Here is a 72,089-nt window from a genome sequence, read left to right as displayed (position 1 = left end):
CTTTGCAAATCCGAGAATACTACAGGTTTTTCCATCAGGTTCCAGAGGTTACTAAAAAGCTTCTGACACCTTTATGCCCTGCAAGGTTTTCCAAAGCAAACTGACTTCAAATTCCACTCGTGCCCCTTCTAGGACAGGAAGGCATCAAAATTATGGTTTTGACAACTTGATCTTGTTATTGAAGCTTTGTACAACAGTGCTCTAAAACTGTCATGTAGTTGTATGTTATATTTTAACAAACTTGTAACTACTTCCTTTATGCACATTTTCCTTTAAGGCAGAGGCTCTGTCTCTGCTGGGGTACCTGGCTGCTATGCTCATCTGGAGTCTCTGGTTTGTATAGACACTCTGGTTTAAGATATGCCTAGCTTAGCAAGATAAAGCATATGGGAAAACTAGGCCCTTTATGGACAGCTAACCTAATATCAAGCATCCTAGCTTCATAACAAGATTGTTAGTAAGATTTAGGTCTGCTTCTGCCACAACTTCACAGAGCTAACGTCGTTGGAAAAACACACCCTTTATGGCCATAATGGAAAAATATCCATGGAAGCTGAGAACCTAATCACATTAGCTAAAAAATCTATTTTTTAAACATTGTGCCATCACCTGTGCTAAAAGGGCTAACTCACTGGTCCCTACACACCCGCCTAGACACACAATTTTTTTTCTCTATGGACCAGGCAGAAGGTATGAACTTTCCCTAGGTGATGTAGATAGAGCTCCTAAATTTGTTGGTTACCACTAACACATTGCTAGCTAGCACATTACAATTTGGAAACAAAATCCATGCCTACTGCCCAGTACTCAGGGCCACCAGACCTCATGAAACCCAGCTGGTGTTTACTGCAGCCAGTAAACACCAGAACAACAGAAGTAAAAATTAAGAAGAAATCTACAGATTTTGCTGATCATGATACAAGAATAGCCAGCAGGTAAAGTTCAACTACAATGTCCAGTCAGAAGATGGCTCAAGAAAACCAAGGGACAACCGGTGAGTTCACATGAAACATGAAGATAAGGATGTGCTTTTGCCAGCTGAAGCACTGTTGAGTTTCTGTGCTGGATGAACCCCTGCTTCACAGAGAGGGCATCTGAGAAGGGGCAAGGTTTTCCATACTCTTCTGGTTTGAACTGGGCTGCAGTTAGTGGCTTCATAGTAACTGGTACAGGGCTTTGTGCTGATAACTATTTTAACACATGGGCGGTTTTGTTATTGCTCAGCAGAACTTACACAGAACCAGAGCTTTTTCTACCTCTCACCACACCACACCAGGAAAGCAGGCTGGGGGAGCACAAGGATTTGGGTGACACATCCCTGAGAGCTGACAGGAAAAGGCATAGCAATAAACCAGGAGCGCTAAAGAGCAAGGTTAAATCAGCTTTAATGACCGTAGACAGATACTATAAATTCCTACATCCTGAATCTGAATAATATGTCAATTAATTAAGCAAGGCATAAACAAGTAAGTCATCAAATAGGATCTGTCTATTATTGAGGAGAACTCTCCAGCAATATTTCTGCAGCAAAGTAATCTAGGCAGTATCGCTGAAATCCGTTCTGCAGGTTTCCTGAGCTGCTACAATATCTGTAATTTTTAAAGATGTTAACATTTTGGAACCTTTTTCCCCACAAGATTGACTCTAATATTATTTATCCTCTGAATTCTTTATAACGTTGAATGGTTCTTTCTTCGCTGACTACTGAAAAAGAAGGTTGAGCTATTACGTATATTTATTTATATCCAGTTGAAATTTTTAGAGCTCTGCTATGCTTTTCCTCTTGTAAGTGAAATCGTTATAACTGGATCAGACTTTTATACCAGGAGGGGCAGAAAAAGCTTTCCCCACATGGGGAGAGTGAGCATGGTGGCATAGGTGCCTGGCGCAGGGACTTAGCCTTGGCTGTCATCTCTTCTCCAGGCATAGCCTTACAGCTGCGCTATTAGCAGGTAGGAAGACCACTGGTACCACGAAGGTTATTGATTTCCTCTTGCAAAGCTGTTCCCCCAAGCAGTGATCTAGCCATTCCAGGTAACTGCCCCAGTTTATATACTGGGCATGACATGTTGTGGTATGGAATACCTTTTTGTTAGCTTGGGTCAGGTGTCCTTTCTCTTTTCCATTTAATTTTCCCCGAAGCTGGTGTATGGTAGGGGATGTGATTTACCTACTCAATGCCATGCTCTTTGGCCCAAGTGTCTAAAAGGTTGTTAAGGAAACAAGTGCCATTCTCTTAATCAGTTCACTCTGGGGAGCTCTGTGGTCCCAAAATCTGTTTCTCAGAGCCCAAGATCTTGGGCAGCAGCATGGGGCACTGTGTATGTTCCCAGCCATTCACTGTTTTCTTCCAACATGGGAAGTACATGGCCCTTCCCTTGAAGTATTGCTGGGGGTGTGATAGCTCTGTAATTGCAGTACATGTTTCAAGCTCCTGAATAACTTGAGCAATAGTGTACATTTTTAAATCTACCCCTCCATCATGAGCCCATTTCTATGTTGCATCTCTGCCCTAATGGAAGTGTTATGGGCAAACAGGGCCAAAATATTATGTTGCCAATCTGAGTCCACCTGAGGCACTTCAAACTTAGCAGCTTTATCCACTTGTTGACTTTTCGCCCAACTCTTGGGTACAGGATAATGTACACAGAGTACCTTCACCACCAGGCACCAAGGCAGCCGTGTCTTGCCACAGTGCAGCAGCCCCGACCACAGTCTATATCCCCGACACCAAAAGCCGAGGGGTCAACCTTGAGTCTCCCCTGGAGCTTTCTGCCAAAGATTCAAGGTATGTTCATTCTTCCCAGCTGCGGTGTAGAGTATATTTCTACATCTGGCCCAGTCAGGACTGGTCCAAGGACTACATGAACTGTCTCTCGTTTAATTTTTTCAAAAGCTTGTCTTTGCTCATGGCCCCGTTTGAAATCATTCTTCTTCCGGGACACATGATAGAGAGGGCTTACAATCAAACTGCAATTTGGGATGTTCATTTTCCAGAACCCCACAGCAACCAAGAAGGCTTGTGTTTCTTATTAGTTCGTGGCAACATTGCTCTGATCTTCTGGATCACATCTGTGGGGATCTGGCGACATCTGTCTTGACATTTCATTCTCAAAATTAAATCTCCTGTGCAGATCCCTTGATCTTATTCCTTTTAATGGCAAAACCAGCTTTCAGCAGGATTTGGATAATTTTCATCTCTTAAAAACTTCCTCTGCTGTATCACCCCAGACAATAATGTCATCAATATACTGCCGATGTTCTGGAGCTTCCCCCTGTTCCAGTGCAGTTTGTATCAGTCCATGGCAGATGGTAGGGCTGTGTTTCCACACCTGGGGCAGTAGGTTCCAAGTGTACAGGAAGCCCCTCCAAGTAAAATCTAACTGTGGCTTTCACTGTGATGCCAAAGGAATAGAGAAAAATGCACTGGCATTTTCCATTGTGGCATACCACTTGGCTGCCTTTGCTTCGGGTTCATACTGAAGATCTAGCATGTCAGGTATGGCAGGACTCAGGGGTGGTCTGACTTCATTCAGCCCATGAAAGTCTACCATTAGTTTCCACTCTCTGTTTTATGGGCTATATGGGCTATTAAAGGGAAGATCAGACTTTATCATCTCCAATTCACGCACCCTACCTCCAGAGCTGAGGTAGATTTTCCGTCCCACTTCCTCATGTCTTCCCCATGATATCTCATGTAAAACTATAGGTTGACCGATGGCGTGTACCTCCTATATCTTCACTCTCGAACAATAAGATGCTTTTTCTTAATAGCTGAGACTTGGGTTGATACACGTGAGGAGCTGGATAGATCTATCACCTCTCAATGGTTTGAACTCCTGAGATAATTTTTCCACAGCTGAAATGATGGAAGTGGTGAGATTGTCTTTGAAATCTTGCAGTTGACGAATCGTTTCATCTGCTGTTCGTGGTGTTACATCAGTCTAGGTTATTTCTGACAATAAGTTTGCATATTATGACGGTGCACTCCCTGTAAATTTCTGCCACATGGGTCATGTACATTCGGCTTCATCTAGAGCTATGGTTCCTTTCCCAGCATCTGGCTTACGATAGATCATCTCTACAATGGCTGATTCCCTCAGAGAATGGATACTTTTCTGTAGAGTAGTCCCTTTGGCCAAACGACTAATAACGTCGTCCTTGTATGGAAACCTTTACTTCAAAGCTGCCAAGAGCAGCCTCCAAAGGCTGAGGAACTGTTTGTCAGTTCCCCATTCCCTAGCAAGTGATCCCAGCTGCTTGGCTTCTCTAACGTATAGACAGTCTGATCCATTCAATTGCTTGAAAGAGTCCAGCGCAGAGCTACAAAGATGATTTAGGGAATGGAACATCTCTCTTATGAGGAGAGGCTGAGGGAGCTGGGTCTCTTTAGCTTGGAGAAGGGGAGACTGAGGGGTGATCTCATCAATGTTTACAAATACGTAAAGGGTGAGTGTCAGGATGATGGAGCTAGGGTTTTTTCAGTGATGTCCAGTGATAGGACAAGGGGCAATGGGTGGAAACTGGAGCATAGGATGTTCCATGTGAACATCAGGAAAAATTTCTTTACTGTGAGAGTGACAGATCACTGGAACAGGTTGCCCAGGGGGGTTGTGGAGTCTCCTACATTGGAGATATTCAAGGCCTGCCTGGACAAGTTACTGTGTGATGTACTCTAGGTTATCCTGCTCTTGCAGGAGAGTTGGACTAGATGATCTTTTGAGGTCCCTTCCAACCCTTAGGATTCTGTGTTTCTGTGATTATCCCATCATCGGAGCAACCAGGTGATGATGTCCTGTAGTGGTTGACAGGTAAAATCTTTTCACATATTCGGTAGATTTTGTATCAAGAACTCACCTTTTCTTGTTCTTCCTCTGATACACATAATAACTACCAATCAGATGCTGCCCAGGGTGGTGAGTACATTGTTTCTTCATCTTGCTTTAGCTTTCTTGCCTCTTTTTTGCTTTTTTCCTTGAGTACATATGTAACTGATATTGGCACAAATTGATCCTCTGGTTTAGCTGCAGTGATTACCAATGTGGTTGGACTGACTGCAGTGTCTGTTGCAGTTGGAGTTTGAGTAGCTGCTGTACTTGTCGCTAGAACTGTTATGGCTGCTGTATTTGGATATGGAATAGCTGTCCTGTCTGTTGTTTTGGCATCAGATCCAGAGACATTTTTTCCCTTTGAAGTTGCTGGATATCGTGGAACAGAGCTCTGTAAGCACTGGCCAAGCCCCAGCACGTTGTCGTGATTTGTCCCTCTCTTGTATGACCTGGATGACAACACACCTCATTTAAGTGTTTTACTAAATTTCCTGGATTTTGCATTTGTTCAGTGGTGAAGTTCCACTGGCCTAGATACTTGGCCATACTATCCCACACACCCTGTCGCTTGTGATTCTCCAGCCTCGGGGAAAATCTCCTGGTCCTGCTATACCGTCGTATAATCCTAGACAAGACCCAAACCTGACAGTGCTTTACTTCTGAGATCAGAAGAAACGGTTGTGGGTAAAACACACTGTATGTTTGCCAACATGTTGATCCCCATCATAATCCGCAGGCAGGTCTCAAGGTTACCCAAAGGCCATTCAAAATCTTCAGAACTCTGAAGTGAAATCTACTCTTTCAACAAGTACTGTTGAAAATGAAGGAAAATTTATCAGTATTGCTTTACTAATCTTTATAATCAGGAGAACACCTGTTTTAGTTTCAATGGTAGGCTGATTTTACTATCCAAGTTGCAGGTTTGGGTAGAAATTACATATATGATTTAGCCCTAGATTAAGATAGCCTTTCAAAGGAGTTTTGCACAATCCCATTTAAAAAATGGTATTTGTTCTTGATAAGGAAATTAAGAAAAATAATTATGATTCGCTTATATTATTAGCATGGCACAGCATATCCACTTGTCAGTGGGTGTAGTTTCTATTTTGCAAGAGTGAACATTTCTTTTTCATGTAAACTCCAAAATTTTTCTTCCAAGAAACTCTTAATTAATATAATAAATTTATTTGAGTTTAATTATGTCTTACTTTAGAAGAACACAATTTCTATAAGATAATGTAGCACACTGAAAGGCACGAGAATGATGCACACTTAGGTGTGTAAAGAGAGAGGTTACTTCCATCATGTAGGTGCATGCGCACATGTGAGGAAGGGCACATTCTAAAACTTTAGCTAAATACTGAGATTTTGCGCAAACACTGAACAAAAAGGGGAGTTTAAGAGTCCGTCAATTTTTTGAGTATTTTGTGCCTACTTTTACAATCCGCTACAGGAAATATGACAGAATATTCTAGACATCCTTCTCTGGTAATCCATCTGTTCTGTGACTGACTCAGCTGCATATAGGGATGCCCCAGACCAGGAGAGCATAGAACTGCATAGACAATGCTCATGCCTTCCCAGTCAATCCTCAGTGGACAGCATACATGTGTGCAGATGGTCGAATGAAAAAAACACAGGACAGTAGCATGAGAGAAAATGGCTCTTACTCTCAGAAAGCAGGTAGTTTTATTGCTTTCTGGTGCACTCTGACAGCAGCTGCCCTCTCAGGTGCTTCCCAGAGAAAACATTACCCAGGTAAGGAAAAATGCTTAGAACACCCTGTGCTACATGTGTCATGTAAGACGTGTACCTACAAATAGGTCTGGGGTTTGGCCAATCAGTAAAATTTTCTATCATGTTTACATGTAGATAATGTCTTTTATGCAATACCATTTTGGTCGGCAGTAACAAGACGTCATGGTAGAAACCTTAAAAATTTTGGTGTTATGAGTAAAAATCCTTGGGGAAAACTTGATGTTTGTACTTTATATTTGTTCCTGTGCATTAAGTCTCATGCGTTGTTCTTGGGTTACACAAATACCCTGCTCCTGTTCTTTGTTTTAATTGTGGATCATGACAGAAGCAGGTGTCTTTTTTTTCTTACCTTGCACCTCCAGGATTCAATCTTTCTGGCACACCAGCCAAAGCAATATAAATAAAGCATGTTATTATTGTACAACAGATAGATAAGAGAGAGCTGTTAGGTAGCCAAGCTTGTTTTCAAGAGTGTTAACAACAGAACATATATATGAATCACTAGGTTACAACAGGAATGAGGCCAGCAATCAGTTTTTGGAAAGGGATTGTGTAACACATTTCCCAGCACCTTAGAATCTAAGAGCACAAATACTTGTTTCATGAAGAACCTACTCAACCATGTCAAATTACTTATATATGTGCCTGGTTACAGGATTTGGCACTTGGACTACAATTTAATACTGATGAACAAGCCGTATGATATTATCATGATTTAAGCCCAGCAGGTAACTCAGAAACACACAGTTGCTTGCTCACTCTCCCCCTTCTTTCCCCTCAGTCCCAGACGGGAGGAGAACTGAAAGAATGTAAATCCCATGGCTAGAGATACGAAACAGCAAAAAGACAAAGGCTCAGTCTGACTATGTGTCTATGTCCATCAGGGAGGTGCTATTTCCCGCAGGTGGTCCAGAAGCAGTAGTATGACAACATCAGCATTTGCTGCTTCATCCACCAAAGTAAAATATCATTTGATGAAAACATAAATAAAAAAAGAAAAAAACCTGTATTAAATTAAAGGGTTAAAAGGTATTTATGAGACTTAGAGCCAGATTTGAAATGCCCAACATTGCCTTTTGATTTAATGGCTGTGAACACACCACTGTGTCTGCCCTTTTATACCCTTACAGGAATCTGTATTACCGCAAATATGATAGGAGGAAATGAGATGTGAAAAATAACCTGGCAGTCAGGCACTTACATCATATGATAGCATCTAAAAAGAGATTGCGGACAGGATGGAAAAGAGAACAGATGTGGTTGTCTAGGTAAATCATGCATCCCATGGGTTGACTTATAAGCCAGATCCTCACTGAAATCAGCTGTTTAGCCATATGTATCTTCCTACACTCCCAAATGAATTTTTTCCCAAGCCATGTGACCTGAGCTTGCTGCTGGGGAATGGAAGAGACACAATGTCAGTTCTTTCGCACTTCGGGTCCTTTGGGAAAATCCTCCTGGATCATTTTAGCTGGCTTCAGCAGAGACACAAATTGACTTTAATGCATGGCAGGAGCTAATGGCACAGGCAAAAGATTGTTAGGACTGCTTTTATTTTGAAGTACTGAAATGCGTGTTTGCTGATGAACTAATAGATACCTGCAACATGAAGACCATGCTAAAATCATACATCCCTCTGCAGCAGAGTTATCCAGTTGGGGACACTTTTCAGATCACTTTACATGAACACTGTCAGAGCATGAGTGTGCCTAAACATACTCTCATTTGCAAGATGAGTATCTCTGAGTCCTAGCAAATGTTGTACTCATTTGAGTGCTCAATGTACTGCTGCAGCAGAAAAACACCAGTTAACAAAAACTCAAAAAGGTCATTAGAGATATAGTAGAAAGAAAGGATAACTCCTCTAAATGCACGGCAGGGATCAGAAAACGTAAAGTACTCTGCTGTAAACATGAATTACGCTCAGCTCCTCAAGGGTGCTACTGGGATACTCTCAATAGAGTGACATGCCTGGATAGTGTACTATAACTTGCAGGAATAGTCTAGATCCAGATTTTCTCTCCCTAGAAGAAAACATAATTAATGGGCATAGTTCTTGATGGATGTCAGAAGGGGAAGGACAAAGGAGAATAATATTGAGGCTGATGGATATTTTCCAGCTTTATCATGCACCAATCTAGAATATGTTAACCCTCTCAGAATAAATTCAGCTCAATATCCTAAATATCTGTAAAGGGTGCCAACCTGTATTTTGTTTTGCTTGGGTAGTAACTACCATTTGCTCCTTTATGGCTTTTGACCGTGTATTCATCTCTTTACGCATGTGCCTTCTGCAAAGACAAAAACCCCAAAATCCTACAGCTCATTTTGGATTTCCTCTCCTGTGAGTACTGAAGTGACCACTCAGCCAGAAGTCACAGGGGCTTTAAGCAATCTTTTGTGCTGCGTCATCTCTGGGGATTACCTGAGTAGAGTTCAGAAATGCTCTGTGGCTAACAGCAAGACAAGTACAAATTCAGACATCACTTTTTGATTTTGCATGCTGCAAATTCAATGCTTAACTGAACTCATTTCTCAACACTGTAATTCCTTAGTGCATGGCAATGCCGTAGCACTGTCCACACAAGCCCCCCTGGCACTCCACTGGACAGTGCATATGCCAATATAAGAGCAGCTAATGCCTTTGTAACTCGCCTCATCTCACATATAGCTGAGCTAGAGGCAAGAGATACGTCCTCTGAATCCCTGTCATGGTTCTGGAACCACTGATCACTGTGCCTCCAAAGTGAACTATACCACTCTAGCAATCTTCAGTGCCTTGAACATTTGATGTCACACCGATGTGAATTTATTCTTCGCCTACATGCAAGTGACTCTGTTTCATGCATCTTGATAACCCCATGCATTTCCACTGAAAATAACAGCTTGATATATTACTGTTCTGCCAGCAGGCAGGGACTAAACGAAAGTGCTCTGTTTTCATTTTCTACTTTGAAAGGGACAAAATCCTATTATCCCATGGGAAAAAAAAAACCACCAAAAATAAGGAAAAAAAAACTCAAAAAACCCACAACAAAAAATCCTGAAAAGAAACATAAAAAAGAACAAAAAATATAAGAATGCAATCTAATTACTGATCCTAGTATGACCTGGGATACCAATTATAACATTTTCAGGCAAATGCCTGACACTGAAGTTTTCTGTGGGAATCATTTTCACTGTTGGCATATTTAAACCTTTTCTAATTTCTATTTACTGCAGACAAATATCAGTAATAGCTCTGATAATCCTTCTGAGTTTGCTTTCATGCACAAACAGCCTTTAATTTGCATGAAGCCGGGTCAAGTTCGCCAACCAGCCATTTTATTCTTGCACCTAGGAACACATCCTCTCTTTTCTGCAGGGCACACTTCCCTAGAGAGCGTTCATTATGGTGGTAATACATTCTCATTTGTCTGCCTCTGATTTATAAGTTTTTTTGAGTGCTGCTGAGAGTGGCTTGAGCTTCATGAGACAGAAGGAAGAAAAGCTCCTGACAGCTTAAAATAGGGAGGCAGTTTTTTGTAGAAACCATAGGAAAGGCCAAAGAAAGGCCCTAACAAAGTGCATTAATAACTAGTTACGCAAAAGTAGCATAGGAGATGATAAATTACATACTCATGGTGAAAGAGAAGTGGCAGGGACAGCTGCGGAGTAAGGTCTTTAATCCCCAGCATGACTGATGCTGCCAATAGCGTGAGATATGTAGACTGCCAGTTTCAAACATAAGGCGCTGCTAAAGTTGTTCACAGAATATAAAATGTGTACCAGCGTAAACATCCAACTTTTTTGCTGTGTTGAGATTTGGGCAAGTCTAAAATTTTCTGCCATTTCGCCATGGCCCTCATTTCTCTCCTCTGCTTCCCAGATCTAAGAAGATACTTTGGAAGACTGGGACTTGAACGCTTGACTATTACCTAGTAACTTGTACTACTACCTAATACCTCTACTTTCAGCACCTTCAGACTGATTTTCAGAAAACTTCTGATGCTTAAGTAACACATTAGGAAATTATTATGTTTTAATAGCATGCTTGCTATCTCTTCTTATTTGTTTCTTTCAAGTACAGCTGTGGGAAACATTTTCTATTTCTTTTAATAACAAGAATGGGTGATGAAAAAGGACAGAATTACAGGAGAGCCAAAAATACAAGATGTTGTGAAAATACATACAGAAATTCCACAGAATGGGGGAAAAAAAATAAAGATTTGGAGGAAGAAAGAAAGGAAGAGGATGAGTTATTAAAAGATCATATTCAGATGTCTTTTACACAGCTATAAATCAGGAGAGAGTGAATTCTTGGCTGTTCCATTGCCTCCTTCCTGCCCTTTTTGAAGATGGGAATAACACTGGCCCTCCTCCAAGGATCAGACACCTCTTCAATTCTCCATGATTTTCAATGATTGAGAATGGCAGAGCAACATCTTTCACTTCCGTCAGCACCCTTGTGTGCATCCCATCAGAACCCATGGATTTATGAGTTTTAGGTCTGTCAAGCTTATTCACAACCCAGCTCTCTGCAAGTAGGAGGAAGTCTACCCTTCTGCAGCCTTCCTTTACCTCCATGACCTGGGACTCCTGAAAGCCCTCCTTAGTGATAGAGACTGTGTCCTGGTTTCTGTAGTAGCAGTCATTCTTCTCCTTCATAGGCCACTTGATTGGTCAACACCAGAGGATCTGCCAACAGGGCTGGCCCAGCCCAGTCAGAACTTTTACATAATGTAGAGGAGGACAAAGTTCCTGTGGTGCCCATGAAGAATTTGTTGGGGAAGACAGTCTGGGTTATTCCTGCGTCAGGTAAACACAAACCCACTCGTGGGCTTTGCTTTACTCAGGAACCCAGATATACTTGGTGGGTAATACTGGAAGTTGGGGAAGTCAGATGTAAACCTCAAGGGGATTTGAATTTAGGGGAAAACAGCCAATGAACTTAATTATATGCAGTTGCCTGCTGTGTAATACTTTTATAGCCCATCAACTATATGTCTTCAGTCATCAGCGACTGCCTCTGACTTCCCTCTGACCATCATCCCAACAGATAATGAACTTTGATAGAACCTGATGAGTTCTGCAGTAACGTAATGATCAGCATCAGCAGGCAATGATCCAACACTGCACACAGCCTCTCCTGCTCCAAAAGACTGTTACAATAGATGGAACCTGATTGTCATGGATTGAATAAACTCAGCTGCATTATAGGGATTGGTCCATCCACTAAGAAATGATCTATTCTCTTTCTGTGTGTCTATGTGTATGTATATATATGTAAGAACGCTGGTATATTGAAAATGTGGGATCTGAACGGTATGTAATAAGGAGTGGATACTGTCCTGGGTTTAGCAGTAGCTGTCAATTTTCTCCTTCTTAGTAGCTGGTCAGTGCTGTGGTTTTGACTTTTAGCCCGGGAACAACACTGATATCACCAATGGTTTTAGTTGTTGGTAAGTAATGTTTACTGTGACCAAGGACTTTGTGAGTCTTATGCTCTGCCAGAGAGGAGGGGAAGCCGGGAGGAAGCAGAGACACGACACCGGACCCAAGCTAGCCAAAGGGGTATTCCATACCACAGTGCTCCATGAGCAAAGAGGTAACTGGGATTTACTCGGTAGGGCACTCGCTCTCTTCTGGGTCGGGCTCGTTTTGGTGGGTGGTATCGTATTCTCTTCCCTTGTTATTTCCCTTATCATTATTATTGGTGGTAGCAGCAGTGGTTTGTGTTATACCTTAGTTACTGGACTGTTCTTATCTCAACCGTGGAAGTTACATTCTTTTGATTCTCCTCCCCATCCATCTGGGAGTGGGGAGGGGAGGGGTGAAGGAAAGAAATAGCATGGGGGAGGGGGGAGTAGAAACTGTGTGGCTGACTGGGTTTAAACCACAACAGTTTTTGTGAATTATTTTGAGCCTCCTGGGCCCATGACACTTCAGGGCTTCAGGACAGAGAAGCAAAACACAGATGGGCTCATGATCAACGTGTGGACTTAGCAATGGACAATATCGCCCAGGTTAATCCCAACTGTGAACATTGCACACAGACTTTCCTGCTCTGAAAGACAAGAGATGTAGCAAGACATCAAGGACCGAATGTACCCACAGCTTTATAGGGATTGGTCAGTGCACTGAGGAATGATCTCTGTGTTTGTTTGTGGATGTATATATATGAGATTAGAGTGATGGCATATTGAAAATGTGGGATCTGAGCATGACGTGAATGGTATGGAAGAAGGCGTGGATACTGTCCTGGGTTCAGCAGTAGCAATCATTTTTCTCCTACTTTGTAGCTGGTGCAGTGCTGTGGTTTTGACTTTCAGCCTGGGATCAACACTGATAACACCAGTGTTTTTACTGGCTGCTCAGTAATGTTTACTCTGAGCAAGGACTTTCTGGGTCTCATGCTCTGTCAGGGAGGAGGGGATGTAGGGAGGAAACAGAGAGAGGACACCTATCCCAAACTAACCAAAGAGGTGTTCTATACCATAGCACCTTATGCCCTCTATATAAACTGGGGGCAGTTACCTGGAGGGCTAGATCACAGCTTGGGTCGGGCTGGGAATTAGTCGGCGGGTGGTGAGCAGTTGTATTCTTTTGCCATGTTATTTCCCTCATCATTATTATTATTGGTTGTAGCAGTAGTCATTTTGTGTTATACATTAGTTACTGGACTGTTCTTAATTCGTGGTAGTTACATTCTTTTGATTCTCCTCCTCATCCTTCTCGGAGCAGGAGGAGGAAGGGGGGGTGAGGGGAAAGCTGCATGGTTCTGTGTTACGGCTAAGCTGCATGGTTCTGTGTTATGGCTGGGCTTAAATCAGTATGAGGGATAGACTGGTCTTGGAAGAAGTGGTGCTTAAATTGAGCAGCTCTCTTGGACTCCCTTTTTTTTGTACAGCTCTATCCATGAGATTCCTCTAAATAGGTCTTTGAAGAGGCTGAAGTTAGCTCTCCAGAAGTTTAGCCTTCTGCTTACTGGTTTGCTTTTCCCACGCAGAATTCTGAGTTCCACCCATTCATGCTCACTACAGCCAAGGCTGCCCCCAAACTTTACATCTTCAAGCAGTCCCTCCTGGTTTGCCTGTAAAAGGTCCAGAAATTTCTTTTCAGATGACACCTGATTGACAGAAAGGGGGTGAAAGTAGCCTGCCTTCACAGTGCGTAACTGTAACATGCCTGCCCCTATCTGCATTATTGCACTTAACTGCTGTTGTACACACCAGGTGCCCTCCCTGCAGTTCTTATGCCCCCCAGAGCACCCCAAGCCCCAAGATAAGGATGTATCATCCATGTGCCTGTAACAGCTTTTTTTTTTTTTTTTTTACACCTGCTTCCATTTTTTTTTATTTCTTTTTATAATATATTGTGGTTTATGCCCGGAGTTGGTTTAATTCTGACCTGTGAGTCTCAGGCTAGACTAAGTAGAGATACTGTCTTCAGAAGTCAAAATATCAGGAAAACTCATGTTATTAGCAGCAGCTGAGTCTCAGATAACTAGACAATTTTATGAATGCCTTGACAAGTGGATAGTTTTACTCATAGGTTTAAAGGCTTTTATTATCTTCTGATCTTTAGTTTGCTCTTTCCCTTTTAAACTGCTTCCAGCTGCTTCTCTAACATTGGCTGTCTTTTCTGTCCTTACTTAAAAAAAAGAAAAAAAAACACAAAAAGACCCAAACCCACAAACCCAACACCATACCAAAAAACCAACAAGAACAGCAAAAAAACCACCACCACACGCACGAAAAAAAAAAACAAACACCAACAAACAAAACCAATCAACCATGCCAAAGAGAAACAGCTATTTATGAAAGCCTGTCTTCTGAGGGTATCCATTCAGTGAGTTGAAGGTTATGCCTCATGGTAAAGTGGGTAATTTCCTCAAGGATCTCATGGATGGGAATGTAACATTACTGTGCACTCCCTTTTCTTCATTTGTCTTGAAGGACTTCAGGAAAATAGGAGATGGTGCTGAACCAATATTGGGACAAACAAGGTTTATCTTTATGATAATGGCTTGTGATAAATCATTTGATTGCTGTTATTATATCTTCCAGGTTGTTACTTGGGCTTTTTTGTTCTATGTATACCCAGTTTCTATTTTAACATATTGCCTTGGTATATTCCCATGCTTCTTTTCTGTGTAAAATCCTGCATCTATGAAGCAATACACACATAGATATCAGGAATTGGTAACTTCAAACACCAAAGTAAGCTGAAAGTGGGAGAGGTCAGGGTGTAATTACCCTATGTAATTACCTAGCTCATTGCTTCTGGGTCTAGATTACCTGTTTACAAGAAGGCCATAGAGGCCACCACCCAAGAGCTGTGGCACTGTATCTGTTCTGGACGAGAAAGATTTCTGCAGTAGAGCAGTCCAGGTAGAGCTGTTCTTTGTGTTTGTCGTTAGGATGGTGTCTAGACCACTCAAGAATTTGGGCTACTGCTGAGCAGTGTTCACATAGCATCACGGCTGTCAGTCCGACACCCCCACCCCCTTCCCAAAGCCAGTGGGCTGGGGTGGGCAAGAGGCTGGGTGGAGACACCCGGGACAACTAACTCCAAGTGACCAAAGGGATGTTCTGTAGCGTATGATGTTTTGTTGGTAACAATTAGCATGAGGGGAGAAAGTGATGCTCATTTGTTATTAAGGTATTTGTCTTTTAGAGAAATCACCATATATTCTGGGGCCAAACTTTCCAAGAAGTGGCTGTGCCTCACACGCTGATGGGAAATAGAAAATAGCTTTCCTTTGTTTCTGAGCATAGCCTTTGCTTTTGCTCATTAAACTGCTTTTACCTAAACCCATGTTTTCTGTCTTATTTTCTTTCCCTGTAGTGCTGTGGAGAGAGTGATAAAGCAACTTCGTGAGCACCTGGTGGCCAGCCAAGTCCAACCTCCAGATCAGGCATATTCTGATTTATGAGTCCTGCTCCACATAGTGAGTAAAGTAACGTCCCGGCCCAGCATAAAAACAGGTTTCATCTTTTACTAGCATCACAACTCAATGCCTGAACACCCTGGAGTGAAGAGCAAGAACTAGCCAAGCCTAGTTTAAGTCTGATATCAGAAATATCTCGTATATAACTTACAGGCATCTTTGAAAAGCCCTCAGAATTCTGAATAACTCATGAGTAAAGTGTGTGGCAATTAATAATACAGGTTTACCATCCAGAAACTGGTTAGCTACTGAACAGTATCTGAATTACACTATGACTGGAGCAACCTTATTAAAATGCTTGCTGAAAACACATGCTTGCTATGGCACAATCCCTGACCAGTTATCAGTTTGCTAATCTGGCTGACAGTCACCAAAGGAAACCAAATACAAACAAGTTCTAGACAAACTTTTTTCTGCTGCGTGTAACAGTAAATTACAAGACAATCATAGAGTCATAGAATAGCTAGGGTTGGAAGAGACCTTAAATGATCATTAGTTCAGACCCCTTCTTCCATATGCAGGGACACCTTCCACTAGACCAAGCTGCTCTAAGCCCCATTCAACCAGGCCTTGAGCACTGCCAGGGATGGGGCAGCCACAGCTTCTCTGGGCAAGCTGTGTCAGTGTCTCACCACCTTCACAGTAAAGAACTTCTTCCTAATATCTTATCTAAATTCAACCCCAGTTCTTTAGAAATTGTGTTCCAGTGCCTCCCCATCCTCACAGTAAAGAACTTCCTTTTATCTAGCCCTATCTTCCAAATTAAGTTTGCACCCATCAGCCGTTGTCCTATTACTGTAATCCCTGATGAAGAGCCCATCTCTGGTACCCTTATAGGATCCCTTTAGATACTGTAAAGCTGCTATGAGGACTCCAAGCAGCCTTCTCCATGTTGAAAAGCCTCAACTTTTCCAGGCTATCTTCAGTGCTCCATCCCCTTATTATCCTCATGGCCCCCCTCTGGGCTTGCTCCAGCAGCTGCATGTCCTTCTTATCCTGGTGTCATTGTTTAATTCAGAATGAAACAGCTGCTCACTCACTTTGCCCCCCACCCATTTCTTCCTCCACAGCTCCCAGAGGGATGGGGAGGAGAATCACAAGAATGCAGCTCCCACGGGCTGATATAAGAGTCCAGCAACTCAGGTATAATGCAAAACCACTACTGCTACCACCAGTAATAATAAGGGAAATAACAAGGGAATGTGGCTAAATAGGGAGTTGCTGGGTATGCTCAAGTGGAAAAGGAGAGTTTACAGGTCATGGAAGGAGGGGCTGGCCACTTGGCAGGAATATAAGGCTGCTGCTAGAGGATGTAGGAAGGCAGCTAGGAGGACTAAGGCCTCCTTAGAATTAAACCTGGCGAGAAGGGTCAAGGACAGCAAAAAGAGCTTTTAAATACATGGCAGACAAAACTAACACCAGAGGCAATGTAGGCCCACTGATGAACGGGATGGGTGCCCTGGTGACAGAAGATACAGAGATGGCAGAGTTACTGAATGCCTTCTTTGTCTCTGTCTACTCTGCTGCAGACAGTCCTGAAGAGCCCTGTACCCCTGAGACCTTAGTCAGGTCAACGGAGCGGTTTGCCTTAGTCGATGAGGAATGGGTTAGAGACCAGTTGAGCAATCTGGACATCCATAAATCCATGGGTCCAGATGGGATGCACCCGCGGGTGCTGAGGGAACTGGCGGAAGTCATTGCTAGACCACTCTCCATCATCTTTACCAAGTCTTGGGAAACGGGAGAGGTGCCTGAGGACTGGAGGAAAGCAAATGTCACTCCAGTCTTCAAAAAGGGCAAGAAGGAGGACCCGGGTAACTATAGACCGGTCAGCCTCACCTCCATCCCTGGGAAAGTGATGGAACACCTTATCCTTGGTGCCATCTTAAGGCATATCAAGGATAAGAGGGTTATGAGGGGCAGTCAACATGGCTTCACCAGGGGGAAATCATGTTTGACCAATCTCTTAGCCTTTTATGAGGAAATAACACGGTGGATGGATGATGGCAGAGCGGTGGATGTGGTCTACCTTGACTTCAGCAAAGCATTTGACACAGTCTCCCACAGCATCCTCACAGCTAAATTGAGGAAGTGTGGACTGGATGATCAGGTAGTGAGGTGGACTGCGAACTGGCTGAAGGAGAGAAGCCAGAGAGTTTTAGTCTATGGGGCAGAGTCTAGTTGGAGCCCTGTAACTAGTGGAGTGCCTCAAGGGCCAGTACTGGGACCGGTATTATTTAATATATTCATCAACGATTTAGATGAGGGAATTGAGTGTACTATCAGCAAGTTTGCTGATGACACTAAGCTGGGAGGAGTGGCTGACACGCCAGAAGGCTGTGCTGCCATCCAGCGAGACCTGGACAGGCTGGAGAGTTGGGCAGGGAATAACTTGATGAAATATAACAAGGGAAAGTGTAGAGTCCTGCATCTGGGCAGGAACAACCCCAGGTTCCAGTATAGGTTGGGGAACGACCTGTTAGAGAGCAGTGTAGGGGAGAGGGACCTGGGGGTCCTAGTGGAAGACAGAATGACAATGAGCCAACACTGTGCCCTTGTGGCCAAGAAGGCCAATGGCATCCTGGGGTGTATTAGAAGGGGGACGGTTAGTAGGTCGAGAGAGGTCCTCCTTCCCCTCTACTCTGCCCTGGTGAGACCGCATCTGGAATATTGTGTCCAGTTCTGGGCCCCTCAGTTCAAGAAGGACAGGGAGCTGCTGGAGAGAGTCCAGCGCAGGGCAACTAAGATGATTAAGGGAGTGGAGCATCTTCCTTATGAGGAAAGACTGAGGGAGCTGGGTCTCTATAGTTTAGAGAAGAGGAGACTGAGGGGTGACCTTATTAGTGTCTATAAGTATATAAAGGGGGAGTGTCACGAGGATGGAGCCAGGCTCTACTCGGTGGCAAACAATGATAGGACAAGGGGTAATGGGTACAAACTGGAACACAAGAGGTTCCACTTAAACTTGAGGAGAAACTTCTTCTCAGTGAGGGTGACGGAACACTGGAACAGGCTGCCCAGGGAGGTTGTGGAGTCTCCTTCCCTGGAGACATTCAAAACCCGCCTGGACACATTCCTGTGTAACATTATCTAGGTGTTCCTGCTCCGGCAGGGGGATTGAACTAGATGATCTTTCGAGGTCCCTTCCAATCTCTAGCATACTGTGATACTGTGTGATACTGTGGAAGAGAATACAACTGCTCACTACCTGCTGACTGATACCCACCCTGACCCAAGCAGAGATCTAGCCCTTCCGGGTAACTTCCCGCAATTTATACAGTGGGTATGACGTGCTGTGGTATGGAATACCTCTTCGGTTAGTTTGGGTCAGGTGTCCTGTCTCTGCTTCCTCCCGGCCTCTCCTCCTCCTTGGCAGAGCATTAGACTTACAAAGTCCTTGGTCACAGTCAACATTATTTACCAACAACTAAAAACATTGGTGTTATCAGTGTTCCCGGTCTAAAAGTCAAAACCACAGCACTGCAGCAGCTACTAAGTAAGAGAAAAATGACTGCTACTGCTGAGCCCAGGACAGCTGGGGACACCAGAAGTGCACATGGTGATACTCGGATAGACTCCACAACTTGTTAAAGTTGTAAAGTATGTATGCTTCATTGAGTGCTGAGGCGCATGGGGGATCACTCCTCCAAAAGCATGCGCACCTTTCCTTTGCCACTCAGTTTGTTAATATTACATAAACATAAGATTGCTTCACATCTAATACATATGCAAAACCTATTACCGTCTAGTATTATAATTAGTTTTCTGGCATTCGTCCCATTGATGGACTTGGGCAGTGCCTCCTAGTGGTGGTCGTTAGTGGGTCGTGAGGATGAAGGCCCGTATTTCCTCTTCATCACGACGAGTAATCTCTTGCTTTCACTCAGACTGAACAGGGTTTTGGCTCCTATCCAAACCTCACGTTTGGTACAAGCCGGTTTTATGTATCTTATAGCAGAAACTTGTTAAGCTTGTAAATTTTGTTTTCTTTTTTTCTTTTTTTTTTCTACGGATACTATTTAAACAAGAATTTCTTAAATGTTCATCACACAAGTTATGAATCTTATCTACTACAGCCTAGCAGCTGTAACGCCTACAATTCTGCTTCACAATTCTAGCAACTTTAACTCATACGGTTCTGCTTCAGCAAGCACATTGACTACTTAAGCGGGCAGGCATATTATTAACCCTTTTTTTTCCCCAGGTATCAACGGTACTTCTCAGTATCAGCCACATGGCACAGCCCTACAGGCAGCACCACTTTCTGCTATACATGTAATGGATCTCCATACACAGCATTCCTGTCTTCAGCACATCACTCTGCTGGAACACTAGCTTCTGATGCCCAGGCTGTGGTCCCACCAACTGTACACAGCTCTGGGTTCTCAGACACCGCAGAGACCTTGAATGCCACCTGCCACATCCATGACGGCTGCAACTGATGTCATCCCCCACACACCTTCATAGTTCGGTTCTGACAACGGTGACACACCCCCACACATAAACCCTCCTTCCTGCTGCGGAAGCCCAGCGTTCTGGAAGGCTACAACAGCCGGTCCGCCCCTAAGCACGCCGCGCTGAACATGGGTGGCCTCGTAATGACGGTCCCTGCTGTGGCCGCTGGGCATGAACAGGTAAAGGCGTCTCCACGGCGCAGGGCTGCCGCGCTTCCCTCCTCGCCAGGGGGCAGTTCTTTTCCGCAGGCCCGCTGGGTGACGGCTGCTGAGGAATTCTTTTTACGAGGTGTAGGTAATAAACTTTAAAAAGAAACCTGTAGGAGGAAGTGCAGGTTTGTGTGGCTGGCCTCAAAATGTAACCTGTAACCCAAACAGTTTGATTAGCTAGTGATGCACGGATTGACTCCACAACTCGTTAAAGTTGTAAAGTATTCAGCACTGAGACGCACGGGGATAATTCCTCAAAGTCATGTGTACTTCAGTGTTGTTTCCTTCTACATTTATTCTCTAAAGTTATATATATTCATAAGATTGCACAATATGCCTATACATATTCATGTCCTATCCCCGCTTCATATTATAATGAGTTAGAAGGTCCTTTGCACCTGCGCAGTGCCCCCTCTGGTCATGGGCAGGGGTCTCAAGATGAAGTAGCTGAGTCTTCCTCCTGTGGGTAGGGGTCTTCAAGATGAAGTGAATGAGTCTTCCTCTTCTTGAACTTTTCACCTTTTAGTCTTCACGTATGGCCTTAGGGTTTGGTCGGTGTCCCAGCCATAAACCATCTGCATCTCCCCCTTCAGGCATCTGCTTTTCCTTATCAATAGCTGCTTATCAGTAGAATCAGTCTGCTTTTCCTTGTCAATAGAACCAGGTGTTTGCTTTTCCTTATCAATGGTTAGTGCCTTTGTTCTGTTTAGTAGGCGTGATAGGTACATTTTGTTTAAGCAAGCGGATTCCTCTAACCCCCTTGTACAACCCCCCTGTACAACCCCCCTGTACATTGGTTAACCCTGTATCACTAGCAGTTAAATTTGTTCAGGGTTGCTGTGAATCAGAGTTGCAGTTTGCAAGTGTTATTAAGCAGATTTCATAAGCTTGTATTTTTGTTGAACAAGACGGAATGTGGGCAATCTTCCTAGTGTTGATTACTTGTTTATAGTCAGGTAGGTAGTTCTTCCGACTTGCCAGAGACTGGCTGCTGGGAGAGGCAAGGCAGTTGCAGTGTGGTGAGCAGCTTCTGTTAATGCAAGCTGATGTTACATTCTTTTTCATTTTTTTCATTTATTCATCAGAATACATTTTTTATGTACAGTCATCAGCTCACTGTCATCACCCTAGTTTTATACCTGTGTGACTTAAAATTAGTTGAATTGCACCAGTATAAAACCAAAGTAATGCTGTTACTCTACACTGTGGTGTTGTCTGCTTAAAAATAACTTATAATAATTTAAATAATACTGGTTTTGAATAATACTGTATTTTGTTATGTACAGAATGACAGCTATTCCAGTACTACAGGTACTGGTCAAAAATATCAGAACTGGAAGATCAAAGCTGAACAAGCTAAGAAGAGACTCCAGCATCAATTAAAATACGTGAAACCTACACCTGAATGTAAGTCACTATGAAAGATCTAAAAACATTCTATCTACAGACAGGCTCCTTTCACAGTTGCTTGTGATTCCCCTGCAGACTTGGAATACTCCTGAAGTCTATCTGCTTTTCCAGGAGTCTCGGAAGGGAAGAATGTAGAAATGCATTTCTGTGTGGAAACAGAGAAACTTCCTCTCTCTCAGAAGTGGTGTGGGTTTGCTTCCTCAGGTTGTTGAAAGCCAGGTATTTTCTACGTCTAACTTTGCCTTATGTAAAGTTAGTATTCTACTGCTGTTTAGATACAGCTCCCTTTCAGTTGGTAAAATGTCACAGAGCAAGGGTGTACAGAAAACTAATTTCTAGCCATCCACATGGATTGAAGTGTAAATTGGAATATTCTGTGGGAAATACTGAAAGAACTTGTTCAGTTTGGATGTTCTGAAACCTTTTCAAAATAGGCACATTCCCCTATGATATTCTGCTACCTCATGTGGAACTCCTGTTGAAGTTCTGCTAGCTGAGGGCTTTGTGATGTTGGATATAATGCATCTCATTTCATCTGTGGAGTGTCTATTCTATAAAAAAAAAATGCATTATCTTCTTCAGCTGTCAGCAAATTACCAAGAACTAACACAGCATGAGAGCTGAACTAGGGATTTTCAGATGACACAACAGTACTGATTTAGTTTATTTTTTTTTTAAAGTCAGGTTAGTTAAACTGTGTGTTCAATATGTGTTCATAGAAATGTTATGCTGGTTTAAAACAGATTCTAAAACACTTTTTCTACCATTTCTGCCATAGATCTCTAGGCAGCTGTCTTGCTGTTTTTCTCCATATTGAGACTACAGTATGCTGACGTAACAGGATAAAGAAGTCTTACTTTGATGGGTCTTTGTCAGCTTTGTAGAAGTAGGTTAAAAAGGATTGCTGCATCCTGGCGTAAACCAAAGATATGAGCAGTCACTTAACTGCATTGTTATAAAAATAAACAAAAGTGGAAACTTTAGAATAAGGCTGTCCTATTCTCTTAAATCAGTTGAAGATTACTCAGAAAGAGACTTACTTAAAGGACATAAGCATTTATTCTGGCTTTGCATCCAGTGACCTAAATCACTGTGAAATCACATCTTTTGTATAAATGAGAGTCTTTTAAGGCTATATGAGATGAAAATGCATGCTATTTTGTACACTGAATCAAATGTCAAAGAAGCCTCTGCAAACGCCTGCATTTTTGGATAGTGCTGAATTACTGGTAAATACTTAAATATTAGCCTCTTTTCCTTATTAGTTGTTGACAAGCTCAAAGAGATGATGGAAGAAGTTGGAAATGAATCAATGCTTTTAAAGAGGAACAGACATACTTTTATGGCAGTGGACCAGCAAGCTAGGTGCCAGCCCCAAAGCAGTAAGTGATCCTATCTGAAACTGCATTTCTTGTTACATCTGTCCCAAAGAATGTCTGTCCCCCTGTATAGGCAATATACCTATGCCATACTGACATAGAGAATTAGCATTCTTCTGACACAGAGAATTACAATTCTTTCAAGAGCTACCCACCTGAGTAATAAATGATACGCTAACATAAAAATGGTATTATAAAATAGAATGTGGACTTGTTAACTTGAAGGGAGAAAAAAAATGTATGTTTGCTTAAAAAAAAAGCATAATACACCAACATTCATAACTACCCAAAGATGAATGCCATAATTTAAATGATTTTAGCAGGAATATGTTAAATAACCCTGTGTCTATAATAAATAAAAAAAGGGAGAAAGCAGATATAGTTGCTTCTTTGTCCTAGGTTTTACCACTAGTAGACTTTTAATTCCTATCTGTATGCTACTTTGTATCCTTGGAGCATGTTTTTATAAGACCAACAGGAATGTGTACAGTTTTCATGAACATCTTACCCTCTCCCTTTCCCTCTCCCCTGTTGTTCTCCCGCAGTCAATTAAGAGGTGGAAAGAAAAGAAGCAGCAAGAAAAGCCAAGGAAACTTGAAGGAGAAAAAGAAATCAGAAAGCATGCTTAAGGAAGAATCACAACAGCGTGAAGAAGCTCAAAAGCAAAAAGCAGCAGAAGAAAGAAAAAGACAACAAGCAGCAATAGAAGCATGGAAGGAGCAGAAAGCAATAGGTAATGGAACAAGCTTTGCAACTAAAACTAGAAAAAAAAGAAGGAAAAAAGCAACAAAAATAATGCCAATGCCACATGAAGTTAGTGTTGGAAAAGTATACCTTGCTGAAGAAAGAAAAGGAGGAACTTAAGAAGTTTGAAAAGGAGAAGAGAGAGGAGGCAGGAAAGGAGGAAAGGAAGAGAATTGCTGCAGAAGAAATTAAGTTTCAACAGAGTGTGCGTAACTACATCCCCATTATACATGTTTTAAACTCACCTACTTCCTCCTACAGTATAATCTGTCAAACACAAGTTTCATTTATTTAAATCTATTTGTGATTCACTATGAAGAATAGCATCTGCTGCATACAAGAAGCAGTATGAAACTTTATTTTATACAAAAGTGTTCCTTTTCCTCACTATTTTAAATTCTACAGGATTATTCAAGTCCATATTTCTTTCTGCATAAAGAAATGGTTTTATTTACTTCACTATGAAAATGTTTGGGAAAACCAGCTTGGGCTGTGTTGCTCTCCATGCTATAGAAAATGTCAGAAGACCTGATTATTGTATGTAGATATGAAATCAAAAGTCCTGTTTGAATATCCTGAAGGTTTCAGTAGCTGTAAGGGCATGATAGATCTCATTTTAATGTGAATCTGATTATTGGAGGACTGATAGCATTGTCACCATTCCCACTGGACTTAATTTTTGCAGAGATTAAACTACTATTTTTTTCTCAGAACTACATAACTATAATTTCTTTGTGCAGGACAAGCTGTAGCAAGTAGCTACACAGTGTATTTTCATTCTGTTCTGTGACAAAATAATTTCAAGACAACAAGAAACTATAACTGAAAAGGCTACATACGTATTTCATACAACTTGTTTTACTTCCAAAGAAATGTTTGGTTTTCTATTTGTTTTACGTTTCGGGATCTACAGAAACTGGAGCTAAGGATTATACAAAAACAAGCTAAAGAAGAGGAAAAACAAGAAAAAGAAAAAAGGCTGGCAAACAAGACAGAATGTAACCTCTTTTTTATTTTAATCTGACGTGTGCAGTTTAGCTGTTTAAGCAATCATTTTCCTCACTGAGACAAAAATAATTATTTTTCCTTATCAAAATGGTTGATAAATGCAAAAAAAAAAAAAAAAAAAGTCATGCTTGTTCCCAAGAAACAAAATTGCAGCAGGCATAGCTATCCTTTAAAAAAACAGGGGGGAGTGGGGGCGGGGAAGGGGCAATGGAGAATTTACTAATTTGTCCCCCAGCAGTATTTATTCTGGGTAAAGCCTACAGCTCATACAAATGGGCTGCAATATGGGTTTCAATGGTTTTCAATGACTAGTTAAATAAGTAGACTGGCTTCCAGAAGAGTTTTGGGAACACTGAGTTCTTGGAGTTTATCCTTTTAAATCACTAAAGTTAATGACAGCAAGCAGTTGTTGCCCCTCTTACTGATTTTGTATTCATGCTGTTTCCTGTGAAGTTGTGAAGGGAAAAAACATCTCTTCTGCCTGGCCACCTGGCTTTGGTTTACTCTGTACTTTTTATCAGAGAATCACAGAATAAACTAGGTTGGAAAAGACCTTTTAAGATCATCAAGTCCAACCAGGCCTGCCAAGACCACTACTAAACCATGTCACTGAGGGCCTCATCTACACAGTTTTTTTAATACTTCCAGGGACAGTGATTCCACCGCTGTCCTGGGCAGCATGTTCCAATGCCTGATCACCCTTTTGGTGAAGAAAGTTTTCCTAATATCCAGTCTAAACCACCCCTGGCACAGCTTGAGGCCATTACCTCTTGTTCTACCATTTGTTACTTGGGAGAAGAGACCCACCCCCACTTCACTACAGCCTCCTTTCAGGTAGTTGAAGAAAGGGACAAGCCCCCCCCTGAGCCTTCTCTTCTCCAGAGTTCCTCAGTTCCCTCAGATGTTAGTCATCAGACTTGTGCTCCAGATCCTTCACCAGCTTTGTTGCCCTTCTCTGGACCTGCTCCAGCACCTCAATGCCTCTCTTGTAGTGAGGGTCTGTTGTGCTTTAAGCCCTGCTGGGAACTCAGAACCATGAAGCCACTTGCTCACTCTCCTCCCTTTTTCCCCACCCCCCACTCCCCGAGGGATGGTGTGGAGAATCAAAAGAATGTAAACCCCATGGGTCGAGATAAGAACAGTCAAGTAACAAAGGTACCATACAAAATTACTAGTGCTACCACCACCCGTAATAATAATGATAAGCAAAATAACAAGGGGAGAGAATATAAAACTAAAAGGGGAAAGGAAAATAAAAAACACAAATGACACACAATACAATTGCTCACCACCTGCTGATCAATACCCAGCCCAACCTGAGCAGCAATCTGGGCCTTCTGGGTAACTCCCCCCAGTTTATATACTGGGCATGATGGTCTGTGGTATAGAATACCCCTTTGGCTAGTTTGTGTCAGGTGCCCTGATGCTGCTCCCTCCCGGCTTCTTGTGCCCCCCACTGGCAGAGCATGAGAGACTGAAAAGTTCTTGAACAGGGTAAACATTCCTCTAGCAACAACTGAAAACATCGATCTATTATCATCATTGCTCTCAGGCTAAAGTTGAAAACACAGCACTTGCAGCAGCTACTAAGGATGAGGAAAATGACTGGTAGAGCTGAACCAAGGCCAGGGGCCCAGAACTGAGCACAGTATTCGAAGTGCAGCCTTGATGAGGACCTAATAAGGGTTTGTAACTCATTCTGTGATCAATGGAAAGCTCGATTTGTTTGTTTCATTCGGAGGTTGAGGTTCATGTTAACAAAGACCTGTACAGACCTTATAAATGACCTCTGACCTCTTTTTTTTTTTTTTTTTTTTAATAGCTGTCCCAGCCTGGAGATAGGGGCTACAGATGAGCCTGTCGAAGGATGAGGGTGACTTTCAGCAGTGGAGCGGCCGGCAGCCCTTGGGAGCTGTCACAGAGCTTAACTGACCCAATGACATGTGCTGCCTTTGTATTGTGTGAGCTCGGGTGTGAAACACCTAACACAGCCGGATGCCACGCGCTTCCATCACCGCGAAACACGCGTCTCCCGCGGGCTGTGACGTAGCCCCGGAAGGGGCGGGTGTCGCCGCGCGTGACGCAGCACTAGCGCGCCGGTCAGGATCGGTCACAAGATGGCGGCGACGGCGGCGGCGGCGCCTTGGTCGGGAGAGGCGGAGCGGCTGGACTTCCTGCGGGAGCGCCATGTGCGCTTTTTCCAGCGCTGCCTGCAGATCCTGCCCGAGCGGTACTGCTCCCTCGAGACCAGCAGGTAGCGGGACGGTATCCTGCGCCTCTGGGAACAGGGGTGGGGGCCGGAGACCTGGCGTGACGTTCGGGCAGCACGGTCGGAGGGCGGGGCTTTTGCCGTTCGCCAGCTTTACCTGTTCCCCGTACAACCGTTTTTCTCTGGCGGGTGGTCGCGCTGACAGAAAACCTGTCCTGGAGAGGCTGCCGCAGCTGGAGCAGGAAGCAACAGCAGGAGCACGCTGTGGCGGCCCTGTGATCGGTCGCGTCCCGCTGTGGCCGGAAAGGAAGCGCTGCCTGTAGGATCTGCCCACCATCGCACGGCTCCCCAAAATACGAGTGGATGTAGGGGCTTCGTTTGTGCGCGCTTAAATTCCCCGTTATCCACGAGGAAAGACTTTTTGATCCTTTTAATGTATTTAAGGTCTGTGCTTCAGTCTTGAAAGCCGATTTTAAAATTAGTGACTTAAACCTTTTGTTGATCGAAGTCAGTGTACATACTGTTATTTTTTATTTTTTTTTCAGTGTAGCAGAATTAATTTAAATCTTCATTAGCTAGTAGGAGAGTTAAAGTACTAGAGAAGTATGTATCTCCTTTGGAATTTGATGGACAGTTTTAATGGCTTCAGGATCCACTTACTTAAAATTCCTAGTCTTTACATAGCATAGTTATATCTGAGGCACAAGAGAATCAATATTTTGATTGTCAAGGTGCACTTGATAAAAACTTGGAGGCGTGTAGAGGGTTTGATATTCAGCCAGTAAAATCACCAGGTGCTTTCCACTTTCTAATGTTTTGCAAGTCACACTGTGAAAAATGCCGTTGATCAAGTCTTCCTGCTGAATCAAGCTTTATTTCAGTTGAGAGTACAAACACTTGGTAAAAACGTGTAAGAACTACTATGGATAGTGCTGAACTGTGTGGAATAACCCTTTATATACAAAAGGGAATTCTGAAATATTTATTTCAGAGATGTAAGCCATTAAGAATTAACTGATGTTTCAGCATACTTTGCCAGTTATTTTAAATGACAGCACAAGGAGGTCTAGGCATGTTGTACTCTTAACTCTAAGTATTACAGTTAACAATAACATGCATTTATACTAGAATCATAACGCAGAGGGCTAACCTTGGCCACACTGTCATGCAGAGAAAGGCTAAAGAAGTGTTCTGCCTTAAAGAGGGAAGATCTGATCACAGCCTTCCATTACCAAGAAAACTAGTAACAGAAAAGGTAGGAGTGCCCTGGTTACAAGGGACCATGGTGGTGGGTGTCCTGGGCTATGGGAACAAATTGCTTCAGGGCAAATTGTTTAAATGTAGGAAAGATGTTCTTTGCTGTTGCACAGTGAAGTGATGGAGTCTTCCTTGAAGACCTGGCTTGTCAGGGTCCTGTATCTTCTCATGTACAGCCCTATGCTCTGCAGGAGGTGGGACTGGTGATCTCCTGGACATTTCTGTTCTGTTCTGTGATTTAGATTGCCAGGCTGTCAGTTTGCTAGTGAACTGAAGCAGAGGCCCTGGTTTACATGGGGTCTTTCCCATTCTTTTTAAATAATGCTAATTATAATGCCAATTGTTTTGAAAATTCTTGAGCAAACAAGGAGTTGCCTGAGCTTAAGCTTAATGTGTGGTCATAGTGACCGCAGTGCATTAAATAACCAGTGCCCCATGTATTGTACACAACGGTTGAGCAGCTCTGCAAAAAAACACCGTTTTCTGAAAACTGAAACTGTCAATTTGCATCTCTTTCGGGATGGCTTAATTTTGGGGTAACGAGCACAGCTTAGCCCTTCAATTAGGATAAAAATGGCAGTCATCTAAACTTACGCATTTTTTTGAGTTTTTACTCAGCCAGAGGTTTTCTAGTTCTCTCACACTGATTTTTAGATCAGTGTTCTGCAGATATGCATACATATCTGTTAAGAAATTCTAAGCAGGGGATTGAACCACAAATGCGTCATCCCCAGTTTGACCTTGAGGGTACTAAGGCTTTTTTTTTTTTTTGACAAGTACAAGGTCAGTGGGTTCAGAAAGCCGCCTGAGCTGGCACTGCTGCAGAAAGAAATGCTGTTACCATTTTATTCTTACTTCTCTTGTTCCTGCACTTTGTGGTGAAGTAAATGGGGAAACTCAAGTAAATTAAAGAGAGAATTCTTAAAAAAAGATGTCAGTGAGTTGGTTTTAGTTCACTGCACTGCAGCAGAAGTGGCTGCATTTGTGGACACCAGGCAGTGTAGTAGAGCATGAAATTTTCCACACAGTGCTGGTCTTTCTGAGTTAATCTGTAGTTTGTCAAACAATAAAAGAGTAAGTACAGCGATAAAAGGAATTCAGTACTACCTTTTTTACTCAACATACTGGCTTAAAGCCTTTATAATTATTTCTGTTGCTACTGCATGCAGCATCAGCAACAGTAGTTTTTAAGTAATCTTTATCCATGCCTGAAGATGAAGAGCACTGAACCTGTCATCAGAAACATCTTTACTTGCTTGTCTTGGACAGGAACTTAAGACAAATGATACCTGTTTTGTAAGCTTTCTGTAAGTTGGTTCAATAAATTTCAGCTGCCAAGCTGTGATCCTTGTCTTCCTGAATTAATACACATGTAGTAACTAAAGTGGTACGAGGTTTGAAGAAAAGTAACAGCAAAAGTGATGCCAGACTTGGGGGCTGTCTTATAAAGGGTGGCCCTCTATGGAAATAGCTGTATACAAAACTTTTATGCTTCATGATATGTTGTCAGCTAAGGTGCTGCTAAGAGTTTCTTTTTTAGGCTTAGAACATGTAGCTGTTAATTTTCGGTGAGGGACTAAGGATGCAGTAGCTAGGTGGCTGCATCAGGCTCTACGTCCAGTGGTGCCAGATGTTCTTGGCTATTATATGTAAATTCCAGCGCACTATGTGGGCTGTTCTTTAGTCATGCTGGTGCTGTTAACACAGAGGATCAACTCTCAATAAGTAAACTGAAACTTAACTATATGTAAACCCACTTTTTACGTTTTATCTGATCCATGTTCTGATCCATCCCCAGCATCCCTGGGGGTTCATTAGGGACCGTAGTGATAGGACAAGCGGTAACGGGTTAAAACTTAAACAGGGGAATTTTAGATTGGATATAAGGAAGAAATTCTTTAAGGGTGGTGAGGCACAGGGAAGTTGTGAATGCTCCATCCCTGGCAGTGTTCAGGGCCGGGTTGGACAGAGCCTTGGGTGATATGGTCTAGCGTGAGGTGTCCCTGCCCATGGCAAAGGGGTTGGAATTAGGTGAGCTTAAGGTCCTTTCCAACCCTGACTATTCTATATTTCTATTCTATGTATTTTTAAGAATAGATGACAGTTATTCTCTGTCTTGTATGTACAGCCTTGTGGGTTTGTACCTAGTTTGCTGCAGTTTCTACTGCTGAAGTTGACATGTTATTTGTGCCTCACTGGAAGTAGCATAGCTGGGTAACACAGTGTGAAAAAGTCTCTAAGTAGCTTTCAGTACAACATTGTCTAACATGCTGTTTGTGAAAATCAGAAAATACATGCGAGGTTTCCAAGAAATAATTTACTGTAGTTGAAGAGTAGCTTTCTTGTTTTGTTTTTTTTTATAAAAGTAGTGGTTTTGCTTGAAAAAATTGGGTTATTATCCAGAATCAGATTTTGGGTTACAAAGACTTGATAAACAACAAAAGTTGATACAAGCATTGAAGTGTTAATTTTTGCACTTCGAAGGGCAGGTTTTTAGTCATCAGGTGGCTTAAAAGATACTCTTGTTCCACCTTTGTGTAAACCATACATTTTTAGCTTTCAATACTCGAAACTTTATTTGTAATAATAATAATAGGAAAAAGACATGTTTTAGAACCCAATGATACAGAGCAAGTTTACACTTTCTGCCATGAATACTTTTACTGGTGGAGGTGTACGCTGTTCCATGTTGGGTTTTGGGGTTTGTAGTTTTAATTTTTTGCGAGGATCTTAGAGTTCCATGGAGGGATTTTTTTTTGAAGAAGGAATGTGGATCTGCTTGAGCAAGTTCAGAGGAGACCATGAAGATGATCAGAGGGCTAAAGCACCTCCCCTATAGAAACAGGCTGAGAGAGCTGGGCTTGTTCAGCTGGGAGAAGAGCAGGCTCAGGGGAGACCTTAGAGGAGCTTCCAGTGCCTAAAGGGGGACTAAAGAAGTCTGGAGAGGGACTTTATGCAAGGGCCTGTAGGGACAGGACAAAGGGGAATGGCCTAAGCTGACAGAGGGGAAGTTTAGATTAGATACTAGGAAGAAACTCTTTACTGTGAAGGTGCTGAGGTGCTGGCACAAGTTGTCCAGAGAACCCGTGGCTGCCCCATTCCTGGCAGTGTTCAAGGCCAGGTTGGATGGGGCTTAGAGCAAGCTGGTCTAGTGGAAGACGTTCTTGCTGGTGGCAGAGGGATTAGAACTGGATGATAAGGTCCATTCCAACTGTAGTTGTTCTGTGATTTTGTGTTAATGTCAGTGTTCAATATCCAGGCAGGTTACAGATTAATACCTTTTGTTTGCAAGAATGGTATGAAAAGCAATGGAAAAGCTGAGATTTAAAGTAAAAGGGGGAAAAAAAAGAATCAAAGGATGTCAAAAAAGGTGAAAAAAAAATCAAGTAACTTCAGATTAACAAGTCAGCACTATTCACCTGAGTTCTGGCCATCGTTTGTGTTATGTAATACTAGCAGTTTTGAAACAGCAGTTGTTGACTTAAATTCTGGTTGTGAATGGCCAGGCAATGACTATAGCAGCCTGTCAGCCCTCCAGTAGCAATGTCACCCTTTGAGGTTGTGTCACTGTAGTGAGATGAGTGCCTGCTGCATCATTATTTGGCTGCTGTTATTTAATTAGATGAATTCTGTTGAGGGTGTGTTTGGGCTGACATCACCATTTGTCTTTGTTCTTACTGTTGGCGCTTCTGATGCAGAACCACATGCAGAAATTACGTGGCTGCAGAATCTTCTGTCTACATCTGTCTGTCGTCATCAGAGGTGCCTACTACTGGCAGACAAGGTGGCTCATCAACTTGTGACTTACTGCAAATTGTAACTTAAGTCTCCGAAGGAAAGCTGACATTAACTTCTGAAGTTAGTTTGCTGAAGTGTAGTTTCTGTCTGCTTAGCAGCTGTTTCACAATCCATCATCTTACATGGTGAAAGGAGAGCAGGAGTTCCTAGAATAATAGTCAGATGCAAGGGTGGGTGGCAGAATATTACATCCCTCTAATTTTAATCTGATTCAGAGCTTCCAAGGTACCATTACATTAACATTTTCTCTCATAGAAAGCTATCTCAAATTCCTAACACAGTGCTGTTGCTTTGGTGGTCTGTCAGAGCAAGTAATGCAGCTGCTTGAGGGTTTAAACTAGGTGACATACTTTAAGCTAGATGACTGCAGTGGTTTGGGGTGAAAATGAAACCCTCAAAGAAGGTGTTAGCATGCAGGTATGGTAGCACATGCTTATACAAGGAAATGGGCTGTATGCAAGAAATTCAGCATGCTAGCTGTTTCACTCTTGTATTGGACACTTGGATTTGAAGTGCTTGATTTTTTATGTTTTAATTTAGTTATCTATGCTTGCAAGAAATAAGTACCTCTAGATGGTGATTCTTCCTGTGTGCTTGTTCATACATTGGTTAGCTACAAAGGAAGCCTTGCTGTTTGACATCTTACAGAGAAATGTTTACAGTACAAAGAACATAATTTCATCATGCTTTCTGAGCTAGGCTCTGTGTGTTGCACCACTGTCAAAGGCTGAAAATTCATAGATATATCTGTTTCTGCAGCCATTTGTTAATTTCCCCATGATATTTATGGTGGGAAGTGTAAGTCTTATCTTTTTCTTTTAGGTTGACAATTGCATTTTTCGCACTCTCTGGTCTGGATATGTTGGATTCCTTAGATGTGGTGAACAAAGATGATATAATAGAATGGATTTATTCCCTGCAGGTCCTTCCCACAGAAGACAGTGAGTGAGTTTTTAGTTTTTTTTATTGATATTAACATCTTTACTTTTGCTTTTTACCTGGGGAATAGTGGTAATAGCCTCTTGGTTTTTATAATATACAAAGTTGACCTTCCTGAAGTGCTGTGCTGGTAATTCCAGATGGATATGTTAAGTGAGTCCTAGAAATACATCTCTCTACATTAATAAATAAAGCAAGAAGCAGCAGTTAGTTCAGCTTTTTAATGTATGCAAGTTGAAAAACTGGAATTTATTTGAAGATAAGACAGTATAAAATAGTATAATAAAGTTGCATCTTTAAGCATCTCAGAGGAACATTTCACCTGGTTTTAAAAGAAATGCATATGTTATGTAAGATTACAAATATCATTATATTGACTTCCACTAATTGTAACTATGCCCGGAACTTCACAGGTTATGGTTATTCAGAATATCGTTTGGAAAATGGAAGGTTATCAGTTAAGAAGCAAAAAGGATGAACTCAGTTCCTGCTTTAAAATTAATAATTTTTTCCTTAGATCTGTGAAGGTTAAAGTTACCTAAGTTTTTAGGAGTAATGCTGGTTCTGCAGCCCAGCTGTCCTCAGATTGGAAGGTGCAGATCCAAGCCAGAGAGGGAGCACACAGGAAGGGTCCTTTTCCTGGCAACTTGGCAGAAGTCAGGGAGGTTCTCTTTCTGTGGTTAGTTGCTGTTGGCAATTTTTAATATGGCAGCGCAGGTGAATGGTTAATAGCAATAGAGGGAGTGAAAGAGAGGGAGATGCAGGTGAGATGACTACTGCTTTCTGGCAGGAGGTGCTGAAATGTGAAGTGATGGTGCTCTATGCTGGTCTCTAGAGAAAAGGTGATTCCAGGTACCCCTCTGTAAAGTCATGAATGTGTACTTCATATGTTGCATGGTGGTAGAAAGAAAATTGTCTTTTTCCTTATAATATCTAGTCTAATTATATACTTAAAATAGGTGTCTTCCCTAAAAGCAGTTATATGAAAGAAAAGCATTTTTATGAAGTAAGCATATGGAAGTCAAGATTGACGGTGCTTAGTTTTTACAGTTATAAAAAGGTCCTTTTTATTATTATGGAGACTTGAGAGCCACCCCAGGCATTAGTGCTAATAGATTTGTTTTCTTGTGTTGTATTCCAGGACTGATTCTAGAAAATTAGGGGTTTGGATCACGTAGTTGTTCTCACAACATTTTTAATTGTGAGAAGGTTCCTCTCCCTTAAGGTTAAAATTTTTTTCCATGATGAACATGTGGGTGTTTTTCAGGAGTTGCTCACTTTCTGATCTTTATTCCAGTTTTCAGGAGTGTATTCTGAAAGAACAGTGAAGTTTGCAAGAAGAGAGAGTAGAATAGGTGTTTTTTTGTTTGTTTAATAGCATGCAATAGTTCTTGGGAGGGTGTTCTAACTAGCCAATGTTTGGAATAGTCCCATTGTCAAGAGCCTCAGAGGAAGAACAGTATGAATTTCAGCATGCAGATGTGGAGCCAAGTCCAAGGGCACAGCTGAGATATGCTCCTCTTTTTTCTGGCTATCATCATAAAACTACGGGAGAGTAGCTTTAGGAGGGCTCTATTGGGAGTGCATTCTGTGCTCTTAAGTAATTAGTATTTCCTTTTCACCAGAACAAACTTCCCTTCAATACTATATTTTTGTATCACATTGTAAAAACTCTGCTGTTCTTACGCGCTTAGGCTTTTGGTTGATAAAGCTATCTGATCACTTGACCCCTAAAATTCAGCATTATTATTGTTCCATTTTTACTTCATCTAATGGACAATCGAGGGTGCAAAACATAAACTATACCAGCATCAGCAAGTTAGATATTGGATGACTACATGTGCAGAAGAGAATGTATACCCTTCCATAGAGTCTGCTTTGAATAAAATGTATTCACTTTCTTTTTTTTTAATCCTGGGTGTGTGCAACCTTTTGTTAACTGACAGCCCCCCAGCATTAGAGCCCTGACGCTCTCTTTTTCCTCTTTGAAGTAGCTAAACCCTGGTAGGCTGTAGATGTCAAGTTGTTAGTTTTGAAATGCTTGTGCATCTCTAGTTAGAGAATGGTTGCTAGCTTGATGCATAAGAATCCTTCCAGGTGAAAAAAAAAAAAAAAAGCCTTTACATCGCTTTTAAATAAACTTTCTATTGCAACTTTTTTTACATGCTTGCTGATAAATGTATTTTTTAATGGAAGATTTAGAATTTTAATGTTCTTAATCATGCTTTTATACTGTAGTTTCTGGAATGATGAATTCCAGTAATCTTGCCTTAAGTAAGCGTATTGTACTTTAAACAAGTCTTCACTGATTGTGTGACTGAAAACCTAAGTCTTGGGGCTTGTTTTTGATCTTGTCACTGTTTGAAATCTTAAAGTGAGCAAAAAGAGAATTCCTGTAATTCTCATCAGAAAAAATAAACTCTGCTGTTCATGTTATCCCTCTAAAGGTTCCATATCCATAGCGCTTCAGTTGACTTTTATTTGAAGTACTTTTTAAGATGGCAAATTCAATTTAGTTTGAGCGCTACTGCTACTTAGCAATTTTTCAAATGAATGTGAGACAGAACAGTTGATGCTCTGCAAACTTAGTATCTATTTGTTTTTATCAGTAACAGTTACAGTAGGTATACTGGCTAGGATAGAACTCATTTTTCCCACAGTAGCCTGTTTGCTGCTGTGTGTTGGGCTTATGGCTAAAACAGTGTTGGTAACTAACACAATAGTGCTGGAGCTACTGCTAAGCAGTGCCTGCACAGCGTCGACGCTGTCTCTCTTTCCATATCTGCACTCTGTTTTCCCCTAGCAGATATAGCCAGGGGACACAGCCAGCACAGGCCCTGACTGACCTGAGGGATACTCCATATCATCTGACATCATGATCAGCAGTAAAACCCTGGAAAGGGGGGAAAAAGGAGGTGATATTTTTGTTGTAACATTTGTCTTCTTGAGTATAACCCTGAGATGTGCTGAGCTCCTGCTTTCTGGGTTGTGGCTAGACACTTGCCTGCCTGATGGGAAGTAGTGAATGAGTTCCTCCTTTGCTTTGCTTGTTCCCATAGCTTTTGCTTTGCCTATCAAACTGTCTCTGTTTAAATCTGTGAGCCTTCTCCCCTTCTCTCTGTTTTCTCACCTGTCCATGGGAGGGGGAGGTGAGTGGGTGCTTAGCTGCTGGCTGGGTTCAACCCACCACAGCAGGGCATTACAGAACCTGGTAGAAAAAATTTTGAATTTTGTGGTTTAGAATACTTACTAGACAAAATATCACAACATACTGTGATAGATTTAGGTAACATGTTTGTATTTACTCGTATGTGATATGTCTGTTGGCTCATAAAAGCTTCAACTCAGAGGTTTGTAGCATTTGAAAATTTTGGGTGAAACTAAAGCTTACGAATGCAAAATGTTGAGATCTTGATCTCGCTGGGTAAGAAAGCAAATATATACTCTAATGAGCCCAACTGAAATGCATTAAAGGAAGGTAAAGATTAAGGTCTGTCAGGATAGACTATATTCTTCTGTGAGTTTATTGTAACTGATGCAAAAATAATGCCCTTTAGGTGCCATAATTTCAGTTGAAGTATTCAAGAGACTGACTCAGTACCAGTTCTAATTAGGAGAGAATGGCATGTCACACATGCAAGCTGATCCTCCACAGAAATTTACCATCTTTAGCTGTAGGCTTAATCTGATTACTGTCTTTGAAGGACCCCTGTCTTCTATAACTCTTGCAAAATAGTTTGGCTTTATAGTCCTTATATTTGGGCCATAGTACTTCACCTGTGCTTTTGGTAAATGCTCTGTTTAGGCCCATGGCTGATACATGTTTTTGTGTGTTCACTGCGGAAAGACCATGCTGTGTTTCCTTTCAGAAAGAAGTTGAAATCTTGAAAAAATTAAAGTTTTTTTTTTTCTTTTTTGAGAAGGGTGGTGTTCTCTTACAAGCCTTATCAGAAATTATGTGTATTTAGACTTAGACTTGCTTTTGAAAGTGTTAGTAAAATTGGAAAAGGGTTGACAGGAGATCCTGTTTCAGTTGAATGTTCTTAACATTATTGTTATGTCAAGACTTTTACTATTTTTCTTCTCATAAAGCAGCTCCTAGACAGACTTTCCAATTGAAGTACACCTCTTGGCTCTGTGTTCAAGTAATCTAACTACAGACAGACAGTGGAGACACTTATCCACCATCCGCCCCCACAGCAACACTGGCATGTGTTTGGCCCTTTTTGAGAGCTGGTTTAGCTTGTTAAAGTGGAAGAAAGCATCCATTTATTTGTCTAACAGAAGGTTAGCTTTGTGTTCTGCTTGTGAACCGTGTTGGCTGGGAGTGCTAGTGCCAGTGCCAGCCTTATGAAAGGGAGAGAGAAGATTGTGCTTTCTGACAGCAGGCTACTTCACTAGCTTTGCTGTACTAAGGAGTGCCACCAAAAGGAGAGCTGAGACGTATTTCATTTGTGGGTCTGGACCCCCAAAACCCGTGCATAGAAGGCTGAAAACCATTAGACTACATGAGGGACCTAAAACTTTCTTCTGTCAAAGTCTAAATTTAGATAATTAATGATTCTTCTTTACTTGTGCGTCAGTACTGAAGAAAATGTATAAAATGTCATTGACTGTTTTTTGAGATCATTGTTATATGTGACCTTTCTGATTGTGAGTTTCTTCAGCAAAAATACCAATTTTGCTCCAACATAACCTTCTTCAGTGGCTACATATGAAGTGTTTAACTGGATGTTAATGGACTTTGATTTTAGAGAATGCAACTTTACATTTTATAACATATTCTAGTGCTTTGATTTGTAAGAATAACTATTTTTTAGCCCTAGTTCAGGAAGAATTGTTTATGCTTACTTTTGTCTGGATGTACCGCTGTGTCAGCCTGTGTTAAAGCTGTGACTTTTTATGTTAAGATTTTAGTGATGTATGTAAGCTTGCTTCTGTCTGTACTTGGCAAAATGAGAAAAGCCTTGGAATGAGAGGAATACATTGGTAACTGAATGGGATGAAGCAGTGGTAAAAGTTACCGATCTTCCCATGCAAGATAAATTATAAAAGATAAATAACTAAAATGTCCTATCTGTAACAAAAGACCTGCCAGGATAAGTCATCTGTGGTCATGACTTGAAGCTCTGTTACATGTTTTAAGGACTTTTTGACCTATATACACATAAGTAATGTGGCTTTATTCATGGGAAGGTCTTGGCTCTTGATATAAGTGTGGAGTCTTTTGGTTTGGGAAGAGGGTTAATTTTCTTTAGTTGCATTGTTGGATGTGAAAAGTTTTTCCAGGTGTGTTTTGATCAGTGTGGAAAAGTAGTAGTAGTAGTAGTCATGCAGCAGTTGATGAAATGTCTTATTTTTTTGCACTGTTCCAAGCTCTTTCAGTGTTTAAGTATGCTTAATTCTGAAAGTGAACACTAGTTGGTGCCATTTCATAACTGCAGCTAATACTTGATGCTTCAGCAGACTGTGCTGACAGACTGTGCTGAGGCTGAACTCCACTCCAGCAATTTTTTATTAGGGACCTACAAGAGGGAGTCCATAGAAATCTGGAGAGGGACTTTTTACAAGGACATGTAGTGACAGGACAAGGGGGATGGCTTTAAACTGGCAAAGAGGAGATTTAGATTAGACGTTAAGAAAAATTCTTCCCTGTGAGGGTGGTGAGGCACTGGCACAGGTTGCCCAGAGCAGTTTTGAATGCTCCAACTCTGTCAGTGCTCAAGGCCAGGCTAGGCAGGGATTGGAGCAATCTGGTCTAGTGGAAGGTGTCCCTGCCTGTGGCAGGGGGTTGGAACTAGGTGATCTCTTAAGGTCCCTTCCCAGCCCTAACTGTTTGTGGTTCTGTGGCATAAACTGTGATCATATCCTTTTAATTAGTGTATGTTTAATTTCTAATTCTGTTTCTGATTCTGACAAGCTGTTTGTGATTCAGGAAAGTAGGCAAAAGTTTGATTAGCTCTACGAAGCTGTTATGTGAGATACGAAGTACAAGTACTTTTACAAAAATCATAAAACACGTTTCACTGAAGATGAGGTGATGTGCATAAACTGAAAGACAGTGGGTTTTCCCCAATTCCACTTTGTTTTCTATTTGTTTTTGAACTTGTATGTTTAGAGGAAGCTAAAAAACACCAATTGAGATATGATGGCAATGCTCCAGAGTCATCTGATTAGAAATTAATATGCTTTTACACTTCCTTTGCTCAGCATGCTGTTTTTTAATTCAAGAGTTGTAACTAAAAATTGAGCAATTTACTTGTAATCCCAAAGGTCTGGGAAGCATCTATGGCATACACATTAATGACTAAGGATTTTTTGTTTGGAGGAGGGGATAAAATTCCTTTTAAAGATTATGCAGTATTAAGGGCATTGAAGAGCCATGCTGTTCTCTTTCTCCTAGGATCCAGCATGTAAATTCTGGAATGTGAGATCAGAAGTCACTGACTTTACGTAAAAAGAGTCAGAATAGATTTTAAATCAATGACAGCAATACAGTTAAAAACCCAGTATTTTAAGATTACCAATGCTGCGTTTTAGTTAGTAGCAGTTTAGTAGTGCAAGAAAAGTTTTTAAATATTACATGAAAATTGAATATCTAAAGCAAGTAACATTCATGTACTTTATTTTAAACTCTTTTTTTCAGAGTAGCTGTCAAGTCAGAAGTCAGTCAGAGTGACCCAATAACAATAACCTGACAATAACCTGAGCACTTGGCTTTCACACTGCCATTTCTACCTTGGTAATGAATTACAAGCTACAGTTTAGAAGTCCAGTGATGGGGATCAGTTTTTCTGGGATAAATCCTTCCATCTAGCAACTAACAGCTGAGTTCAGTTTGACTGCAGAGCTGTCCTGATTGTAGCATGTTTTAATTTGCAGCAGGGCAGAACAGCTGTGTGCTGGTAAGGTAGCAGCTTTTTTCTGGGTGAAGGGTTTCCACATTAGTGCCTTTTCAAACTGAATTTTGTAGTTTACTTAAGCAGTTAAGACAGATTCATTTTTATCAAAAAGGGGCCAAGTGAATGGTGATTTTTTCCACAATGTCACCTAGGGAATTTGGTGTATAAGAGGTAGGAATTCTAGTTCTCTTCTTACTGATTCATCTACTTTGTCCCATTTTTCATATTGTGATGCTTTTGGGCCAGTGTCTCTCAGGACAGCTTTCAGCTGTGCACGCTTTTTTTTTTTTTTTTTTTTTTTTTTCTTGTCTACAAATACTCGTTTTACTCGTTTTCTGTTTGTGGATATGACTTACCAGTTTTGGAGCAGGTTGAAATGACCTTTGTTACACCTGTAATATCATCAAAAAGTACTTTTGTTTGAAGGGTGGGGAAAGTGGAGAATTGAAGGTGGTTCACTCCATGTAAATTAGATACAAAGACTTGTTTGGCAGAGAAACTAATTTACATACTTTAATGAAGGTAAAGTACTTAGACTGATAAGAGCTTCTAGTTTAAATGTTGCATACATGCAGAATGTATTTACAATTAGAAGCCAACATGCTGTCATGGTTTAAGCCAGCCAGCAACGCAGGACCACGGAGCCGCTCGCTCACTCTACCCCTCCTCCTCCCACTCCTGGAGGGATGGGGGGGGAAATCGAAAGAATGTAACTCCCATGGATTGAGATAAGAACAGTCTAGTAACTAAGGTGTAACACAAAACAACTACTGCTAACACCAGTAATAATAATGATAAGGGAAATAACAAGGGAAGAGAACACAACTGCTCACCACCTGCTGACCAATACCCAGCCCAGCCCGAGCACAGAGCTAGCCCTTCCGGGTAACTGCCCCCAGTTTATATAGTGGGCACGATGTGCTGTGGTATGGAATACCCCTTTGGTTAGTTTGGGTCAGATGTCCTGTCTCTGCTTCCTCATCACTTCCACTCCTCCCTGGCAGAGCATGAGACTCAGAAAGTACTTGGTCAGAGTACACATTACTTAGCAGCAACTAAAAACATCGGTGTTATCAACATTGATCCCAGGCTGAAAGTCAAAACCACAGCACAGCACCAGCTACAGAGAAGGAGAAAAATGACTGCTGCTGCTGAACTCAGGACACATGCTGATAAATGACACCAGAACTGGTAGACCACATTTCATAGTGATGTTTTTAGGCCTTTCAGCTTTATAACTATTTTTGTTCGGTTAGTGTGGTGCAATTTTCCTTAGTCTTCATGATTAAAGGCTGAAGAGATGAGGGGCAGATGGGCAGTGGGAAAGACGGGAGAGAGAATTTAAGAACACCGAAGTGACATTGAGCTATGGCACTCGCTAGACTTTTACTTTTAGAGGCTGAGGAGCAAAGTAATTGTTTTTTTTTGCCATGCAGAAGCAGATTTGAACCCTGCAAACCTGCACTTATTTCTAGACTGTGTGGTGCACACTTCTTTATGCTGGATGCTCAGTTATTGTGTCACGTTTCATTATACTGAATCCCTACAGAAATGTTTGGTAGCTGCAGCCTCTTGTACCATCTTGTTTTGGGTGAGATAAAAATGGCTCCAATTGAAAATTTACCTTTCACATCATATTAATTATTTCATTCTGATAGTACTGAGTTAGATCAGTTAGCTCACAACTGCAAATGGTTTGTCCTTTTACATGTTGCAAAGCATCTTAAAACAACTCTGCTTGGGAACCGATGGGATTACCAGGCAGGAATCCAGAGAGGAGGAAAAAATCTGTTAACTCTAGCTCTGGCCACTTTTCCAGGGGAGCAATCACTTTTTTTTTTTTTTTCTGTGGCAAGTATGGAAGACAGGTCTATGCTGATATGAACACTGTATTTCCACCCTATCAAAGTAATCTGTTGCTTTGTCATTACAGCAGGATCAGGTTTGCTTGCGGTTTTGTTTGAGTTTTTTTGGTTTTTTTGTTTTTTTTTTATTAGAGTGAAAACAAACTGAGTTTGAGAATATGCTGAAAGACGCATGCAGACTCTAGTAATACTGTCAATGGTGTTGAACTAACAGGTCTTAAGCTTGACTAGAGAATTATTGTTTTATAATGAGTGCTTCAGCAAAACAAACTAGTTAAGTCCTTATTTTTTTTTTTTTTCCAGGATCAAATTTGGATCACTGTGGGTTCAGAGGCTCTTCATATTTGGGAATGCCATTCAGTCCCTCCAAGGTCAGTTCATTGAGAATGTGTGTACGTGTCTGAAATATTTTCAGATAGGCAATAAATGATCATGTGTTTTTTTTATAATATTAACTGCATAATCACGGAATACCTGGAAAACAGGGATTTTTGCACTGTTAACGCACCAAAATGTTTGCAGACCTTTTAAGAAACATGTATAAGAAACATATTAAAATGGTACCACTCACGTTTCTAGGACTGTGAAAAAATTGATCTGCAAACTGGGGCTTGTCTCAGTGTACTTTCCCTGTTCTTTGATGTTACTGAAGTAGGAAAACTTCTCTACCTCAGGAGCTGTCACCTGGCAGAGAAGGACATAAACCTCCATATTAAGTGGTGCTTAATACACAGTACTTCAGTATTTCTCTTCCTGTGATGAAACAAGCATATCCACTCAAAGATAGTCAAGTCTCTGCTCATCCCATTTTTTCTTGACCATAAGAGAGGATGGTTTGAAGCCCATGGAACTGAGGTTCTAGAGAGTTAAATCTGTATACAGAAAGAAAGTGCCCTTAATACAAGAGAAAAAGAAGGTTAGCAGAGGCTGCAAAAGAAAGTATAGAGGTCTGATGGGGTCGGAAGAGGAAAGTCGAAGACAGTGTGCAAGGAAGGATTATGAAAGATACGGTAGTTCTGTCCTGTATTTAAGATTGAGAAGTCAAATCTCACCGAAGAGTGGATGAAAAATCTGCAAGACCACTAATGTATCACCAAGTGTTTGATTTTTGTGGCAAGATTTCAAATACAAATAAATGGATCTTGGGATCTGAAATTGAAAGCAAGAATAGACATCTGATACACTGATGACTGTAAAAATGTTTGTTAAAATGCTTAAACTAATGTGGCTGTGAAGGTAGCACAGCAGCCTGTTTTGACCTTATTTTTGTTTACTCTTAACATCATAACTTCATATTTCTCAGTAATTTGTATGAATGTTAATCTACATTGGAATAATAACTGCATATGCTCTTTGCATAGCAAATCATCCAAGTACTCATAGCAATAATATTCAGGAGTAGCACTTTCTAACAAGGGAAGATAATTGTGAAAAAAATTTTTTACATCTCTACATGGAGTGCTACAGCTGCACATGACAGGGAAGGTAATTTGTCTCTTAGTTTGTGTTGGTATTACACTACAGATGGTGTCTTCAGTGTGCTCACCCTGTAGTAGCAAGATGAATTCATCTGTTTTATTTGGAATTGACAGTTGGCAATCCAACTACCTGATGAGCTTGAAAATAGGAAAACTTCTACATAAACCTAAACCAGTTTGGTATCTGTATTAGTGACTTACTGGGATGCTTTGTTAAAAATAAGCTAGAAGACAAGATAGTAGATAACAATTTCAGTGTAGTTGTATAAGAAAAAGACTGGTTTTCCTCAAAAGGAAGATGTTTTTCTTTGATAAGTCACTTAAAGAAGCTGAGATCATTCTATTATTGTGGCATAACAGCATTATAAAATGAATGAAGACCAAATTTTACCAGACTGAGATGATAAAAAATTATCAGTCATGTTTCCTCAAAGATCTCTGTCAGTGCTGTGTGGTGCATTCTTCTGACAATCTTTTTCAAATCTTCCCCAGTTGAAGAGCCAGTTCTGGATATAGTTTGACATCTTGTAAAGGTCCATGCAGACAGAAAGTCCGTAAGATTGTCAAAGCATCATTATCCTTTCCCATCACTTTCTGCTGTTTTACTTTAACTCTCGACTTCCAATAGTACATGCCTCATACTTAAATATTCTCTTCTCAAGAAATGTGTTGCGGCCCATCAGTGTCTTGTAATATGTTAGCCAATCTGCAGAAGGGACAGAGGGGTGGAATCAAATCGGCTGCAGCAGTTACCTACAGGGCCATTATCTTTAGAAAACACTTTTGCAAATGGACATGTTTTTTGTTCAAGCATTGCTGTACTTTTTTCATTGCATCTACTTTAGAGAGATCAGATCTGCTTGAGTTATCAGCATACAAATATTCAAAGTATTTTCAGTAGTATTGCTGAAATGTTCTGAAATTACTCAGAAAAACTTGGAAATCCACTTTGAATTATATTTAAGGTCTTATTATTTTTCTGTTCATCATTTTAAAATATTCTATTAAATCTCTGTCTTGAAAAACAATTTTCAGAAAAGCCTGTAAGCATTTTGGATTTGCATTGACAGTTACTATTTATTACAGTTACCATTTATTACTATTTATTACACTCCAGTGATCTTATTCTTGAACTCTGAGAAAATGCCACACTGGAGGTCCCCAAATGTCTTCTGTCATTAGGGACCCTCCAAAATAATAGAAAAAGCCAAGGGGTATGTTACAATTTCCAACTTTACTAAATAATACCAGGATAGCTCATTTGATTTTGGTCTGGGGTTAGTTGGGGTTTTTGAGCTGTTACCCTTTCAGTGCCTGAGTGTAGTAGCTATGAAGCTCTTCGTGACTGTAGTAAAAGTGAGCAAAACCTTATCCACATGACCAACTCAACACTCACAGCCATAACAAGCCTTAACACTCCTAAGTGTACATGAATGCAGAGGGCTGCTTCTGTCACTGCATTTAAAATGAATCATTTAAAATAGGGTAACAGTTATTTTCTGAAATGGCTTCAGGTTCTGCAGTCTGTCTGATCAGGTGTTACTGGAGTTTAAATTGGCTTTTTACTTTAGAGGTGAACAGATGGGCTTAGGTCTTTTCAGTCTCTTTAAAGTGTTATGAAACAGTTTTAGAGGCTAGATTGAATACCTGGAACTTCTGTGTAAGATTGCAGTAAATAACGTGCTTTTACTTGGGGAAGAAAGGTATGATTTTGTTCCCAACACACTGTATATTCTCAAAGCTAAAGAATCCATATTTGTAACACTGATGCCAGGTGGGAGAATAAAGTTTTTTGAAAGTGGCACTCTGCTTGTTTATAAGTATGTTTAGGAGTATGGTTACTAGCATTCTTTAAAAATGTTTGGAGAGATCTTACCAATGGTTTTGCAGCAGCGAGAATTTCTCAGCTGTCTTTGCAGTGGTCAGTGGGAATTTTTGGTGACCATGAGTTATGTTTAAATATCTGTTCTAGACCATGTGATAGGGAACATTATCACGTCACTGAACTAGATTTAAATGTTTGAAAGCTTCCCCTCACCCTGCATCTTTAAGCATCAGTTCTTTTAAGGAAGACTCAGATTGTGGAGACAATGGTGGTAATACCCATGTAGCAGAACTATTTTACTCTGTCACCAGCATCCAAGTTAATCTGTTTACTGTGTGACTTACTGTCAGCAACAATAGATAATGGTCCGTGGTGAAACAGACAAAAATAGAGCAGTACTATTTGGCAGGGATTGTGGGAACGTAACCTTGAAAATAGGGGAGTTAACACCGCTGTTAGCAAAAGGGAGTCTCAAACCAGTTGCAAGGCACACGAGATAATGGTCTGTGGTGGCTCCTCCCCAGAAATCTCTCGCTTGCTCTATCTCAACCTGGAATCCTGGAACTCGGGAACACTTACAGACTGTACTTATTACAACAGGTGAATTGTAAGAGAAAACAAGACCAGGCTATATCACTGTTGTTGTCTCCTCTGACCCTCTCTGCACCAGTGTATTAGTTCAGATCAGTAGAGAGCACTTGGTAAGAGCAGTTTAAAAAGAGCTTGCTCCAAAACAGCAAGACACACAAACTAGGCCCCTTTTAAGTCAAACTAAACCAGAAGCTGCACTCTGAGTGAACTTCTCCATTAGTGGGCTGCTCATCCATGGAGCCAGACTACAGCTTGCATGGACTGTGTAATGTATATGATGTAGGCAGCTGCACCTCAGCACCTACTGCTCTGCTTTCCAGACCCGTTCCTGTTGCATTACTCCTTCATGTAGTATATCCTTGCTAGATTAAATATATTTATTCTGTTCAGTCTGAGTGTTCAACAATCCATCCACAGTTTAATAGCTTTCTTGGTGCCAGTTTTTGAGGTGTAACTTCTACTATTCTTAAAATAACTTTAAACTGATTGTAGGTACAGGCATCTGTATGCATCATACAAGCATAGTTTGTGGTCTTTATTAAAACTACCGGACTTGCAAAATTCTGTATAGCTCTGGAACTGCTGAAACCCTGTTCTGGAAAAAGCAATGTGCTGCTGCTACATTTTGAAATGTTTGCATAGAAAATGAAGTACAGTTAGAATTTTTGCATTGTCTGGATACAGTGGGGATTGATACAACTGGTTTGCGGAGGATGATAATACATAGTTTCATGAGCATACAGTATATGTGGTTATTGCGCTTTGTTTTTACTGCAGCAAGTAATAGTATAATAGAATTACTAAAATACAGAATGCATTAAAAATAAGGGGTGCAGTTATTTAAACCTGCTTGTGGGCTACCAAAGCTTTACAGGCAATATGGCATTAGCACATGTATAGAAAAGTACAATTAAAAAAAAAATAAAACCTTGTGAAGTGGGCATTTTTAGTTTATGTAGACATTGTATGAAAAATCATCTCTTGAAAGAGAATGTTGTTTGAGAACTACAGATGTCTTAGAAAACTTGCTGAACATCCAAGCACACTTGTAGTATTTAGAACATCTGGGTAGAGTTTTCCTACCTTTTGAAAACCCCAGTTTTCAAAAGCAAGTCCTTAGAATATCCTTATCCTTAGAATAAACTTTCCTTGATTAGCAAATACAGTTTCCCTCTGGAAATTATGTTTTCAAATATAAAGTCAAACTTTTATACTATTGTGTATTCTGTTCAGTCATTCCTGTTATCAGTTGATTTGGAGATGAACTACCTATTAAAGTGTGTGAACAGCAGTGGTGAACAGTTAACACTGATATGCATACTCTGCCTTTTTCAGTGTGTCTGTGTGAAACAGATGCATCTTCTGTACATCCAAGTAGGAAGAAATCAAGTGTTCTTCTCAATCCAGTTTAATTTCAATTATACACATGTTTAAAAACTTAGTTTTCTTTGGTAACTGCTGATGGGAACTGCCAGGACATTTTATAAGTGGTTGGTCCTAATATTGAGAACCTTTCCAGGAATTTTTCATCAAATAGTGTGTCTTGTATTCCATTTGACAAAGTATGTGCAAAGCTTTAGCTACAGATACAGAGAATCATTTCAAGGCAAGAACTGCTTCAAAACTGGCTTTTTAAACTGGAGACATGCTTTGGTTAAAATTACTAATTAATTACATTAAACCAAATACTTCTTTGGCAGGGCAAAATCATGTCACCCTATGTGTCTGGATTTTTTGTGCAGAATTTTATATTTTAAATAAGTTGAGACATCACAAGAGTTAAGCTGCTTATAATGAAATTTCCAAGGGGAAGGTATTCTGAAAAGATTTTTTGTTTTGATTGATTTAAAAGCATGAAAATCGGTGTGATAGGCCAAGTTGTTCCTTCTGGAATTAGAGCCTTTCATCCACTCAAGTTAGAAAAACATGACTGCAGTAGATTTTTCTACACTATTTGAGGGCATAGCTGTCTTGAGTCTGTGGTATGCTCCATGGGGAGGTCTGTCAAGCACTGGTGCACCTCTGCTACATGGAAGGCCAAGAGACCTGGGAGTGTTCAGCCTGGAGAAGAGAAGGCTCAGGGGCATCATGTCAATGTGTATATAAATACCTTCAGGGAAGATGTAAAGAGAATGGAGCCAGGCTCTTTTTAGTGGTGCCCAGTGACAGGACCACGGGCAATGAGCACACACTGAAACAAGAGATTTCCTCTGGACATTAGGAGACACTATCATGGTGATGGTGACTGAGTACAGACACAGATGGCTCTGGTAGTGGAGTCTCCATCCTTGGACATACTCAAAAGGCCCTAGATCCTTGACAGCCGGTTCTGCATGACCCTGCTTGAGCAGGAGTTTGGACCAGATCAGCTCCAGAGGTCCCTGCCAGCTTCCCATCACCGTGTGATGGTGTGTCTGTGGCTGGATGTGTAGGGCAGGTGACAGTGACAGGGGCACTAGGAGCTCGGGGATAGGAGTGGGAGTTGTTGAGACTGGTGCCCCCTGCTCAGCAGAGATCCTGGGCTGGAAGTGAGGGAGAGAAGGAGCAGCTTTCAGCACTCCTTTGTTCCTCTTGTTTCCCCAGCTAGAGCTTTTTCAGTGAAGCTGCAGCCATTTTCACCTGTTTTTTTTGCCTTCCTTTCCCAACTGTGTTTGTTTCCCTAGCATGAGAACAGTCCCTTGCTGTCTACTGGGTAATTTTCTAGTATTTTTCTCCCAGTTTCTTGCTAGAAGCAAAGCTTTTTGGTTTTGGAAATAAGTGTGACTTGCATGAAGAATACCAATTACACATAACATAATCTTAAATTAGATTTCATCCTGCTTTTTGAATGTGTTTATAGGATTAATTGCAAAATAAAAAAGCAGCTGATTAGGCAATAATGCTAGTAAAGTGTGATTTAAAAACTTGCTTGTGTCTGCTACTCAGTATTGAAATAGCTTTTATCCTGTTCAAAATAGCTGTCTTCCAGTTGCTCCAATTTGAGCCATCCCAAGTACCCAGAGTCATCTTGTTACATGTGGTTTCTGTTTTTGTGAAGTGGTACAGTCCAGGATGTGCCTATAAAATATCAGAATGAAAACTAGTAATTTAACACAGCTGTATCAATCCCTGAACATTAAAGTGGTTCCTGTAGTGTGACTAGTCTGCATTTTAATGCTATTTTCGCTTCTCTGTTGACATTATTTGTTATGTAAATAACTTTCTTTAAGCTCTGTTGTTTTAGAATAGAGATGAAAATAGATGAGAGGCTGGTTTGGTATTGCTTCAGTTGGCAGAGAGATTGCTAATAATCCCTCACACTGCTTTCTACTTGTAGATCATTAGATTCTACAGTCTTTGGTGAACGTATCTCCAGAGTTTTGGCTATTTCACAGTGCTTACCCAACTTCCAGGAAGCTAATGCCCAGTATCAGGATGAACACACTCTTGTCTTTTTGCTTAAAAGCAAAATAAATACTAATAAAACAAAAATAAAATAAATCTTGCATAAATAATACTGTTGGCAAAGCTTTCTTCCAAAGCTTCCTACTAACTGACTGTTTACAAGGGTAGCAGAGCTGTGCAGTAGCTTAGTTTGATTAGAAAAGCTGTGTGGAATGCCTCTAGTTCAGCCATAATGAGTGATGGGAAAAGAACTTTGTTTATCTCTTTCTTTCTTTTTTTTTTTTTTGGTGTGTGTGTGTGAATGATGTTTTATGATGTTTTAATTTTTCCTCCATTTTTTCTAGGGTCCAGGTTTGTCTCACCCCTATGATAGCGGGCACATAGCAATGACTTACACAGGTCTGTCATGTCTGGTTATCCTTGGAGATGATTTAAGTAGAGTAAATAAAGATGCCATACTGGCAGGACTGAGAGCTCTCCAGCTGGAGGATGGAAGGTAAAAGATCTTTTATATTCTGCAACTCTTTGGAAGGTTAATAGAAAACCCAGATGTAGAATGGGACACAGTTGAATTTCAGGGTCAAAGAGAGAGTATCATAGCATTACCATTTGGTGGATGAGGAATTGGCTGGATGGTCACACTCAAAGATGATGGTCAATGGCTTGATAGCCATGTGGAGATAAGTGGCTAGTGGTGTTCCTCAGGTGTTGATATTGGGATCAGTGCTGTTTAACATCTTTTGGCAGCAACATGGACAGTGAGATCTAGTGCACCCTCAGCAGGTTTGCGGATGACACCAAGCTGTGACACTCTCCAGGACCTTGTTGTCTGTCTTGTAATGAGGGGCCCATAACTGGATTCAAAGTGTGGCCTCACCAGTGCCAAGTACAGGGATATGATCACTGCCCTTGTCTTGCTGGCCAAACTATTTCTGGTACAGGCATCCAAATCATAGCATCCATCTTCATTTTGAGGCTATGAGAGCACAATATTTTACCTAGACAACACAGATACAACCATTTTAAAATGTTTGTAGAGTTTGGAAATATGATAGTTATAAGAAATCAAAAACTGGTTTGAAGGTACATTTTGCCATTCATATTAGAATGGTGACAATCACAAATACGTTTATACATACATGGAAAACTGATCCTGAATTTGCAGTCAGGAAAGAAAGCCTGGCCAGCTAGTAAGATTTCTAGGAAGGCAAAGAATTCTGCCTAAAACGGTAAATGTTAAAATGGTAGCTTATACATCAGTATATACTCTAAGCATTAACATCTTCGAATAAATAAAGACAGGTGTCATTACATCCTTGGAGATAGTCACCCACGCCCCTGAATGTTAATAGTTTTGTTTATTTTACTTGGCTTAGTTAGAATCACATCTTCTAGAAAGAAGATGCAGCATAGCTTTAGGTTATATTTATGGAAATAATGTAAATAGAAGTAACTCATTTTCAAAGTGAAAAATTACACAATTCCTCAAACTGCTTCTCATATTTTCTGATGTAAGAGGCTATACAATGTACAATGACCAAAACATTTCTTTCAGTTTCTGTGCAGTGCTGGAAGGAAGTGAGAATGATATGAGGTTTGTGTACTGTGCTTCCTGCATCTGCTACATGCTTGATAACTGGTCAGGCATGGATATGAAAAAAGCTATAGACTACATTAGAAAAAGTATGGTGAGTATTCACGAAGTGTTATTTCTTACTGTATTTTAAATTTGCTAGCTTTATTTCTTAACTATGACTGAAAATCCCTGTGTCTAAATTTAAATGTGGCAGTGTTTGTTCCTACTTTAGCAAGTTGAAAATGAGAAAGTATGTTGGGTTTTTTTGCATTTCTGTTTTCATTGTAATGTGTCTACTAGCAAGATAAAATTATCTGGTATGTTTGTTAGTGGCAAATGTAATCTGATCTTTTTTCTTTAAAACTCAATTTAAAATCAAAAGTAAGTTTTTGAAAATTGGGGCCTGATGTTCCTCTAATGTAGAAAAAATATGTAAGTATAGCACTGCATCAGTAAAATTCTTGTATTTCAGTGATCTGTAGTCGTGTGTTTTAAATGATACACAGAATCAAAGGAAAAAATAAGTATTGGCATCAGTTCAAGCTCAGTAAGTATTTCCAGTCATATACTTCATTATTTATTAAATATTGGAATGAAAGAAAATATTAGAACGTACATATTTATTCATGTGTCTGTGCAAGATGACTTCGTATTTGATTGGAGCAGGAGAGTTTTCAGGGTTGTTTTTGTGATGTTTCATTAGTTTAATTGAGTTTCATTTTCCAAAATTAAAATAAATCTTTTTCAAAGAACCTGAATCAAGCTTGAAACCTAGGGTTCCCAGAATGTGAGTAAACATAAATAGTAAATTTCTGTGATTCAGAGAGCCAAATGTATCATGGCATACAACTTCTGTTGTAAACCAGTGTATTTTAATAGTTGCTGCTAGCTGATCAATTTGGGTTTTATTTTTTAGGGAAGTAGTTAGTTGCATAAGCATTTCTTACTGTCTATCACAAGAAGCTTTATGTGATTCTGCCATAATCTTGGACCAACCAAGGTGATCAAGACAAGGCTCAGTCATATAAGCATACAGACAGACCAGCAGTCTGTTCATACTAGAGTGGTACCTTTCATACCATTCTCCCCTCTGTTTTCCGTTTCTTGTTCCACAGTCTGCTTTGATCTTTCCCTTTTTCACTGTTGGTCCTTTCCCTATCCATCCTGTAATAAGTTGTTCACACACCTGCATTCCCCAGAAAACACCACATAACAAGTTTTATACAATCCTGGGCAGCAGTCGTCTTAGCATGTGCTAATACATAACAAGAGATGCTGTATTTTTGTCCAGATTTACTGTGAATTGGCAGATTGACTATACGCTGTGTTTAGCAGGACTCCTTTTGGCAAAAGGAGTCATCCTAAAGGACACTGTTAATTCTCTGCAGAGCTAGTATGCACATGTTACTCTAGTTTTGCCTGGGCTTTCTGCATGTGCACTGCTTGTGAGAGCAGCATTTCAATACACTGACTTGTTGCCAAGTGTCTGGTACTTCTTGGCAAATACACAAAATCTGCATGCTGATCAATCACATTGTGGTGTCAGAGATGTGTCTGAAAAAATCTCAGATGTTCAGGGAATAGCCCTGTGTGAAAATCATTTCATAGTTGTGGTTGTTCCTTCCTCTAATTCATCTCTTTCCACCACCTTCCTTGAGATATGTTCCAATTCAGTTACCTCTCACATGAACCAAATATTTCTTAAAGTGTATTATTTATTAAGATAAATACAATGAATATAAAATGCGGTATCTGGGAATCTTAGCTTGATTTCTCCTTGTCGTGGTTTAAACCCAGTCAGGCAACTCGTTCACTCACTTCCCCCCTTCTTTTTCTCCCCCTACTCCTGGAGGGATGGGGAGGAGAATTGGAAAGAATGCAACTCCCACAGATTGAGATAAGAACAGTTTAGTAACTAAGGTATAACACAAATCACTACCCAGCAAACAAGTCTCAACAGCATTAAAAGGCCATTCAAAAACTTCAAAACTCTCAAATGATGCTGTAAATGGTCTGGGGAGAGGACTGGGAGGGTAAAAGAATGTCTCCTTCACAGGTTGACCACCCAAGAAGGAGAAAAAAGATGTGTAATTGCTAAGCACTTTTATTATATACCTCCCAAAGTATAAAGGTGGTGACCACACTGGGAACATAAGCCAGATCAGTTTCATGATCGATGATTCTATTGTATTACAAGTCATTACCATAAAGTACAATGAGACAGAAACCTTAGCCCAAGCCCCACACTTGAAAAACACTAATACAGCAAATACCGGCTCGAAGTAAGGTACGATATACTGAAACCGTGAGATGAAGAGGAACAACTTTGAGAGCCAATAAATCAGCATTGTGACGAGTGACTATTAATCCGGACAGATCTGTTGTTATCTCAACCCTTCAGGCCGCACGTTGGGCCCCAAAAAGAACTGTCGTTGTTTAAACCCTAGCCAGACAGCTTGTTCACTCACTCCCAGTGAGTGGTGCCGGGCTGGAAGCAATCGAGGCCCCCCTCCCGCCACTCCCAGAGGGATGGGGAGGAGAATCGAAAGAGTGCAACTCCTATGGGTTGAGACAAGAACAGTCCAGCAAACAATGTACAACACAAATCACCACCGCTACCACCAACGGCAACAATGATAAGAGAAAATAGCAAGGGAAGAGAATACAATACCACCCGCTGAAAAACGAGTCCGACCCAGAAGACCCCTTGTCCTTCCAGTTACTCCCAGTTACATCCTGGGCATGACGTGCTGTGGTATGGAATACCTCTTTGGTCAGTTTGGGTCAGGTGTCCTGTCTCTGCCTCCTCCTGGCCTCCCCTCCTCCCTGGCAGAGCATGAGGCTCACAAACTCCTTGGCCAAACCAAAACACCATTGTTATCAGCTCTGTTCCCAGGCCGAAAGTCAAAACACAGCACTGCGCCAGCTACCAACAAGGAGAAAAATGACTGCTACTGCTGAACCCAGGACACTCCTCTACAGATATCATAGATGGTGCTAAAAAGAATTGCATATATATTACAACTCAAAGTAATTTCTGTTTGAGAATATTTCATTTGTTATTCCTTGTGTAACGTTAGTTAACTACACTGTGAGTATTGCTGTAGACTTTCTTGCAAATGCCTATTTCTGGTTTGCTACAATGTTACCTCATTCTACTACTTCTGTTAATTATAAAAAAGAGTGCATTGCTCAGTAGTAAACTGCTGTGACAGAAAGGTATGTCTTTGTTTTACTTTCTATGGCATCATACAGCTGAATACACACAGCTGAAGCAAGTGATCAACTTTTTTTCAGTAATTCAAATTGGCATATATGTGAAGTGCAGCTAATCTGGATGGAGAGTAACATGACTGGTTAAACACAGTAATCTTTGTATGTAAGCTTCTGTATTTTTTTAGCTTGTTCTTTGGAATTTATTCTATTTAGTGATGGAGGGTAAGATTTGTGACAGATAAAATTCAACATATCTGAAGGAGGGAGTGGATTTGTGTAGTTAGGCCTGTCAAGAACAGCAGAAGATTGAATCAATGGTGTTGCTTTATTCAGAAAAATAACCATGTTAAAAAGAATCTTTATACAGAATGGATAGCCTTCTTGACTGTCACTTGGCTTGGCTAAATTGATCACAAAACCAATTCTGGGTCAGTTTTATTGTCGGTAAAATAGTCAGATTCCAGGAACACTATTTTTATCAACAGAGGTTGATTTTTGGTGCTTCCACATTCAAAAGTCAGATATATCACTAATCACAAAACCAACAAACACTAAGATGCTGAAATTTTTAATGACTTCTACAGACTCTAAAATACACTTTTTTTGCAACATTGCTTGGTTTACCCCAAATTTGTTTTATTTTTTTCAGTGGAAATGTTGCTAGAAGCTTTTTAAGTGTAGCATACGCTGCTTCTACTGTAGTACTCTTCTTGAAATGCAGGTGTATGAGTCTGTTGATATGATTAACCTAATTATAGAACTCTTAGACTGTGATGCAAAGATTGTACCCAACTGGTTTTACACATTTCCTGAGGATAGTATTCAGTTATGCGATTTTCACATTGCAGTAACCTACAGCCTCTTTTCACTTATAATTTCATGAGTCTTTTAAAAAGGACAAAGAACCAAAAGTATTTCCCTCATTCTTCAGCCAGTAGCTCCCCAAACTCACAAGTCCCCAAAGAGCAGCTGCTGTCTGCAAACAGGCACCAGTCAGCCAAAGATTAACAATTATCTATTAAAATTACAAGCTAATTGTGCAGCCCAACGTAGTACAAGGTCTGGGATGCACACTTAACAGCTTTTCTCCAGAGCTAATTACTTTGTCATACGTAAAGTAAAACACCTCCCTTTACAATCAGTGTTTGTAGAGTTAATTAGCTTTGCCAGCATAGCTTTGCTAATCAGCTTGCCTTTGCTTAATGAGCCTGTGGAATGTGGTAGCACATTTGCACTGCATTCACGTTTACACTGTTTCAGCATTCTGATGTTCATCAGAATTACTTAAAATTGACGGGTTCAAAGATCAGAATGTCAAGCTGCAGCTTTAAGTGTATGTATCAGATGTTAGTCTTTTTAGTTGCTTGAGCTTGCAGCAAGAACTAAAGAACTGAGAAATACAGTTTCAAAGTAGCTTCTGTGTCTGCTGCTGTTTCCTGTTTTCTTCTCAATGTCAGCTTTAAAAACAATCCTTAGGTCATTCCTAACGGCGTGCTAGGTGCTGTAAGCATTCTTTAGTTAGGACTGTGGGATTCGATGGTAGTCTGTCAAGGTGTCCTGTATCTGCTATAACACTGTTAAATGTTATGTAGAAAACAAGAGAAATGCATAGTTGGCACCTGGAGGTGGGGTTTAAAATTGCTTTCTAACTGTCTGATCAGATATTGAACCAATCATTAATTGAACAATTAATATAGAAGATCTAGGAGCTGTGTAATTTAATTCCAAGAGTTAAACTTCATCTTTGTTCCTCCTAAAGAGCTGGGTATTTGTCCAGTGATAATTTATGAAGTATTTGATGAATCATAGAATCATAGAATAGTTAGGGTTGAAAAGAACCGTAAGATCATGTAGTTCCAACCCCCCTGCCATGGGCAGGTACACCTCACACTAAACCATGTGACCCAAGGCTCTGTGCAACCTGGCCTTGAACACCTCCAGGGATGGAGCATTCACAACTTCTTTGGGCAACCCATTACAGTGCCTTGCCACCCTTACAGTAAAGAACTTCTTTCTTATATCCAGTCTAAACTTCCCCTGTTTAAGTTTTAGCCCATTACCCCTTGTCCTGTCACTACAGTCCCTAGTGAAGAGTCCCACTCCAGCATCCTTGTAGACCCCTTGAACTCTTGTAAAATAACCATTTTCCATTTTATAGGTATCTTACTATGATGTGTTGTTTCTTATACAAAATAATTTAATGAATTTTTAAGAAAAAAGGATTGTTATTGCTACATCTAAAATATCATGTGCTCCTAGGTTGCTCCTAACAGACCTGTACTGTAATATTTTTGGTGCTTTGTTCATCAGACTCAGCTTTCTCCTTTTTCTTTCACTTAACAAAGTGACTTTTCAGCATTGCTAAGGTATTTTTTAATAGTAATATTTTATAGGGCAGAGAAATTGCAATGTCTGTGAAAGTAATGTGATTCCAAAGTAACTGGTTTGTGGGCTTTTTTGTCTTCAGTCTTACGATAATGGCCTGGCACAGGGAGCTGGACTAGAATCTCATGGTAAGAATGTTAAAATGTTCTACACCTGTTTTTATGACTGGGATTGGAAATGCTGTAAGAGGTGCAGGGCATGTCATATCTGTCCTTCTTTTCTGATTTAGGGAACTGTGATGAGAAACAAATCCAAAACATGCCTCAGAATATTGTCTGTCTTCTGCCTTCTTGCTTTAGTTCCAGCTTAATATCAGATCAGATAGGCTTTTAATGTACCAACTCCATTAATCTTACCTCATGAATGTTTTATTGAAAGGTGTTGGTTCTGGTTCTTGTCTTTTGCTGAAAGATGAAACTTTTCCACAGGTACCATTGATACTCTGTGGATTTATCTGCAACAGATTTTGTGCAATGCACCTGATAATCTCCAATTTCAGCAGTTCTTAGTAAAACCTAGAAACATTTTCTCTGATAGATTAAAGCATATATTGGGGGCTCAAATCTTGAAGCAGCAGTTAGTTGTTGCAAATAGTTGGTAGTTGTGAAGACAGGAATTCCCAAAGGACTGACATTTTTTAAGCAAAATGTTTCTTTGCCATGAAGTAGTGGTCTGATTGTGGCAGAAACTGTTCAGTTTTATGTGACTGATATTCAATCTGTCAAACGTTTATTAGTTTTATTAGTTTTATTTTTAGTATTGAGCTTTGATAGGATCACGTCTGTTTTTTTGTTCCTATGGGATAGATCAAGTTGAAAGGAATAAATTATATCCCTGTGTATTTAAGAAAGCAGTTAGCTAAGGTACCATAGAATGCTTGTCCCTAACAGACTGCATTACTTCCGCATCCTTCTGCTGCATTTCAGCATCAAAATGAAAATATGGGGTCTTTTAGCATTATGATAGTGTAAGGAGCCCCAGTCTTCTATCAGTGGCTTGCTTACAGTCTTTCCGGGCTATAATTTTGTCATGTCAGGCAGTATACTCAGAATGGTGTTTGATGGGCTTTAAAAAGTGATTGCCATTGTATTTTTTCTTCTTGCGCTCCTCCCTCCTAGTTTTTTTGCTTTCTGTTCATCAGACACTTGTGTCTGTATCATGTGGGGATTGCGTCTGAGACTGTTTTGGCATGTCTGCTTCATTCTGGTTGCTGGCATCCCAATAGCTTTCTTTTTTAAGTTACATATGAAAAAATGTTTTCTGCAATTTGCTTATTTCTGGATTGGTGTGTAATGTAAATTGTGCGGCATTGAGAGAGGGAATCCATCTTTAAGAAAGTAAACATAATGCAAGAGTTGATTTGGGGGTGGGATCCCCTTTGACATATATTCTGAACCAAAGTGCTATTATATCTTTGGAGATTAGACTAAATATTTTCATATTTTTGAAAATCTATTGATGTTATTGCTACCACCCTAGTTCTGACTGAGATCATACAGGCTTCAGTGAAAATCTGCGTAACAAAACATTGCAAAAAAAATTCTGTCTTCACAGGTGGCTCTACATTTTGTGGCATTGCATCGCTGTGTTTGATGGGTAAACTGGAAGAAGTTTTTTCAGAAAAAGAACTGAACAGAATAAGAAGGTGGTGTATAATGAGACAACAGAATGGCTACCATGGACGACCCAACAAACCTGTAGACACCTGCTATTCATTTTGGGTTGGAGCAACATTGAAGGTAGTGTACAGAACAGCTAGAGGATAGTTACTGCCTTGTTTCGATTTCTTTAAGCATCTTTTCTCAAAAGAGGTACATATTTGGTCCAAGTGCTTGAATATGCACACATCACTATAAAGGTCTTTCATATTGCAAAAATACGGAGCTTTACCAGATTAGTGCTATCTCTGCTATCACTGCTTATCTCATAAATAGGTACTATGTTTTAGTATTAAAAATAGACTAAGATTTAGTATATTACTGTAATGGTCTAATTTCTTTTCAGCTCTTGAACATATTCCAATATACAAATTTTGAGAAAAACCGAAATTACATCCTGTCAACTCAAGATCGCCTTGTTGGGGGATTTGCCAAGTGGCCAGATAGCCATCCAGGTAAATTTGTTTTTCAAACTTAATGTGCTTTCTAACCTACAAGCACACTCCAACAGTGAGACATTGGAAAGATGTAAAGGAAGTTTTCTCCTCAATCTTCTTCCAAAAAATGAGAAAAAAAAAACAAAAACAAAAACAAACAAAATATGAGATTTCATGATGTAAGTAGGAAGAGGGAGGTAGTTTTTTCTTGCTCACCACACCCACAGAGCAAGTGAGCTGCTGTTTAGATTATTGCTAAGGGTGTCACTGTCTGTTTAGAGCTGGACAAGCCTTTTCATATGTGTGTAACTGTTCTAGTTAAAGAGAATATCATGCAGTTGGGTACCTTTGCAAATTATCTGAGTAAAATATTTCAAAACTGCTTTTACTTAATAAATGAATTCCTTTAAGCTTATTCAGAAGTCATTGATATATGTAAAAAACAGTCCAAGTTTACATACCAACATTATGTAGTTATGCATATCAATTAGATATAGTATGTAAGTTAATTATCCTTTACAAATAGATAATTTAAAGTTGTGAAAAACTTGAAAAGATGCTAAATCTTCTAATTTGAAATAATTTTAAAAGCTGCTAGAATTCAGTGGAAGTACTGCAAACTTGTGGGGAAAAAAAAAAACAAATGAACAAACAAACGAAAACCCAAAATTATGCCCAGTGGCATATTGTACAGAAAGATAAAGAGACTGTAAACTCACCAAATGTGATAAAAGTGGGTGAGTCTGTTCAGAATCTGTGCCTTGATATTTTTCCTTTCAAAATTTCATTTTGAACACAGTTGAGACTTTTTTAAGGTGAACCCAAACTGAAAATGCAGTGCTTGTGACAGATCTGTCCCCCCCCACACCTAAAAAGCAGCTTAGGGTTCCTTAGATGTATTTACTGTGCATTATATAGGTAAGTATCACTTGGAGGAAATATTTCTGTTTATCTTGATGAACCATTTACTTAGTGAGCTAGGGATAAAAAAACCCTATGTAAAACCCTAGTAATGTTCACAGTTCCTTAACCTGTCTTAGCATAGCTGTGATTATTTGAGATAAGGTTTGAGAACGGCAAGATTTAAGCTGCTTTCCTCCGATTTGTGTGGTGTTCCAGCCTGAGCACCACTGTTTCTCATAAAGCATTCTTTTGCTGTCTCTTTTGTTATGATGGTGAGTTTATTGCAGCATTCTTTCCTCATGCAGATAGTAACATAAGTCTGTCTTCATGTTTTGAAGGAAGGAGAAAAATGTTAATGCAGTTCTAATGTGAAGAATTACTATAATGCAGCATTCCTTCTGTGTAACTGTGATTTTATTGTCATATATACACAGCTGAGCTTCCTACAAGCTCAGTCTAGTATCTGAAAGGCAAGCTGTCTTTTGATTGTTGCATGACTCCACAATGAAGATTTCATAGTTCACTAATACGAAGCATCTGTGCAGCTCAGTTGTTCATTCTCTTCTTAGGGAGCCTTACGAGGTTGCATTTTGGATTTGCGACCAAAAATAATCTTGGTAACACAAGGATGTTTTAGCTGTTGTGGAGCAGTGCTTAAAAGCATCAAGACCTTTTCTGTTACCCATGCTGCCCTGCCAGTGAGCAAGCTGGGGATGCACCAGAAGTTGGGACAGGGCACAGCCATGACAGCTGATCCCAGCTTACTACAGGGAACCGCATACCACATGGCATTGTGCTCAGCAATAAAAGCTGAGAGAAGGAGGAGGAAGAGGGGCGAATGTCTGGAGTTACAGTATTTGTCTTCTCAACTAACCGTTACGCATGATGGAGCCCTGCTTTCTGGGAAGCCGCTAAACACATGCCTGCTGATCCATAAGAATGAATTCCTTGGATTTCTTGCTTGCAGCTGCAGATTTCCCCTTACCTATTACCATTATCTTGACCTGCAGTTTTTCTCACTTTTACTCTCCCTTTCCTCTTCTCACACCAGGGCTGGGGGAAGTGAGGTGAGCAGCTCTGCAGTGCTCAGCTGTCTTCCAGGGTTAATCCACAACATTTTGCTAGTATAGATACTTAACCCATTTGGGGTTGGGTTTTGGTTTTTTTTTTTTTCCAGATTTGTGCATAAGTCATGACTATATTTAAATAAACTTTCATCTTAAATTACTTAAATGTACTGCTGCATGCCTCAGGAGGTCAAGCAGAACTCTGATGCATGTCGCTTCTTCTCTTCAAATGTTGCACAATTTAAAAGAATTGGAAGCACATGTGAATTATGGGTGATGAAGGATTAAAACACCTAACATAAGGAATGATAGAATGAAAATAGGTGCGCACAATTACTATGCGTAAAACACTGAAGTGAGATTTGTGCCTGTAGAAGTGTACATACACCTTTCTTTGTTATGTTTTTAAGACAGCAGCAGAGCATTTGCAAGTTTGCATGTTGCATTCTGTATTTATGAGTTACTTTTGAAACAAAATGTTTGGACCTGTGGTTTTTGACCCTGAAAAACTTGATGTATTTTATAGCTTGAAACAGAGATGTACACAGGCTGCATATGTTTATTTTGGCTTGAACTAGCTAGAGTATTAAGTTAGCACAGATTTGCACAAGTGCTGAACTTTGTCATTGAACCCAGAAAATAGCCATGTAGAGGTAATCCGGTTTGTATATGGTTTCAATACAGCTGTCCATAGGGGTTAATACACTATTTCCTGAAGCTGAGGTCTCCTTGCCTGACATACTTTCTGCAAGGTCAGTAGTGTTGTATCTTCTGAGCATGCTTTTGTCTGCATGTTAATGCTGATCAGCAGAAGCCTTCTTTCAGAGTCTTACTACCCAGGTACTTCCTTGTACTACCATTTTAGTCAGATCCAAATTTACTGACACCTCTGAAAGATTACTAAGTGTTGAGAATTTGCAAGGGGCATGTTACGTTCACATCCTATTCCATCTTTAGCCTGTGATTTCATGGGGAGATACTCCAATCTCATGACTTGCTGCTGCCAGGAGGAGGCATACTCGCTTCTCTTCCTCCCAGACTCCCCAAGTATAGTTTCACCTGCTTTCTCTTTTTTGCACTAGCTTTGGTGTGTAGCAAAATAAAACCAGTTTAATTCACTAGTGTATCAGAAAACTGTCCATTTTATCCTGTTTGGGTTAATTTTCTTCCATGTTTTTTCAATTGCTTAGAGTTTTCAGCAAGCTGTAGTGCTGGTATAAGGTAGGCTGCAGGAGCAGGATGGGATAGGGAGATAAGTGCATCCCTTTTTCATGGCAGTCAGCTGTTATGACTGATCAAGCCACCTCACAAATTCCTGTCCTTAGGGTATTATCTCAGGAAGGGGTAAAGCTAGTAAAGTAATAACTTCTTTCATGCTTCTAAATCTTGTTCTTTGACAGCTACTGGCACTAATATTGGTATTCAGCCAAAAAATTCTTTCATGTTTGGGGAATAAAAATTTGCTTTACGGACAAGAATTATTTTCAGAATGCTCAAATTCTTCTGCTCTTTGACTTGAGCTCTCAGAAGAAACAAAGTAGTGGGCAAGAATTGTTATAAAAAGAAAACTAGACTCTGTTTCTAGAGATGACTGACTGGTTCACGCTGGTCACTTTGGGCAGAAAATTATTTCTTCTGTCAAAACTTCTGTTTAAAATGAAGCACCTATTTGTTTTCCTTGGCTGTAATTATTCAGGGGAGTTGGAATCCAGGAACAGTTGGCTTTGACAGCCTGACATAATTTTCTTTTTCTGTTCTTCTTTCAGATGCTTTACACGCCTACTTTGGGATCTGTGGTTTGTCATTAATTGGAGAATCTGGTATTTGCAAAGTTCATCCTGCCCTGAATGTAAGCATAAGAACCTCAGAACGCCTTCACCACCTTCATCAGATGTGGAAAACAAGGACTCTAAACAGTGTTCAGATGACACATACGTCACTACATGACTGATTTAGACTTGAATTTAGTTCTGGTAGCATAACTGTAGCGCAAGGTTAAAAGCCATGTCTAGCAAATGTGCTCTTTTAAGTGCTGGAGTCATACAATCAGATCTGTGTTGCTGGCATTACTTCAATAGGGAGCTGCCTTCAGGAGAATATTCTACATTGTGAAAAAGGAGGTATTTTGATTATATAAAAGTTTGTCACTGCAAACTGTAAATGGCTCTTCAAATGGCTTTACTTCTAAGAAATCCCTTGAGGCATTTAAACTTCATTTTTATTTTTTTTAAATTTGTGCTTACTGTGTCAAAATACATAATGGGAAAGTATTTTCAAAATCTGTTTACATATCATATGGTATAGCACAAATCCTCGGGGTTCTTTATGATCTTGATGTTCAACATGTTTTGGAGTGGAGAAGCTCCCAAATTAAAGTATCAGTAAAAAGTTACCTTTTATCATCTACTTTCAGATTCCGTAAACTTTGTTTAAAAAAAAAAATGAAGTAAATGCAAATAAAGTTATTTTATTCAATATACTGTACTTTTAAAGTTGCGTGGCCTTACTAAATGGATGTCTGTATCTGGGAGATACAGAAAGTGGAGGCAAGAGAAAAATAGGGAAGGGAATGTGGAAAAAGAGTGGAACCAAAATGGTGGAAGGGATTTGAGCTGCCTAAGGTTAAGTGCAGAGATAAAGGGAGCAAGACTTCGGCGATGTGAGGAAGTGAAGTAAGGGAGATGGAGTTTGGGAATTTGTTTCATTCCCACATCCTGAGATGACCTGAAATTCAGGTGCAAGTAGAAATATCTAAAAGAGGATCTAGCATCCTGGAGGTGGGCTACAGCAGTTCCTGTGGGAGTCCATTTTCCTGGAGAGCCTTAATGGGATGTTGGTCAGCAAAGGCTGAGGTAGCTCCTCTGAACAGAAGACTGTCAGGTCATGGGGGTCTACCTAGAAGAGAATCCATTAAAAAAAAAAAGCAAAACAAACAAAAAACAAAATGTGGTAAAAATAAATCATTTTTTACCACATTTGTTCTTGATATCAGATGGCAGCCACAAATTGACCAATGGTAGAGTGGGATGGGTTCTTGGTTCATGGTTAAGTTACAATGAAGATGTAATTGTAGCTACCCATCCCTCCCTGTTCCTCTCTGCCTTCATGGAGAGCTGTTTTAGCTTTTACTACATCCCCTGTTAGAGGAATTTCAGAACATTTGAATGTGGTGTTCTAAGTCTCTGCTGGGAAACAGTCCAAATAGTGATACTTTCTTACCTGGCTTCATGAGGAATAATGTATCTGATTATTTTGGGGAAAATCTGTACCTGCAAAATCCAAACTTACGCTTCTGGAGTTTCCCAGTCTGTGACCCGGTTCTCATCTGTGGGGAACATCAGGGTGGAGGAGCAGAAGTAAGGGGAAAAGAATGAAAAATTATATTCTGTGAATAATAAGTTAATTCCTTGTAGCAAGTAATATAACAGTGTTCTACTTCAAAAAGCTGCTAACATTTGTTGTTTTGTTTTCTGTATCTGTTAGCTATCTTGTGTTGTTTGTAAAGATTTTACATTTCACATATCCTTTGCCCAAGTTATTCTACAAGGTGGGTTTTCTTTTTTTTTTCCAAGCTGAGTAGTAGCACTTTTTCAGGCTGAATGTTGACAGCAGTTATCCTTTTTTAAAGGCTGCAAAAGATGTATTTGTTTCCCGTTACCTCACAAAGTTTGATCTTAAGCCTGCAAAATGTGTACCTCTTCACTCTTTGCTCTAAATACAAGAACAAGGAACTACCCTATGCACCAGTTAAAATAACCACCTCACATGCTTGCAGTCTGAGTGGGCACAGAGGCCTTCAGGAAGCTATTTCTGCAAGAGCCACCTCTGGGTTTCTCGCTATGTCCCCTTTGCTACAACATACGGGACAGAGACTCTCCCTTCCCCTGGGAGGGAGGATCCCATCTTAACCTTTTCTGTGAATCTGCAGAAGGACAATTTGAGATGAAAATGACAGAATCCAAGTTGAGGCCCAGCATTCTGTTGTTTGTCACCCTTCCTGAATGCTTGGGAGAAAGGAGCGGTACTCATGCTGCCTAGAAAGCTGAATATGAAGCACTGATGTTAAAATTGCATGCTGCCTTTGCTTAGTTGAAATATTTCCCTACACATAAAGCTATATTTATTTATTGTTACACTGTCCAGGCCTTTTTGTTTAGCAACCTTCTTTGAGTTATGCCCATGCCTTACTAAAATCGGCTCCCTTAACAGAATTACATTTTAAATTTGGACCTGACACTTGTACTGCTTGTTATACCATTAAATCCTCCTTTAACTTCAGCAGGCTCATTGTGGAGGAGCATCGTGTTGAAAAGCATTTGTGTAAACATACTTACCTGGGAGCTTTCACTGGGGAGGAGATGAAGGGTTTGGGGTGCTCCTTCACAGCAATATAGCCTCATAACTATTGGGAATGACAAAGGGACAGTTAATCCTGTCTTAGGGAAATATGGTGGATTTTTAAGGTCTTAAAGAACCCTCCTGGACTATTTTTTACAGTTCTTAAGTTCTAATTTAGCACTGTTGTTTTTTTTTTACTCTCTTTCCCCCCTCCCCCCTTCCAGCCTGTAAACTCTTACCTTATGAAGAGTTCTGCTGATGGGACTGATGCAGTGCTGGTCTGCAAAATATGTAGATGGGAATGGGAGGGATTCTATAAATAGCGCGGATATTTCGGAGGAAATTAGGAATCTTAGATTCCTAAGATTGCACCCTGGTCTGTATGCTCATACTTTACAGATCAGCATCCTTGTGGAACAGACCCTGAAATACAGAGTTCTCTGCTGGAGCCAAGGATGGGATTCCACTAGAGATTTGTCTGGGTGAGGCTTCCCAACTCAGCCACAGGGCTCTTCTTTATTTTTGTGTATGGTTCTATATGTAACTCCCTGTATATGGCCAGACAGAATGCATCCTGCAGAGTGGGGATAATATGTGCCTGCCTGTGGCTTCCCAGTTGCTATAGATAGCTTCCTACACAAACCATGTGAATTGCTACTACCACCAGTCTTTCCTGATGGCTCTGCACCTTGACATTTGTTTTCAATGTAAATAAACCCCAGTCTCAAGCAATTTCCTTGTGCAGAATGAGGAGCTGCTGGTAAGAGTGAGGAATATGGTGATGAGAATCTAAAGGAAAGGTGTAAACAGTGTTAACAAGGTGAGCATCCCTGGTCGCAGGCTATGTCCCCTTCCCTCTGCTAGATCGGGCTAATCAGTTCTTACAAAACACAGGTATTAAACACACAGCAGGGGCTCATGATCTCTGCTGTACACGTTCCCTGTTGTGAGATGTTGCCAGCTGTGGGGCCTGTTGGAAACAGCAGCTATTATGGGGATGGTTGTTCCCCAGCCTGGTAACACTGCTGGCTTGCAGCTGCCCCCAGCAGCCCTCCCCACAGTATCCTGGCAGTCTCCAGAGCCCGTACTCCTCATGTTTCTCCTCCTGCTCCTGGAAGGCCCTGACTCTGCATCTGCCTGTGATCCCTCTGAATTGCTGCAGGCTTTCTTACTTCCCATGGCTGCAAGTCATGTTCCGTGAGCCACACAACAGGGAGGTTTCTCGGGTCCCTGCAGGAGGCAATGGCAAGTACGCTACCCTTGGCTGTGACAGAAATCTGAGCAAACAGGCAGACCTGCTTCTGAGATGTTATGTTTTACAGCAGTTTTACAAGCCACAGGCTGCAGGCTATGAAGAGGAGATATCCCCACAATCTCCTTACTATAAAAGGAATTAAATTCTGTAGCAGCTGTTGATCTAATACCCAGCCTGTACTCAATTCCCCTCCCTTGATGGCTGCCCTGCCTACTCCAGCTAGCTACAGATAGCTCTTGGATATTGGAACAAGATGAGCCTTCTGGTGCTTTTTGATGCTGGCCAGATTTGGAGCAAATGGGACCAAAAACGAAGTTATGTATGAGGTTTTTTGTCTTTCAAAAATAAATGCCCCAATGCCTGTCACTACGGTAAAAATTTGTACATTGCAAACACTGGCAAAGAAAGATTTAAAGGGGGAATGGCTTTAAACTGAAAGAGCGTAGATTTAGGCTGGGTATGACGAAGAAGTTTTTTGCTGTGAGGGTGGTGAGGCACTGGCACAGGTTGCCCAAGGAAGTGGTAAATGCTCCATCCCTGGCAGTGTTCAAGGCCAGGTAAGAATGAGCCTTGGGTGAGGGGACTGGGATTAGATAAGCTCGAAAGTCTCTTTCACCGCACTATACTATGATACTATGAAGTTTCAGACACTTTGAAGGTGCATTGTATTGTGGGCTGAGACAGCTCTAGCCTACACACTTCTGCTCATCTACTGGTGTCAGTCAGGAGTGGATTATTCTTGATTGCTTTACATTTAAAAAAAATAAACCAGGCTAAAATGTCCTTTTGACAGCATACTTTATTTCACCCAACCCATCTCCATGTGAAAAAGGGAAAAGGTAATAAATAATGCAATATTCCTAGCTAGCAGGAGAAGGGTTTGCCTTGTCTTCAATCCATTTGAAATCCTTAGGTGGCAGGTCACTTGAGGAAGACACTGGGAGGAGCCACCCCTGGCAGACCACGATGCATTTGACTTTCCTTCACAGCAATGCAAAGCAATCTTGCCTCCATGAAGTTAGGGCATTATAGCTGGACTGGAAGGAAATCTGTTGCACTCAGCTAGGCTGCTGCATCAAGGAGGCCTTTTTAAGTATTCCAAGGAAAGCTGCTGAGAAGCTGTCAAGAGGCCTACAGAAGTCAAAAGAATGAAAATACATTTGCATGGAAAAAAAGGGGATTTTATTTTCTAGAAACTCCAGAATAGTGCTTGGCTGCCATGGCAGGGCCCAGGCTCCCACAACAGGGACTGTGCTTCTGCATACCATCTGTATGATACAAGCAACCGAGTTCACATGGCAAGGTTTGCAATAGCTCACTCTGCACTGCAGTATGCATGGGGCAGGAATATTTCCAAGACACCCTGTGCTGGGTCTGCACCTTGTGGTGCTTGGCATGTCCTGCACTGCAGCACACAAGGGGAACCAGCCAGAACCATGATTTGGGATTTTGGTCCCCAAAAGTGCTGGCCAATCTTGGCATCCATCTCACATCCAGCACAAACTGCTGTCCCAGATCCTCTCCATGCTCCACATAATGGTACCACGGAGCAGGAGTGCCATCTCCTTCACAGCCTTCCCTCTTACAGACCTTCTCCTCCTGCCAAAGACCCAAAACCACCCTTAACCACACTTGCATGTAGAGCTCAGCAGTACTCACCTTTCCCTTATCTTTCTCTGATTTGCATGTCTCTGATTTCTTCATCAGTCACATTCTTTCAAGTAAATTAATAGAATCAGTAAATTAACAGACTCAAGCCTGCTGTGTTTTGCTTAATAAACACTTGTTAAAATTCTAGATACCCAAAATTATATTGTCAAACTTGATTAACTAGAGTTGTAGCAAAAAATCACAATTAGATTACATATTCATTGTATTCATTGTATATTCATTGTACTCTAGATGATTCCTTATAAATATCTAATAATATACTCAATACATCAAACATTAATAGTAATCTACATATTTCACCCATATTTCTTAAATGAGCTTGCTCCCGTGGGCATGTGATACTGTGCTGGTGTCACATGGAACAGGGAGGGGGAAATTATACCTAATTTTTCACATAGTACAGATGCCATTTTTACTGAACTTTATTTAGTGGTCTTGTGCCTGACACTTACTGAACAAACATGTTTATGGAATTTGGCTGGAAATCTTTAAATGAAGCAAGGCAAAATGCCTAGAGCTAGCTATCTCTAGTGTCAAAAAAGGTCTGGGCACAGCAGAACAAAAAGTCTGGCTCCAAAGTACTGTGGATTTGAAACTCGCCTTTTAATTTTATTACATTTGCCTCTACCAGAGAACCTGTAGAAGAAGCAAGAGAAATGAGAGGCACAGGCTGAGTGAGTCTTTTTCTTCTGGCCATTAGCAAGGGATGATGTTGACTTAGCCACAGATCATCTGCAGAGCTGCTTCCGTATCTCATGGTGATTGTTATTTGTCATATTTACTGTTATGGGTTTAGTGACCTTTTTGCCTTTGCTAGTATCTATTAGAACAAAGTATGTAGAAATAAATAATATGTGCTTCAGTCTGTAGTGACAGGGAGTAAAACTTTCATCACAAAGGAAGAACAGAGACACTGAGGAGGCAAAAGTCTACTACTCCAACAGAACGTTAAGATGTGAATTAGCAGCTGCATCATAGAGGGACATCTGAGGATCCCAGGAAATCACAGGCTGTATCTGATTTCCAGGTGGAATTTATTAATGTGGCTGACAGGGAGAAGGTGCAGGCATTTGTCTGCTTGAGGTGGGCTTCATGGGACCCTGGATGAATGTGGTAAAGACAGAAGCAAACAGCTCTCTGACCATTCACTGAGATACTCCAGATAGTTGTGCTCCTTTTTCTTCCCCGGAGTAGCACAGGTGACAGTTGAACGGAGGGAAGAGGGGGAGAAAGGAATCCCTCTGTGGTGCCTAAAAGAACAAGAAGGGATGGTGTTTATTCCCGGGAGAGGTTTGGGCCTACATACAGGTACTGTGAGCTTTGAAATACAGTTTGGTCTCCTTTGTCCTGCTTGTAAAACCTTTTCAGCCATCAGAAGGTCTTGTCTGTTTCATGTTTTGTTTTTTTTTTCTGCTACTGACGGTTCCCATCCACATCACTCTGTGTGGAAGGAAACAGTTTATGTAGAATTCATAAACTATTCGCATGAATTCTCTTTAGAATGGTTTAGCTGGACACAGGCCTCTGAACACAGCAGAATAAAAGCAGGTCACATCCTTTCCAGAGGCATGTATAATTGGATATGCATTTAAGTGGTTAATTTTTCATTATTTCAGATGTTTGTTCCATGTAGAATTTAACACTGAAGTAATTCATACTGAATACTAGCACAGTTTTCCATCACCTTTAACATCATGTTTCTTGTATCTCCGTTGCTCTGGCATTGCAACTGTGTGTGGCATCAGAGTCTCTGAGATGGAAGTACACCTACATGGATCCATTTCCCTCATGCATACCATAAAATGGAAGCAGTCTGTCTCTTCTCTGTACTGAACTATTTGCATTAGCCTGCCCCCTATCACCACCTGCACCTGGTTTCAAACACTCTCTAAGTAGATTTCCACATGTATTGAGGGCAACCAGTTCAAGCACGGTGTACATGTGCCCAGTGGGAGAAGTTCCCCCCCCCCAGGACACTAGGCAACTGCCAAGGGTATATGCTTGAAAGGAGCAGCCTGTATAACGGAAATGGGAAAATACCTCACCATCCATGGACAGCAGAAATACAAGAGCTTCACTGCTCAGATTTAGTTCAGAAATGAAAATTAAGATGGAGAAGGACATCAACCAGATAATCTAAAGCTGTCACTGCCATCCTATGGGAATGAACATAATTCACAGGTCAGGAAGAAGAGATTTTCTTTCTATTTTAATTTCCATATCAAGTGGTTCATGACATTTCAGGATTGCAACACATGGCCAGTTTTTCCACTGGTTTAAAATTATACAAATTATTTTAAATCAGTTGATAATCTGGCTGGGATCTTGTCATTTTGGAGACCCACTTCGAGTTTAAGTGATAGAAAGGAAATTAAAAATTCCTTCTGCCGGTTCATTTTAACATAGTATGACTTGCTCTGAGATTGATTATTTCATGACAACCAAAGGTTTGAATTAATTTTCAGGCACCCTGGTTTCACAGAAAGGACCTGACCTGAGAGATGAAACAAAAGGAATAAAAGTATGAAAAGCAATTGCATATCTGGAATTTATGTGGAGCAGTTGAGGAGCTCACAGCTATTTCTGACATAGACGTAGCCTACCTCAGTAAAGGTTATATAAAACACAGCAACTGGTTACCAAGAGGAGTGAAAGTCTCTGAGCTACCAGCTGCACCATGAAGTTTCCCCATCTGTCTCCAGCCTTTGAAGTGTAGATCCCCCTGTCAGCCTGCAGCCACTCAAGGCAAAGGCTAGCACAAACTATCTCACATCAAGGGGAGATAAACAGGGGCCCTCAGAATGGCCACAAGAATTGATATCTGCTGCAGAGAATAGTCCCAAACTCCTAACTGGTCTGGATCTATGGAGACAGTTTGTATTAAAGATAGTGAACTGCCCACAAGGCTCTGCTGAAGCTTGCAGGACTCCACAGAAATATACACTTCTGCAGGGCTATGGCAAAGAGTGCTATCATACAGGGCAGGGCCCAGGGTCATCCCAGCAAGAGGTGCTAGGGAGGATGCCGTTGCCAAAACTGTTAAATTAATGTAGAAATGTTTTGTGGCATCCTTCTGCTTGCCTATCACTAGCAGCCACCCAAACCTGGAATACTGACAGAGCTAACACTGAAACAAAACCACATCAAGAAGAAAGCGTGAAAGAACCATCAGCTTCTTATGTCTTCTACCATATCCTTCTTGTCCAGATGGACTTCATGACTTGAGCTACATTTAGAATCATAGAATCACAGAATAGTTAGGGTTGGAAGGGACCTTAAGATCATCTAGTTCCAACCCCCCTGCCATGGGCAGGGACACCTCACACTAAACCATCTTACCCAAGGCTTCCTCCAACCTGGCCTTGAACACTGCCAGGGATGGAACATTCACAAACTCCCTGGGCAACCCATTCCAGTGCCTCACCACCGTATCAGGAAAGAATTTCCTCCTTATATCCAATCTAAACTTCCCCTATTTAAGGTTTAACTGGTTATCCCTTGTCCTGTCACTACAGTCCCTAATGAAGAGTCCCTCTCCAGCATCCCTGTAGGCCCCCTTCAGATACTGGAAGGCTGCTATGAGGTCTCCATGCAGCCTTCTCTTCTCCAGGCTGAACAGCCCCAACTTTCTCAGCCTGTCTTCAGACGGGAGGTGCTCATCATCCTCATGGCCCTTCTCTGGACTTGTTCCAACAGTTCCATGTTCTTTTTATGTTGAGGACACCAGAACTGCACACAATACTCCAGGTGAGGTCTCCTGAGAGCAGAGTAGAGGGGCAGCATCACCTCCTTCGACCTGCTGGTCACGCTCCTTTTGATGCAGCCCAGGATACGTTTGGCTTTCTGGGCTGCAAGCACACACTGCCAGCTCATGTTCATTTTCTCATCAACCAGCATCCCACAAGTCCTTCTCTGTAGGGCTGCTCTGAATTTCTTCTTTGCCCAACCTGCAGCTGTGCCTGGGATTGCTCTGACCCAGGTGTAGGACCTTGCACTTGTCATCGTTACATATTTACATCTCTTATATTTACAGAGCACTCTAATGAGAGCCACAGCTCTCCCTTCTGGAGGACAGTACAACTCAGCTGTAAGTGGGCTGTTGATCAATTTATGGAAGCAGGGCATGAGGAGGTGAAGGGAGAGGAACCGGGAATCATCCTTTCTGTCACAGGTCCTTGAATTTCAGGCCAGTGCTGTGGTGTGTAGCAGAAAGGAAAAAAAAAAAGGAAAAAACTAATCACACTGGTGCAGCAACATAACCATGAGACGATAAGCAGAAATTTGGAACACATAATTCAAAATATGATGTGATTAATCCAAACAAGGCAAGACAAAATCACCAATTCAGAGCAGGTACACCAGGGAAGAAATTTGCCTCACAGGCCCTGGGAGGTGGTTGCTGGGGATTGTTCAGCACGGACATAACAAAGCTGCAGTGAAATTCAGTTGCAGGCATGCCTCCAGGTGGAAGGGTTCCAATGGAGTAAAAAGCTGTATGCTGCCTTTTGCACTATGTAGCAGGAAAGATGGTAAATTCCTTGTATTTTCACACAGCCTATCATTACTGAGCAAGGAGGTTAAAGGTATATGTGCTGCTTGGCACTGGTTATG

At 40.9% G+C, this 72,089-nt stretch overlaps 1 protein-coding gene across 1 annotated transcript; it reads left to right on the top strand.

Moving 5' to 3' along the window:
* The first annotated feature begins 26,855 nt into the window (after positions 1-26,855).
* On the top strand, positions 26,856-62,694 carry PGGT1B (protein geranylgeranyltransferase type I subunit beta). Its single transcript, XM_057415276.1, is given in 10 exon segments — positions 26,856-26,978; positions 32,811-32,929; positions 41,998-42,065; positions 49,317-49,468; positions 50,528-50,660; positions 56,232-56,277; positions 57,704-57,888; positions 58,154-58,262; positions 61,981-62,112; positions 62,115-62,694. Coding segments are annotated over 9 exon segments (954 nt in total). The 5' UTR covers positions 26,856-26,978; positions 32,811-32,847; the 3' UTR covers positions 62,162-62,694.
* The last annotated feature ends 9,395 nt before the right edge of the window (positions 62,695-72,089 follow it).

This window comes from Pezoporus wallicus, unplaced genomic scaffold (genome assembly GCF_028554395.1).
Source record: "Pezoporus wallicus isolate ANWC-B61680 ecotype Strahan unplaced genomic scaffold, APGP_CSIRO_Pwel_v1 contig_7360, whole genome shotgun sequence".
NCBI lineage: Eukaryota > Metazoa > Chordata > Aves > Psittaciformes > Psittacidae > Pezoporus > Pezoporus wallicus.
The sequence above is the reverse complement of the archived record's forward strand: the minus strand, read 5'-3'. Positions and strand labels throughout refer to the sequence as shown.